This window comes from Peromyscus maniculatus, chromosome 1 (assembly GCF_049852395.1).
Source record: "Peromyscus maniculatus bairdii isolate BWxNUB_F1_BW_parent chromosome 1, HU_Pman_BW_mat_3.1, whole genome shotgun sequence".
Lineage (NCBI taxonomy): Eukaryota > Metazoa > Chordata > Mammalia > Rodentia > Cricetidae > Peromyscus > Peromyscus maniculatus.
In genome coordinates this window covers 182,712,068-182,784,156 of record NC_134852.1, presented here as the reverse complement: position 1 = coordinate 182,784,156, position 72,089 = coordinate 182,712,068, and the positions used below count along the sequence as shown (strand labels likewise).

Below are 72,089 nucleotides of genomic sequence, written 5' to 3'. Positions count from 1 at the left end.
TAATTCATGGTCAGCTTGATAAACCACATCTTACTTTCTGGACTTTTCCATGCCCCCTTATTTTTGTTCTTTATTTTCTTGCACTAAAGACCATCTGGATAAACTAGAATAGTGCCAACTTGTTTGATTTGCTAACTGACTTTCTTGTTGATACTTCTGTGTATGGGAAATAGGGCTGTGTGTCTTAAATCACAGAAAAACAGCAAACTGCCAAGGAGAGGACATCACAATATTTAATTAGACTGAACACATTAGAGAAAATGAGTTTTGGAAAAGTGTTATAGTTGATTTTTATACTTATGAGCTTCTTTATTATTTGGATGTGAATCAGATCCATGTAGCATTTAAAAGAAATTTATTTTTATTATAATCCTCACAAGTCAGAGGGGTTTTTTTCTTAAAATTAGGGAACATACATGTGAATTACACATGTAGAATAATATTTAAACTATTGAATCTTTCTCACTTTATTTCCAAATGATAGACCTGATGGTGATCCTAAAGAAGTCAGCTACCATATTGAACACAAGGGTATTAAACCCGACTTTATACAGTATAGGTATCTGTGCATTTTCCACACATTTTCTTTCACAGTAGGACCACAACAAATATTTATGTAAATAGATATTTTTGGGTGATATTTTGTGGTACATAGAACTTTTTTTAGTGTTTCACAGCATTATGATTTCATTTTATTTGTATTAAATAATGTTTTTAGGTCCAAGTAGACTTGAATGAACGTCATAATTGTTAGTATTATTGACACTTATGTCAACAGTACTGTCACTCATCTGTCCCATAGTTTAGAACATGACCTGGCTATCTGGCGTTGTTGCAAGTGCCTTAAACTCATGGCATCTTATTAAGAAAACAAATTTGGTGTTATGCTGCATGACAAAGACAAACACACCTCAAAATGTTGTCCTTTCTTAGCTTGCTGCGTTTTACAGTTCTTTCTGCTAACGATTTATAAGCCTTTATTATATAATATTGATGAATTACAGAAATGATGAAGTTGTTATCTTATTTCTGTTAAATGTACCAGAGCTGTGTGTCTGTTCATGAGATACAGCGTCATTTCTGTGAAATGTATAAATGTATGTGCAGGTCAAATTACTATATGACATACTATCAGTCTGTATACAGGTATTCCTGTTTTGCTCAGCTGTGCAGACTCAGTAAAATTAAAAAAAAAAAGTAGTGCAGTCAAATCCTAATGTATCTCATTTTATAGACTCCATTAACAATGGTCCAACCCAAAAGAAATATTGGAAATGACTGCTCACCACACCTCGTTCTGAAACCAATGATGGAAATGTACCTTGGTGCACCCCTCAACAAAACAGGATGCTTTCTCTGAGTTCTTGTATATGCAAACCATGTATGAGGCAAGTTTTCGGGAGACCTTGAAAGCAAAATGTTGGAAGTATGTTGTTAGCCCTCCTCCTTTTCTGCCCCTGCATCAACAGACAGAGCTCTGGGACCTTGGCCATGACACAGAGGTTTGGGCTTTCTAAGTAAAGGGACATTTCTTTAAGCGTCATCTATCAAGTTTATTTCGATGTATGATGTTTTTACAACTGGTCAGTTCTTTTGTATTCTTACAGCTATGGTTATTTGATTGTCCTCTTCGTGCTACATGAAAGAGTCTTTTGTTAGAATGCAACCAACTGTCATCTAATGGTCATTGGCCACTTGCACTCTTTTGACGGAGATTAAAAACTTTTTCATAACTTAACCTGCTTTGATTTGCTCTGTATTTTCCCTGCAGCTGTAATTGCAGAGTGCCTGTTGGATACTTTATAGAGTTGAAATAAAAAAAAATAATTACTTTTGAACTTATTTGTGTTTAATTCCAGATGAGTCAAATAATAGAATTAACATGAGACCATACTGCTCTTGAGATGCCAATTAGTCACTATTAATAATGTGCAAAACACCTGCAACCCAAGCATCTTTCATGAAATAGTGTAGTAGAAAAGTAACTCAATGATTCATCTTTAAAAATTCAATGAGAATAATATCAGGTGATACAGTGTGAAGAGTGAAACAAGATTTCCACATCAAAGAAACATTTGACATGTAAAGCATCCCTGAGTCTTTGCTTCCTGGATTCTTCCACTAAACTTCATATAATAATAATAATAATAATAATAATAGTAATAATAATAGATTTTTGAGGACAACATGAATGTGAAACTCACTTCTCAGAAATGAGTGCCTCCCTTAGCTCCTCACTGCAGGAAGTGACTAACCCGCTAAAGCTAGTATACGGATTCCCTCAAATCAAGTGCTTTTGTCCCACTCACATACATTGCTAGTGACAGTCCTGAAAAACCCTTAATGAACACTACATATCAAACCCAGTTACTTTCTCAGTCAGACAGTGAAAAAATCTGAAGGAAATGCCATTTTAGTACAGTAATCCAATAATTTCTTCTGAAACTAGAAGAGTAAAATGAATTTTTATTATCCACCCAGTTTTCCTACTGTAGTTCGAAGAATGGTCTTACTTGATCCTTAAAAGAAATTCATTTTTTATTATTCATCATTTTAGGGATAGTGTGCTGTGACACTCATGCTTATAAATACGGTAATGGAGGGCTAGAGATGGCTGCTCCTCCCTACACACACACACACACACACACACACACACACACACACACACACACACATTATCACATTACATGTAAAGTTCAGTAGAGTTAAGTCACGACACAGTTATTCTTAGGATCCAGTTAGAGTCAATAAGTCAGTAGATCAGAGAAGATCATCTAATAGTTACAGCTCTCCCCTTAGATTTTTTTCAGCCTTAAATGTGCCTGTACTAGATGAGTCATTTTTCTTATTACTGTGAACAGCACCTGAGAGAGACAAAAGTCTCCAGTCTTTAAACCTCAGCGTCAGGACAGCCAGGAAGCAAAAAGAGGAGAATACCTGTAGGAGCCACAGTGAAATATAGCCCCTAATGACATAACTTCATCATAGTTTGAATCTGAAAAGATCATTAATCCAATCTTTAGATCAGAGCCCTAAGAGAGGAACAGTACCTGGAAGAGCCTTCACAGATAAACCCATAAATATCCCTTACTAATCTTTTAGGTTCTTCTCAACCAAATCAAACTGAAAAGGTTTAACTACCATATGTACATAATATAGGACAGCCACCACACACAAATTATTTTTTCTGAGTTCTATTTAAAGCTGTTTTTCCTGCATTCTGTAACTTCTCCTTTTCAAGATATAAGCTCTCTACACAGTAGTGTTTCTCTGTGATGGCTCTATTTTTCAGCCAAAATCAACCTATGGAGCAAACGATGTATTCCTCCACATACCCGTTAGCAAAGTCAAGCCACTCAAGCTTCAGCTTTGATCAGAGGAGAAGGAGAGAAGAGATAGAAGGGAGAGGAGGGGGAAAGAGTTAAGTAGAGTTCCCATAGAGCCCTGGAAAACTGAGAAGAATTCCAACCAGACAGTAGGTGGTTGTCGCCAAATCAGTTATACCACTAGTACACCAATGGGCACATCTTGCCTGGTGCATTGATACTGTAGCACACCTTGTCTACAGCTAAATGTTACTGTTGATCCCTTTTCTCTCCCTGCAGGCTGACTAGTACCTCCAACCCTGTGAACACTACTCCGTGGGGAGGACATTTCTAACCCTAGCCTCTAGACTGCTTATTCTGATGCAACTAGAGAAACTTGAATATAATCTACTTCACATGTGGTATACATACTGTAACTTGAGTTTTCCTGCCTTGCCCACAGTCAGGACAAATGTCAGTCACCAGCCAGTCCCACAGCCACTCAGACCCAACCAAGTAAACACAGAGACTTATATTGCTTACAAACTGTATGGCTGTGGCAGGCTTCTTGCTAACTGTTATTATAGCTTAAATTGATCCATTTCCATAAATCCATACCTTGCCACATGGCTCGTGGCTTACTGGTGACTTCACATGCTGCTTGTCATGGCTGATGCTGGCAGTGTCTCCTTCTGCCTTCCTGTTCTTTCTTTTCTCCTCTCTGTTAGTCCCGCCTATACTTCCTGCCTAGCCACTGGCCAATCAGCTTTTTATTTATTGACCAATCAGAGTAATTTGACATACAGACCATCCCACAGCATACATATGTTCTTCTTTGAAGAATCTATTGTGTGTGAATTATTAATGAACCTTAAAAATTACTGAAATAATACTGAGGTTCTTTCCATGTATGTGCATATTTATAGGTACATTTCTTGGAAATGCTTATTTCTTGGAAGAAAGATTTCATTCAAAAAAAACCCAAAGATGGGAAAAAATTGCCAAGGAGTAGAAGTTATTATATTTGGAGAAAATAATAGCGAGTCTTGTGAAGTGGTAGTAAGTAAATTTCTTAATTAACTGGTGGCATATGTTCATTCACTTTGTGATAACTCATACACTTAGATATAATACATAGGTTTAAAGATTAGAGACCTCTATCAAATAAAATAAAATTAAATTAAACTATACACTTAGGATATAATGCATATGTTTAAAGATTAGAGACAGATCTCTATCAAATAAAATGTATAATATGCCAAAATTTGTGAGTTTTATAGTACCTCTTGGTCTGCATAAATGCAATGTAGAAATGCTGCTTTGATGTATTTCTTTGTGTGTAAAATTAATCATATTTAAAATAGCTTCTATTTAACAAATGTTGTGAAAAAACTTCCTTCCTCCAGCTTTATCTGCTTCCAATTTGTTTTCCTTATTGAAAGCATATTTTTAAAAATGTTAATAAGTTTGTAATTCCCAGCTATCTCTAAAAATTGTCCTAATGACAAAGTCCAGTCAATTCCTTATAGAAGTCAGCCTCCCACAACCCAGGCCCTTTAGATTAGTTGTAGGTCTTGGATCCCTGCTTAACTTTCAGCTGTTCACAACCACTGGCAGTCTGCAGAACTTTTCAACCCTCTTTTGTCAGTTCACTGTTCAATGGCCAATTCCATCTGTACAGATCTGGGAACTACCTTCCGAAAGCTCTCTCTGGAAAGTTTATGTTCTCATTGTTAATAAGCCCTAATGAAAATTTGGAACATTAAGATAATGTTTTTTTCTTTCTTAAAATAATGCATGAGGATTCTTTTAAAAAAATCAAATAAAAAAGTTATTTAAAAATAGCCATAGGTAGAGAAACATGGCAGAGATTCTACCATCATGAGAAACATTGTGAAATTTCCCGGATGGTCACTGGGATTATAGGACTCCTTGGAGGTAAGGAAAAATTAGATTTGTCCTTCATTGTTTCAGTTTTGTACATAAAGAAATCAGGTTAGCACAAAGACAACTTAGGATACGATGATTTTCCTTCTAAGCCTGAAGACTAATGATCTACAGAGGCACTTAAACCGTGGCCTTTAGTGAACCAGTAGGCTGTTGGAAGAGTACTGGTCTGGTATATTGAGGATGAAGAGTTTCCCCATAGAGCTCTGATTCTTGAACTAATCTGCTATGGGAATTTGAATGATTAATTTTCAGCAGTAATTTTTTTAATTTTGAGATCATAATAGAATTACATTCTTTCTCCCTCCCCTTTCCTCCCTCCAAGCCCTCCCATATACTCTTCCTTGCTCTCTTTCAAATTTATGGCCTCTTTTTACATTAGTTGTTGTTACATGCACACACACACACACACACACACACACACACACACACACACACACATTGCTACCCAGCTGTGAGCCTACAAACCACAAGAATGAAAAACATTGCAAGCTATACTCAGTGGTGCACAGTGGCATTTCTATCTTGTGAACAACCAACAGCCATCTAATAGTCCTTAAGGCCCACTCAGTAGGAGCACATTCATGTCTGGTACTGTAAGGTCACCAACTACCTGTGGCTGGTGAGGTCATGGACCCTAGAAAAGAGCCTACTATTCCTACTTTCCTAAAATGGTGTGATTTCTAACTGCACTCTATATCATTTTACCCAAAGATAAAAATGTAGCTCTCTCCCCTCATCAAAGAATCTCCCCTCATCATCTTCTATAGTCAACAGAGGTAATTACAGAAATCTACAACTGGTCAAAACGCAGAGAACAGCTGATTGTGAAGCATCCAACCCCAACTTATTCATTTACAGCATAACCCCTAGATCCCAGGCTAAGGGACTAATCATGGAAGATGCGGTGGAAAGTCTGTAAGAGCCAGAGGACCAAGAAGTCTACTGTGAGGTAATATCTTCCATATATGATGGGCAAGCTGTGTCCATGAACTCTCAACACTATGGTCACCTAAATAAGACCAGTACAATGACACCACCAGTTAGTTGACATGCCAACATGGACAGGGAAAATCTTATAAGGCCCAGCCTAAATGAAGGCTACAGGCAATTGATGGCTGGTGAGAGAAGGGGATTCAGTCTTCTCAGGGATGAGCTCCCTGATAAGTTATTCAACCCCAAGTGGTCAGGCCTAAATACATATACATACACACTACATACATACATCATATACACATACATACATGTATATATAGACATATACATAGAGAAACACTAAATGGCCTCAGCAGGTTGTACTAATATATCCATTTACATACATATAAAAATAATAATTCAAGAAGAAGTCATGAATTTGTGAGAGAATGGGAACACACGGGAGGAACTGGAGAAGGCATTAATACGGAATTTTCAAAATTTTTCATTTAAATTTAAAAAGTAAACAGCATTAAAATAAAAATGTCAAATGATTTGTAGGCAATATGAAATTCTCATATACTGTAGATTCAAATGGCAATTTTAACACTGAGAATTTTTAACATTTAATAAAGTTGAAAATGTCTATATTCCACAACTGAACACACACACCAATTGGTGTATTCTCTTAAAACTGCATATATTCACTAGAAGATGTATACATTGTGTTCCCAGAAGCATTTTAATATAGGAAAACATATTAGAAATCAAACTGTCCATCACCTGAATAATAGACTATTGAATCTATTATATTCAAATAATAGACTACGGCAACAATAAAATGGATATGTATATATATGTATATATGGATAATCATATAAATAATGTTGAGTCAAAAGCATTGAACAATCATTTTAACTATATTTTTTTCTTTCAAAGATTTTTTTTAATGTGTATGTATGTTTTGTCTTCATGTATGTATGTGCCTGGTGCCTGAAGAGGCCAGAGGGAGGCACTGTGGAACCTCTGGAACTAAACTTACAGATGGTTGTGAGCTGAAGTAGGGTTGCTGGAAACAGAAGCCAAGCTCTCTGCAAGTGTAGCAAGTATTCTTAACCACTGAGCTATCTCTGTGGCCCAAAATATAAAAGTAAACAAATAACATTTTTTGAATTGTACATGAAAGAATCTATTATGAAAAATAAATTCAGTTATTTTGATGAAATTTTCTATTACATATATTATTTAGCATTTTTAATTTTTATTTCATGTGTATGGGTATTTTGCCTGCATGAATGTCAGTGCATCACTTGCATGCCTGCTGCCTCTAGAGACCAGGGTATTAGATCCCTTGGGATTCTAGTTAGAGATGGCTGTGAACTGCCATATGGGTACTGGGAATCAAACCCAGATCCTCTGGAAGAGCAATAAGTGCTGTTAACTACTGAGCCATCTGTCCAGCCCTGGACATAATTTTTAAAATATCCCAAAAGTTGACAACACACCAAACTTTAATGGGCTTAAAATCTAAGGGAGAATGATGAGAAAATGTGGCTGTTGAAACTATATTTGTTATGAGAACATTGCCTAGCCTAAAGTTGAGCTTTGGTCCATGGCTACCTATGGCAAGGGGCATGTATGTGTAGATGTAACAGTCTTATTAAATAAGAAACACAGAGCCAAATGCAGAGTTAAAAGCCCAAGAGGTCAGAGCAGTAGCTAAGAGCTGAGACTAAAACCCTTTCTCACCCCTCTCTACCACTGCCATCCTTCCCCTCCAAAAGAGACCTACATCCTGTGTATATGTCTTTTTATTGACTTTCTGTTCTGCCTTCTCATTGGTTATAAACCCAACCACATGATCTCCTTGTCACTGCCTGTCTGTACAGACCTCCAGGTCTTCTATGGTTGGATTGAGATTAAAGGTGTGTGTCTCCATGCTGGCTGTATCCTTGAACACACAGAGATCTGCCTGTCATGTGATAGGGATTAAGGGCGTGTGCTACCACTACCAGACTTCTGCTATGACTTACTATTAGCTCTGACCCCAGGCAACTTTATTTATTAACATACAAATAAAATCACATTTCAGCACAAATAAAATATCACCATAAGTATGTGTGCTTCTGTAAGTGTATGTGTATTACATAAACATGTAATTAAATATATTAAAGCATTAAAATATAAATGTTATATAACTAATTTCTAAACAAAGGTCATCACTGCCTAAATGTTTTGCTTTGTTGAATGATCACCTGTACTAAAGTTCTTCCATGTTGACTGTATCTGTATGACACAAACACAATATAAATGGTGAGCATTCCCTCAGTTCCCATGGCCATGAGAATCACGTTTTCATTTACAACTCTATGGGAAGATTTATTCATGTGTCAAATTCACAGATTAAGGAGTGCTCAGAAGCTGGAAACTGGCATAGCATTTCTAGGTGAGTCTGTAAAAGTCTTTTCAAGAGAGATCAACATTTAAATCAAGAGACAGACTAAGAAAGCTCTGTCTACCATTGAAGGGTGTTTGGTGTGGGCTCCATCCAATTCACTAGTGCTCAAATAAGTGCCCAAAGAGAGTGAAGAGAAAGGGGAAAGGTCAATCTCTCACTTCTTAAACTAGAGTCTCCATCTTCTGTCCTCCTTGATTACAAGTCATCTCACCTCAGGCTTTCTATTAGTTCCCCATTCTCACCCACAGACACCAGTGGCATTCAGCACCTTCGTGGTTCCTGGGTCTTGGGATAGGCACTGGCATTCCAGCTTGCCTTGTTCTCTAGGTTACAGGCAGCATATAAAGGATGCTTCAGCCACCATAGTTTCCTCTGCCAATTCTCACAATGCATCTCTTACATATCAACATATATCCTAGCTGGGTTTTTGTGGTGGTGGTGGTGGTGGTGGTGGTGGTGATAAATCACTGACCAGTTCAAACAGAAGTATGAGTTTATTTGGCTTCACTTTACAGTCTGTCAGTCAGGCTTTATTTATTAATGCACAAATAAAATATTACCACATTTTCCCTTTTTTTCTAACAAAAATTTTAAAAAGTTATAACTAATATAAGAAAAACTATATATAATAAGTACAATAACTATATACAATACATACAAGCAATAAACAGATCAACAATGTATAGTCCATTTGCATTGACAAATTCAGAGAAAATATTTCATTATCTATCCTATTTTGGTGAGTCCAAAATGTAGCTAATTCACTTTCTATCCTATTGTATATTACCAACAGAAAACTATTTTATAATATCTTTCAAACTTATACACTTTACACCTCCTTAGTGAGTTTCTTTTCTGAATTTCTTAACAAGGAAAATTACTTTTACAACTATCTAATCTCAGAGACCCGAGAAGGAAATAATATTACCTAGTAAAACAGGAAGTGCAAACAAGCGACTTCCAAAAAAATGAGTTATGGAGGAAACAGCCAGCTGCCTGGATAGTCACCGGAAGTTTCTCTACACATTGGGGCATCATCTTCAGCCTACAGGCTTAGCATATCTCACAGACTCATTTGTGAAGTAGGATGTACACAAGGCCCACAGCTCGACCTCACATTCAGTGTGAGTATTCCATGTACCAGACAAACCTGAATTCCACCAGTGTCCTATCATGATTCAGGATTTTAAATTCTGGAAATTGCTGGTGTTTTGGAATTCAGCTGCTCATTCTTCTTGGCTTGTGGGTGGCTTCATCTCCTTTATTAAATGCCAGTCTATGATTGAGAGGCCAAGACTCCGTCAGCCTAGTTACACCTCCAGGAATAACTATTTCAGCTACTATTCTGCTGCACACCAGAAGCCATTGGCTCACTGCCTGTTCATCTGCCTTCAAAGAAAAGGCCACTTCAGTGAAGGTGCCATATTGTCCTGGCGTCAAAGGACACCTGTTGCCAAAGCTGCAACCACACTTGTCTTGACAAGGATCGATAGTCCTTTGTGTTCTGTTTGTCCATTTGGACAGCATTCTGTCAGCAGTCAATTAGAGGGCGCTTTGTTGCCCAGTGGCTAACTTTGGCCACAAAGTTGACTCCATATGCATTTTCTTCAATGCCCATATCTTCTCTGAAGTAGATTGGTGCTGCCAGGAGCAGACATGTCTCATAGTCATAGAAAAGAAAAAAAAAATCTGTTACTAAAACATTTTAAAAGCTATATTTTGTAGATCTCTGAAGGGTTTGAAGATGACCTGTTTATCTAAACTACATCTCTGCTTGTCCTTGAAAACATACCTAATATGACTACAAGTTCAATTGTAATGTCTAACTACTTACTTTCATTTCTTTATATCCTAATAGTTGGTAATATTAACATTCAAGGATTAGCAAATTGTATTACATTGTTAAATGAACTGTATAGGTACAATATCCTGAGCAAGATTAGAAATATACATATGGCATTTTTTAATAATATCAACCTCAATATATATAATTTGTATACAATATATAAAAATCCAATCCAATGTAAAGTATTTAAAACTAGTAGTTGTTTTTTAAAGTAGATTCAGTAATCTACCTTTTTATCTATATCATATCTATATCCTCTCTTTTTTCTTTTCAGAGTACATTCAATGATCTACCCTTAATCATTTCTATATCTCTTTTTTAAAAAAAAAAACAACAACAAGAACCTGGCTGGGCAGTGGTGGCGCACGCCTTTAATCCCAGCACTTGGGAGGCAGAGGCAGGCAGATCTCTGTGAGTTCGAGGCCAGCCTGGGCTACAGAGTGAGTTCCAGGAAAGGCGCAAAGCTACACAGAGAAACCCTGACTCGGAAAACCAAAAAAAAAAGAACCTTAAATCTAATCTCATTTTTTTCTGACCATTAACAATAACAACTTGTAATCAATTATCCTAAACAATGACAACTATCTGAAACCCAAAACCCATTGAAAGACCAAAAACCACCCATCCCACCTCTTAGGAATGTGGGCATCTTGTTCTTAAAATTACTTCCTGCTGTTTGTGGGCAAAGGCATCTTTAGGGGATCCTGAAAAGAAAAATTTTGGGTTTATTATCAAGTTCCAGAGTGGTAGCTATATCATTCATTGTCCAATCTCCATATAACACTAAAGCACAGGTATAGATGAACAATCTTATTAAATAAGAAACACAGAGCCAATTGCCAAGTTAAAAGCCCAAAAGGTCAGAGCAAAGCTAAGAGCTAAAAACCTTACCCTTCACTGCTGCTGCTGTCCTCCTCAGCAAGAGGCCTACATCCTGTGTGTTTGTCCTTTTTATTGACTTTCTATTCTGCCTTCTCATTGGTTGTGAACCCACCCACATGACCTCCTCGTCACTGCCCATCTATACAGACCTCCAGGTCTTCTATGGTTAGTATTGAGATTAAAGGCGTGTGTCTCCATGCTGGCTGTATCCTTGAACACACAGAGATCTGCCTAGCTCTGCCTCCCGAGTGCTGATATTAATGGCATGCACCACCACCGCCCATCTTCTGCTATGACTTGCTATTAGCTCTGACCCCCAGGCAACTTTATTTATTAACATACAAATAAAATATCATCATACACGGGGCTTATCTCAAGTCCTTGTTCAAATAGTCTGTGAAGCTGGACCATCTTGAAATTGTTTTGAGCAGTTTGTAGTCCAAAGCTGATCTTTGGGTGATGTTTGTCAGCTTAGTGGTATTATTATTACCTGGCTTTGGGTTTGTTTTTATTAATAAGACCTTTTAAGATTCATACTACAGGTTGGTTTTTTGTGTCTTCCTCAGCCTTTCTCCACCTTATATTTTGGGATAGGGTCTCCCATTAAAACTGAATGTCAATGATTCAGCTAACCTGCCTGACCAGCCACCTTCAAGATCCTCCTGTCTCTGACTGCCTGGTCCTCAGACCACCATCACTAGCTGCCATGCCAGCCCTGCATTTTATATTAGTTTTGGGGAATCCAACTTGTGTTCTCATGTTTTCACGTCAAGCACTTTACCAACTGAGCCATTTTCCTACCTTAAGTATCCATTTTTCTCATGTTTTTTGTTGGAAGTCAATTTTACTTCTTTAAAACTATCCTTAGAAAACATAATCTAAAGCATAATATGAGCACATTGCTGTGTAATTTTATGATTATCACTTAAGTTATATTTAAATTCTAGTAGACGATAAATATTGAGCTGAATGCTTAGAGATATTATTTCTCACACATCTCCCATCATCCTTTACTCTTTAAAAGAAATCTTAATTGTGGGCCCAGAATTATTACCTGTCTGTATTTTTCATAAGCCTCCTGAATAATATTCTCTTTGAAAATGGAAAATTTGAAATTAATGTTTTCTCATTGAAACAAATAACATTTTAATTTTCCAAAAAAAATTTATGAAAGTGGTTATAGATGTATGAACTTTCCTAATATATTCGGCATAGGAGTCTCCTGAACGTGGTACTTATAATCTTCAGAACCTAACATTTTCATCCAGGAATGCAAAATTCTGGTTTGCAACTTAAACCTAACTGAATAAACGTTTACTGAGAACCTGCGTGCCAGACCCCAGCTCCGTGGTCTTTAAACTACGGTATTGACATTATCGGACGTTATTCTACTATGTGAAGATTCCAGTTATACTATGAACAATATATTGTGTGGACTATTAAGAGTCCGAGAATATTGCAAAGTTTTCAGTGTGAGAGGTGAGAGTACATACAACCCTGGACCTACACTTCTTGGAGAGATATTAAAACGTCCTCCAAAGAACTTGTAACAGAATTCCACCAGGGGGCAGAAGAGGAATGGAATTGCTCCTTCCAGCAGACGCTGCAGCGAGGATTCCGGTCCCTCGGAGTTATCTTCCTGTGTGTCTCTTTTCTCCCTCTGTTCTCCCTCTGCTAATTAACCCTGATTTATTTGCCCGTGAACTGACACCGTGGACCTACAGCAGCAGTGTAGTGTGAAGGGATTTGCGCCCAGGCCAGGGCTTCAGCGGGATTACGCTGATCAATTTGCTAAACACAAAGTCCACAGAAGCAGCAAACCCAGCGCCCTGTGATGCCACCTGGCTCAAGGCTGATTAAGACGGGGGACCCTGAGCCGTTTGATCCTCACTCATCAAAGGGTTTTTAAACAAGCTTCATTTTACACTACTGTAAGGTGGCGACGGCTTGGGACAGCAGTGAGCGCCCCAAGCCTGAGCAAGCATTCCGGCAATGGGGGTTTGTGATTCATCCTGGAGGACCGGGATGCAGCCACAGTCCGGAACTCTTAGACCTGCTCAAGAGTAAGAATCCTTGCTCCAACCGCCCACCCGAAGTTAGTACCATTTCTAGCTTACATCTTGATTCCGACAAGGTCCTAATACAATTTGCTAGTAGGAAATTTAGAGTCTCTTAAGATGTCACACCTCTACAACATTGCAACAATTTGGGGATGAAGAAACAAAATCAATTCATTCATCCAGTCTCATTCATTCATTCCGTCCCCCCACTCCTTCCTTCTCAACCACATCTTCTAAAAAAAAAAAATCAAGCAGTCACGTAATTCACTGTATTTCCAGAAACTTAGTTTACATGCTAGGTACTTCAAAATCAGCAAGTTCCCAGAGTCCCGTGGCAGTGAGTATTGCTCCATAAAGCCTACAGGCTTCCTGAAAGACGTTTAACCCGAAGACAAAAGGTCTTGCCCTGGAACGCTCAAAGACCATTTTCAGAGCCAGAAGGGGGCTCCCTTGTCTTCCCAGTATGACATTTACAAATGAAAAAGAAAGTTAGATCCACAATCACAAAGAGGCTGCTGTCAGCCTGAAGGGTCCAGTGCTACGCTCCAACCCTAGCTTCCAGTGTGGTAGCATGGGGCCCTTTGGGCCACAGCCCTTGGAGGATGCCAGTATAATAAAGGGGGTGATAACAGAAACCCAGTGACACGGATGGAATTCCAATCTTCTCTGTATCTGGCGTCTTTGTGCCCTGCTTTACGCTGGCACTACTGGTACTATCTTTCTGATTAGAAATACTAAGTTCTTCAGGGGCTACTACTGGACAGCTGGACTCCTAGACCCTACTCATCACAGACCTTTCTGAGTGTCAGAACCTCCAAAAAGACTCCAGTAGGTGCTTGGCTTAGGTAACATCCTCGCCAGGTTTTAGTCAAACCTCCTTAGGTTCTGAGCTCCATACTGTTTATATTTCAATGGCCCCAGGATCATCTTCTGGGATGGGTTAGAGACTCCTGTGAAGCTGGATTTAAATAGGCTGGCCTTCTCCACGGATTGAATAAAAGTAATCACCATGAACTTGCTTCTCTTGTACTAGAGAAATTCTGCCATTTCAAAGGTGTCCAAATATGAGTCATGTCTTCTATCATGATGAACATAGAAACTAAGACTCTCTTAAAAGTGAAGGAGAAAGTCATATTGTTTTATTAAACATCACTTTCACTGTTTCTCCTAGTTTTAAACTTAATATTAACTGTTTTTGCAATACCTGTGGTCATATTAGACTATATCCAAGTAGAGCCACAGTTCCTTCTAGAACAAAGTAAACTCAGCTGAACAGATAGACCTACCACTCCATCACCTGGCTGCAGGAGACTCAGCATCATCTGACCTCCAACTGCCTGAGACCAAGACATGGTGGGAGTTTCTGGACTTCTTTTCCTCCTGGCCAGTATGTACCAAGTATAATCTACGTAAATAACAAAACTAAACCAGGTGTGGTGATCTACACCTGGAATCCAGTGAGACACTGCCTTAAAACACAGAGAACCCCAAAGCAACAATAGAAACCAAACCAAGTCACAACAACCAAAACTCCTTCTGTGCCCTGATATTGTGCTTATCAGGCTACTGGAGACTGGCAGGAGTCTGCCTTCAGCATATTAGAGAGATGCTCTTAATAGGCCCCACTGTGTTCTTTGGCACAGAAGGAGCAGTGGGCATCTCTCTCCATCTTACACCATCCCCAATTTTGATACCTAGGAGTAAGTTAGACCAAGCCAAGGGTTCTCAAATGAAGAATAGGCTGCACTGAAGAGGGCAAGTCTCTCCTACAAAATTTCTCCCCCTCTGACACCAACGAGCTTGCCTTTCCTTTTCCTAGACAATTTGAAGGTGAATATTCCAGCCATTCCTGTTTTACTGAAGCAACACCAAGTACAGTGTTTAGCACACGGTAGGAGACCACTGATGTGGACCATAAAAAGTAGAGAGTGCCACAACTAGCACCCCCCCCCCCCGTTTCCTTTGTTGGCCCAAGTTCTTGATGAGCTAAAGGTCTGTTCATTAAGAGTTGGTGTATTAGCGTGGTAGTGCACGCCTTTAATCCCAGCACTCGGGAGGCAGAGGCCAGCCTGGTCTACAGAGTGAGTTCCAGGAAAGGCGCAAAGCTACATAGAGAAACCCTGTCTTGAAAAACCAAGAAAAAAAAAAAAAAGAGTTGGTGTATTAATCGGGACCATTCCATCAGAATACAGGGAAAGGGGTGGGTCTTCAGTGCACCATTCTTGTGTTTCTAGGATTATTTAAACAGGATAACAGGACGGGGGAAACACCTTTTTACTTCCCAAATAGGCAGGGGATCCATTTCCTACCGTCCAATGTCATATGAATTTAAATTGAAAGACAGCATGGGGCTGGAGAGATGGCTCAGTGGTTAAAAGCACTGGCTGCTCTTCCAAAAGACCCTGGTTCAAGTCCCAGCACCCACATGGCAGCTTACAACTGTCTGTAACTCAAATTCCAGGAGATCCAGAATCCTCACACAGACATACACGCAACCAAAACACCAATGCATGTAAAATAAAAATAAATAATTTATTTTTTTTTTTAAAAAAGACAACACATCCATCATTGCCATTGCTATCAATGTGCAGAATGTGACGATTTGGTCCCCAAGACTTCCTGCCGCTTGATTCTCCTGTCCCATCATCTCCCAGTGTCTCTGCAAATTTCTGACCCACTGACTGGTAGGTCTGTGCAGAGCCAGGGAAATCTGTTTTATTATTTACTCCCCCCCCCCTTTATTGTTTCTAATGTCCACTTTTTAAACAAAATGTTAAGACCTCTTCTTTTTCCAATTTTCTAACCATCCGTAGGTAACCAGCCTGCCTCAGCTACACCATTGTGCGTATTCCTAATAAAATCCAGATAGATACATAGGATTTAAACTATGCTGGACTTCCAACAAACCACAAGAAATTCCCCAAAGTAGATGGAGTTTGGAGTGAGAGGGGACATCATTGTGTATAGAGGCACCATTAAAGAAGTGAGGCAGAGCGTTAAAAGTTACTTAGACGACTCTTTAAGGTGACTTCTGAAACCTGCCAAGCCAGGTATTTAAAAATGTGTATTTTTGAGCCGGGCGGTGGTGGCGCACCCCTTTAATCCCAGCACTCGGGAGGCAGAGCCAGGCGGATCTCTGTGAGTTCGAGGCCAGCCTGGTCTACAGAGCGAGATTCAGGAAAGGAGCAAAGCTACACAGAGAAACCCTGTCTCGAAAAACCAAAAAAAAAAAAAAAAAAAAAAAAAAAAAAAAAAAAAATGTGTATTTTTGAATATTCCTCCTAGCTCAACTGCATGATTATATTTGTTCAAAACTATCATTGGCTATTTGGGGGCCTTCCAATTCTAGACAATACCAAAGTTAAGGGGCTGCAAAAGTACATCTCACTCCACCCTCTTCAGCACTGCTTTCCAATCATCTTTTTCTTCCCAGTCTCATACAATAGTTGCTTATTTTCTCACGTTTATCAATTTATTCTTAAACATTATTAATGCACATTTCTTACCTTTTGTTATGACAAATGTCTCTTTTAGCATTGCAAGGGTTGAAACAAAGAATTTGACTTTTATCCTCTCAATAAGTTACCTTTATTTATAAGCACAGCGTTCTTACATCAATGTTGTTTCTTACTTCACACACTGGTTGAAACATCTGCAAATTCGTTCTCTGCCTTAGGTTCAGCACGTCTTTTCCATGAGTTAGTCTATTATCTCCCTGCAGAGTTATTCCTCCTGTCCTGTCCTGGACGAGGTTTGATTTGGGATCAAAAGCAAGCCCTCTCCCGTTCAGCGAAACACTAATGAGGAAGTCGGAGCTAAGCCTTCGGGGTTTCTTATCTTCTTCTATTAACCCACCGCTGGGAACCGGGAACCGGGGAAAGAGGACTCACCGGGCTCAGGGACCCTGTCCGCTCTGACTCAGGGCCACTTTGATCTCACGTGTCTGCTTAATCAAGTTCATCTACTGCTGGGACTGACTAGATTCAAAGAACCACATTAAATAGTTTGATTATCGAGTGCCCATTTCCCCTTTCCCTCCACCCCTGATCTAATTTCCAAACGCCAGTCTCTCGCCTCTCGCTCCAAACTCACCATCAAAAGCGAATTAGTTCTTCCCTTGGTATCCTCATTTGATGTGCAAATTTTCTTGTCTTTGCACATTTTTCTCCTGGTGTGTGTGGCGGGGGGAGTGGGGGGGGCAACTAGACAAACTTAAAAGACAAGAACCTCATTTGCAAATCGCAACGCTAAAGGGTTAATCAGCAACTCATAGGAGCCACCTGGCCCTTTCACATAGCTTTTGGAGGACTGCTTGAGTTGTGTTTAATAATGAATATTATTTGCTTGCACAAAAAGTGTGGGCTGGCATAAGGGAAGAAAAGTGGTTTTGTATATTCTATCACCTTTTAACTCAGAAAGCATTTCAGGTAGAAATAACTCAACCTCTCTGCAGAGCACCCGAGCTCGCAAGAGCGCTCCCTCCCGCCTTTTTTTTTTTTTTTTTTAATTAAAGTTCAGGCTAGACTCTGGTGCTCTGATAACCGGCACTCTAAGGTAAGCTGGACAAGGAGCACTATAGTGCAAGGGAGGGGCGAGGGGAGAGTGTCAAAGTCCTCCCTGCTTCCGATACACAAACACTCCCCCTCCCAGCTCCTCCCAAAGCTTTGAAATCCCATCCCGGCTTTGTTGTCTTCCCCGAGGGGCTGGGAAGGCTTGGAGCCCGAGTATAAAGGCAGCCTGAGGTGGCGGTGGCTGCGCAGAGCCCTGAGCCCAGCAGCAGAGACTCCACCGACTGAAGTTCCGCAGTCGGGACTCTGCAGCTGCTGTGCAAAGCGACCTCCTTTTTCCTGACTTACTCCTGCTTGCGTCCTTCTGAGATGACGGTTTTGTGCGCAGTGGCAGCTGTCCGGTACTTGGTCTTGCTAACAGCGATGGCTTTTTGCAGCCTCCCTCTGCTCGGAGCCAGCGCCACCTTGAACTCGGTTCTCATCAATTCCAACGCTATCAAGAACCTGCCCCCACCGCTGGGTGGCGCTGCGGGGCAGCCGGGCTCGGCTGTCAGCGTGGCGCCCGGAGTTCCATACGAGGGTGGGAACAAGTACCAGACTCTTGACAACTACCAGGTGAGTGGGGTATCGGGGATCCGAGGATGCTGTGATTCTGAATGGGGTCTCGGAGAAGAGGGTGTACAGTCTCCTAGATGTGTGAGAGTCAGGGTGTGTCTGGAATCACTGCATCGGGAGCAGTGCGCTTGGAAGAGCTTTTGAAGAGGCAGATGGGAACCGAGAAGGTGTGGGTACCAGGATGCCTGAGTTGCTCACCACCCCGCTCCCTTCCCACAGCCCTACCCGTGTGCAGAGGATGAGGAGTGCGGCACCGAGGAGTACTGCTCCAGTCCCAGCCGCGGAGCTGCGGGTGTAGGAGTACAGATCTGTCTGGCTTGCAGAAAGCGCAGGAAACGCTGCATGAGGCACGCTATGTGCTGCCCCGGGAATTACTGCAAGAACGGTGAGTCCTGGACTCCCCTTTGAACTGGAACCACCCTGCCTTTGAGCATCCAGGAATGAGAGGAGGCGCTCTAGCTCCTGCAAACCCGGGTTCAGCATGCAAGGGTCCCCCTGTCACATCTTCACTGGCTTGTGTTTGAGGCCTTGGAAGTTTATCTTCTTCCTCTGCCTCCCTCGGTGATCTAACACGCTTTACATTAGAGCGGACACTTCTATCAAACAGTTATCTCCGGGGAGAACTTCAGGACACTCGAGAAAGCGGGAAAGTCTTTCTGAAAGGGAAACCTAGCTAGCCAGCCTTGCCGTTTTGTTACAGCTCCGTTTCTCTTACCTGACTCTCCTGGCTTTGTCTCTTTCAAAGGCCTCTGGGATGTTAAAACTGTTGTCAGCCGAGGGCTAGAGTGATTAATCTCTGCTGGCCAGCTCTTAAAAGAGATCTCTGTACCACTCACGTCCCTAGCTCTCCACCTCTTAGCCCCGCTTCCCTCCACCCTCAGCTACCTTCAAAGAAGCAGCCACACACACACACACACACACACACACACACACACACACACACACACACAACCACAGATCCACAAAATGCTAATGTCTCAAAGAAGTCTCCAGAAATAAACACACAGGGTGGCTAAATTCCTAGGGTACAGCCGCATTCCAGAGTGAACTCACTAAATCTCTGTAATATCGAAATTATACAGTGAAGTAACCGGTGGGTGAGATTGCAGTCTTCCGGGCAGTTGGGCAGCCTTGCTCAGATAGTACCCAGAGCAGAGGAGTTATTTTTAAGATTAATTTTTTAAGTGACTGAATTTCTTTTTCCTACTCCAAAGGATAGTATTAAAATAGACAGAAATATCACTGCTGCCACCACCACAATTTAAATGGCTCTCCTGGGGTGTTCCGTATGATTGAACAGTACACTCATTGATGCTTCTCCATTTGGGGAGATTCGTCAAAGAGTTATGATTGACTGCAGTGAGGTAGCAGATCTCACATTGCTGTCCGCACAATAGACTGCTCTCATCACGGCTGTTAGCAACACATTACATACAGCCCGGGGATTAATCACTATTTCCGGCTTCCTTAGGAATATGCATGCCTTCTGACCACAGCCATTTACCGCGAGGGGAAATTGAGGAAAGCATCGTTGAAAACCTTGGTAACGACCACAGCACCTTGGATGGATATTCCAGAAGAACCACGCTGACTTCAAAAATATACCACACCAAAGGTAGTCAAAGGCTTTAAAGACCCAGCCGCCCCGTTTAGCGTTATCAGAAGCTCATTTAGAGTTCTCTTAATGAAACAGTGCAGGCCTAATGGTAACTCATTCTCCTTCTGTCTCCTCCACAGGACAAGAAGGTTCCATCTGCCTCCGATCCTCAGATTGTGCCACGGGGCTGTGTTGTGCGAGACACTTCTGGTCCAAGATCTGTAAACCTGTCCTCAAAGAGGGTCAGGTGTGCACTAAGCACAGGCGGAAAGGCTCCCACGGGCTGGAGATATTCCAGCGCTGTTACTGTGGGGAAGGCCTGTCTTGCAGAATACAGAAAGAGCATCACCAAGCCAGTAATTCTTCTAGGCTCCACACCTGTCAGAGACACTAACCTGACTGTCTAACTGTGACGGACTCCTTTATCTAATATATGCTGCGAACCCCTTTGTTATTTCTCAGCTGGATCCCAAGGATGTACAAATCTTCTGCGTAGAGTTAAGCATTCCGATAACACCGTCCAAAAGTCTGGAGTGTAAGGACTTTGTTTCTTGATGGAACTCATCTGTGATTGCAGTAAATTACTGTGTTGTAAATCCTCAGTGTGGCACTTACCTGTAAATGCAACGAAACTTTTAATTATTTTTCTAGAAGTGCTACATTGTCTTGTTTCTTTTCCATGTAAATTTTTGTACACATTGATTGTCTTGACTCATAAATATTCTATATTGAAGTGATTTCAGCTTATAGTTCCTAAATGTGTAAACCTTTCTCCTTTCATTTCTAGTGTAGAATGCAAGAAGTTCTTGGAATGATAGACAAGTAAAATTAACATGAAAATACTAGTTTATTTCCTGTCTTTGCTTAGATAGTCCTCTCTCTCAGCTGTGATAGTCCTTGAAATAAAATTTAATGTTTAATGATCATAAAATGTTACAAGCATAGATACATTTTGGAACTGTGATCTTAGGGGTGTGTGTGTGTGTGAATGTGTATGTGAGGGGTGTTGTTTTAAAATGAAAAGACATATGTCTATGTATGAGTAATTTTAAAGAGAATGTATTCACCATTTATGAATTCAAATGGTTATGGTGATATGGGATTGAACCTGATAGTACTTCTTTCAAAAATATTCTTCTACCAGGTGTGGTTGGTGGTTTATGCATATAATCCCAGTATTCCAGAGCCTGAGGCAGGAGGATTGCCCATGAATTCAGGTCCACCCTGGCCAACCTAGTGAGATCCAAGGAAACTTCTGCTACTGAGTGATGCTCTGTCTCAAAAAAGCATCAACAAAAATAGTTTCCAACAAATTAATATTTGTCTAAATGGCCAGTAGTTATTGGAAGGAAGGGGATATCCAAGAAAGTAATTCCAAAGTATGTGATGATGGGCAGGATGAAGAGGAGGTTGTGTGGAAACATGGTGAACAAGTACATGCCAATTTAAGCCAAATAACTAATTCAGAAATATTTTAGATACTCTGACATATGCAAGAAGAATTGTTGTAATTACTTTGATTTAAAAATAATTACCAAACAACCACAAGTTCTAGAATGTCCTGCTTTTTCTTCTCTTGCCAGGTGATTATTTCAATTTTTGCTTCTCCTGTATTGAATTGATTAGAATGAGGATAGGGATGTATGGCTTTATAAAAAATTGAATAGATATATTAGATTTATATATACATATATTACATAATAACACACACATATATGTATATATATTTCAAATCTAAATTTTCTGTGTATTTTTCCTTGCCTAAATTTGATATTTCTATTGGGAAAAGGACAAAATAGCCTTCCTAATTTATTCTGTAGTATTCTGAAGGTCTGCATCAAAACCACAAAACACTGGGTTCGCTATTCAAAGGACAGTAGTGACTGACTGACTGTGCCAGCAGCTCCTTAAATAGTCCAGATGTCCTAGAATAGTCATTGGTTTTTGTGTTCCCGGAAGTGGTTAATTTTCAGGGGAGTCGGGCAACAGCACATGCACTCCGTTGGCTCACTGAGAGGGGACCTGTCAGGATGTCTGTGGCTGTGTCCCTTTGGTCCACAGGCTTCTGCTTCTTCGTCCAGAGAAACGCTCTTCTCCTAAGTGTGCTGATTGCCTGATGTGCAAGGAAAACCAATCCCGAGGCCTGCCATCTTCAACAAAACACAATAGAGGAAAGGGAATGGGGAATCGTTTCATGAAGTGGGAGAAAGCAGGGCCTTCTAGAAGGGGTGTGGGGCAGATGTTTAATGTGCTCTGGTTACTGGGCCCTTTCTATAGGAGCCAGCTGGAGTGTAGATGTCCTTCTCTGCACATCCCATCAACCAGGCTCAGGTCCAACCATTTCTGTTGACCTTCAGGATGGGGCCAGAGAGATCAGGCAACCTCTTCTTCCCACTGCACTGAGGACTAGGGACAGTATTAAGAAAAGGAAAGTATATATTTATGAAAGCTAGAAGAGAGAAGTCATATACAATACAATCCCAAAACAGGATCTCAGGGAATCTAGAATATGATAGCTGGCTCAAATGTTTTGTGGTGGTTAACTCCTAAACAATGTATTTGTCTGCTTGCCCATGCAAACATTTCACCAGCTGTTTTATCAATTTAAGCTCACATAGGCTACACACTGCCCTGCTTGATCTCTTTGCTTTGAGTGTCTTGATTATCACCCTATATGACAAAAGAGAGGTGACTCAACCTTTTGGTTGGTTGCATTATTTATAGTCTGTTCTCTGATTTGCTTCACCTGGCACTAAGAGACAATCAAGTAGTTTTCAGAGTTATTATTTTCATATGTACTGTGCTATAAGCGTAAAATCCTCCTGTTTCATCATAGTATAGTTGTAGGATGATGACTGAGTTTTGATATAAACTTTAAAATCAAATACTGTGGTGTTTGTTTGTTTGTTTTACCTACTCAAGGTCCAGCATAACCACATGGCATGATTCCTACTTAAGTGGTGATACGCTCTTACTAAAATGTGTTAAAGGAGGAAAAGGAGGGATACAGCTTTTCTTAAAAGGTTTACAGTAAACATTATCTTATCCATGGAGGCTAACTTACTCTAACTTCTTCCATATTAAAATGGCCACACTGAAACCATAAGTCCCTCAGCTCCTTCTCATGTTCAGCTGGAAGACTTGAAATATTTGTCCTCATTTTAAAATAGTTTCTTTCATTTTTAATATTATAATTACATCACTCCATCCTTCCCTTTCCTCCTTACAAACCCTCCCATATAGCCTTCCAAATTCACGGGCTCTTTTCGATTAATTTTTCTTACTCACATATATGTATAGACATATAATCCTAAATGTAACCCGCCCAGTCTGTATAATGTTCCTTGTGTGCATTTGCAGGGCTATAAACTTGGTTCAATGTGGTGACAGGATCAAGGGTAGGATTCCTGGTCTAAAAGCATAACTAGAGGCAGCAGAAACGGCGAAGACCATAAGAGAACACACTCCACAAGCATGAGGACCTGAATTCGAAACTCCAGAAACTACATAAAAATCCCTTGTGGTTGGTGGGTGTGTGGCAGTGGTGGGCAAAGACTGACCTGCAAATACTAAGCATGGTCTTCCCAATGAGCTGTGTCCCGATCCTCCCAGCCCCTCAATGCAGAATTATCACTGGAGAGCGGTGGCAGCTGGCCCCACGCTAATATAAATCATTAAACAATTCCACATTTAAAAAAGCTAAACTTGGGAAAAGACATGAATCATGACTAAGCATAACTCAACATTACATTTTACAATATTTCACAACTTTCTCCTTATGGGCGGAAAAAAAAACAATGACTTTTTAAAAGAATGTTATATTGAAACCTTTCACATATCTGTGACACTCTGAAGTTCAAATTCAAAGCAGATGAGAAAATCTGGTTGAACCATGAGGGGTTTTATTGTTTGGGAAAGATGTCTTCAGGCAATCACTATGTCAAACAGCACAAATGTTTCTTTTTCTTCCTATGAGGAAGATCAGGGACCCAAACTTATCAAAAAAGTTAGAGGCACCATGTGTCCTTGGAGGAAGGTGGTTTTGCCACAATTGTTTCACAGAGATTACAGAAATTGAAGAACAGGAAAATGCTAACATGGATAGTTACCTGATCCACATGCAGGTGGTAGCAGGAAGGTCATTTGGGGAGGCCATGGATGTTGGTGTGGGTTGTCTGTTCCATGTGTTGAGAACTGTGAGTAGAACATAACCCTAGAAAAGATGCTGTTTGCCTTGTTAATGAACTTGCTGTAATTAGACATCATGCAGGAGTTAGAGATAAATTATTTGAATGGACTGAGATGTAGCCCTTTTGCTACTGCTATGACAGAATGACAGACTGAACAGTCCAAGAGAGGAATCATCACAGTTTATTCTGATCACAGTTACACAAGATTCATGCCATGGTTTCTTATCCTCCAGCACTTGGGCAGAACATTGTGGAAAGCAAGGATGCTTTATAGAAGAAATTCATTTTTTTTCTTTATTATGAGTTTTTCCTCTTGGATAAAGGGTTTGTATACCCTAGATTGGCATCGATAGTCTTGAATCCCTGATCCTCCTGCCTCTGATTCTCAAGTTCTGGGATTGGCATGTGTCACCAGGCTTGGCTGGCGGGGAGACGTCTTCATTCGGACATCTTCCTTCATGTTGGGCAGGAAGCAGAGAGATCGGAAGTGGTCAGGGATAATGTACCACCAAGAATCTATTCCTAGTGACCCAGTTCTTTCAGTTAGACCCCACATTGCAGGTTTCTCCAACCTCCCAAAATAGTTCCACCAGCTGGGGATCAAACATTCAAAACATGAGCCTTCATTTCATAGTAAATGAAGAACAGATGAACACACAGTATTCTGAATATTGCCTTTCCTTTCTCTTTCTCTTTTTTATTTTCAGTATTGATGTGCCTGGTGGCCAAACTGTTAATGTCTAGTCTACTAACCAGCTCACTTAGGAGAGTCACATAAATACAAAAGAAGCATATTCCTCAAATGAACTAGATAGCATGAAAACGTTCACTGTTGCTTTTAGTTTTTCTTCTGTTACTATAAGAAAATACCCTGACAAAAGCACTTAAGGGGAAGAGGTTTTATTGTACTTTTAGTTCTAGAGGAGTAGTCCATCCTGGCAGAGAAGACACAGCAGCTGGTATGGAAGGTATGGTGACAGCAGCAGGAGGCTAGTTGGCCGATTGCATTCACACTCAGAAAGCAAAGTGAACGGGATGTGGGGGCAGGCTACACAGCCTGAAGTCTGCCTACACTGACCCACTTCTAGCCATGCTCTACTTCCTAAAGGTTTCACAGCTTTTGGGACCAAGTGTCCAGGTGAGCCTATAGGAACATTTCACATTCAAACAACAATGCACCTTAAACCGGTGTAACAGAACTATTTCTAAGGAAGACAGGACCAATCTGAAAGTACTCCTAGTTTGCTGCAGAGAATCACATGCTTTGGGTGCCACATAGACATTCTCTTCACACCGGCTAACTCACCTTCTGTTCAGTCTGCATTGTGGGCTGACGGGTGGGCCAAGGGTCCAAGGACTGGTTACTTCTTAAAGAACCATGCCCCCAAAGGGCATATTGTATAACTTATAAAAGCCCCCACAACTGAAAGAGTGTGTGAAAAAGTGTGTGTGCATACACACACATAAACACAAGTATGTGTCTGTGTGTTTAAACCAAACCAAGAAAGCTTACAGGAGCACAGCATACAGATACCATTAGCTTCAGCATGACCTTATAAACACAAGAATAACTTAATTATGGATTATAGTTTAACTGCTGTGCATTCTCAAGATTCTATTTTACACTACTGTCGTATCAGGATAATTTTGAAATGTCATTGTGTAATAGAAGTGTGCATTTTTGTGTTAATGTGAAAGTAGATATGAAACATTTAACTGTGTGCAGTGTGTTCAGTTTTGCTGTAATGATCATAAATGTTAAGTTAAACAAATTCCTATTTGAAGAAGCAGAGGATACATATCCATGTTTGGCATGGGTACAAAAGTCTAGATGCCGTCAGTGGAGAAAGCAATGATTTTACCTTTTTTCTGAAGTGCAATCTTGGCATGTGTTGTAGGTGAAAATAATCTTTTATATAATAATTAGATTTCTAGAAATTTATCTTAAGCACAGAAGTATAGCTGTGAAAAGGTTCATTTTCAGTGATGTAATAGCAAAGTTATCAGTGGATTAAATGTACAAGGCAGAAATGTTTAGGTAATGTATGTATGCCATTAAATTCTGCAATGAAATTCTATGATTAATCCTGCATTAAAATGATCTGGAAAAATGATAGGAATCTCCCTAGGTGTGAATGTTAGAAAGTGGCATACATGATATCATGGGAACATCAAATATCTAGTCTAATTCTACAATGCCTTTTTGGAAGGTAGACTTGTGAGAATTACTTAATCTCTGTTTATTCTTTCTATATCAATCATGTAAGATATTATATACTCTAAAGGCAGAGTGGGAACTCGGATTTTTCCATGTAAACTATGAAGTGGGCCTCTTGATAAGTTACATTTCGACTAGGAAAACCAGTTAGTTCTGAGTTACTCTCACAGATTTTCCCAAAATTATAAAAGAGAAAAATCCTCTGCTTACTGAGCACACTGCTTTCCAGTAAGATACTAACCATAATAAATGCCACTGGGAAGAGCAGCTGGAAAATTTGTTAGAAGAGAGCCAGGGGTATAGAAAATGTGATAGAGGTAGCTACGTCAATTTTACTGAGATTACAATAAAATAGAACATTAAAATCTAAAACAGGAACAGGAAATAGGCAAATAAAAACCAATCACAATTATACGTTAATAAACGCTCCCATTTCTCCTCTCATCTTGGCTCTACTCTGTGTTTACGTTGTTAACTATATGCTGTGATGAACTGGAAGGGAACCTACATTATGTGAATACATAAAACCATGTGAGCAGGACATGACCTTTAGTTTAGACAGCTTCTTTGCTAAGAAAAATCTCACCATTCTCCTGTTGAGACAGTTAAACTTTTAGGCAGCCTGTCTTGGAATCTTGCTGCTTGGGCGATTGAATTTCATAGCTAATATAAACAGAAAGCCGGAGACAGCAAAGAGCCTGGAACATATTTGCTCTGAGATTCTACACATTTTGCAGCTCTTTTCTTCAGTCTCAATCATTTTTTTTTTTTTATCAAGGAGTGCCAAGTGCTCTCAGATCCTAACACTTAAATGACCTCCTGTAGAAAATGTTTAAGACAATCAAATGCATCAGCACTCCAGCATACTAAGCGTGTGGTCTATTGTCAGGGAAACAGAAACAAGCTTCCTTTTTTTTATAGTCACACTTCATTTGACAACTTGCCCTTTGCTACTGACATTTTTTTCTTTCTTTAACATTCTTTTGTTTATAGTTATCATCCATTCTTTTTTGTATCAACTCCTTGCCTTCCCCACAGGCTCTCAGTAGTTTAACTCCTTGCTTCATATTCCAGCCACCTAGGCTTTTGCACACCATCCTCCCAGTCCTGCCCTTTTGGCAGAACATGTTGTGACAATAACTATAATCTAACCCCCAAACCAGTTGTTCTTTCTTTCTAAGAACATACCCCAGCCTCCCTTGCAGCTAGGTGTGATTGAGACTAAGCCTGGACAATGGGATGTGTGCTGAAGAACTTCACACAGACACCTGTGTGAGGGGGTGCTCCTCCGTCTGTAGATCTAAGGGAGACAACAGCAAGAGCCTTAAGTAACCTAGGTTTCTTTTCAACAGTACAACCCTATTTCCTCCATCTCCATTCCCAATTTATGACTCAAAGAAATTTTCTCTGGTAAGCCATTCAGGCTTAGCTTTTAACAAATCAACTGGGATATTACATCTCAAGCTTTTCTTTTCTTTTTTCTTTCTCCTTGTCCCTTGCCATACTTTTCCCAAATTCTACCCTCTAGTGTACCTATGTCAGAGACTGGCCATTGGGAAAAGTCGAAGTTCTGGTGGGTGATAAGGACATGAAATTGTGGGCTGCAGTTAATTTCACATGCTAACATGTGAGAATGTGAAAGCATATGCCATCATATGTGACATACTTTAGAAACTCAGTGAACAGTTCCATTTCTCATAGTTTGTGACTTTTGCAAACAAACTCTCAATGAAGTGGTATGGTTGACAAGTAATGATAACTAATCATCAGAACATATCTCAATTACCAGAGACTAGATTGAGTGATTCACATATATTGTCTCATTTGCACAATATAGCTTATATGATATGTGCATTTATTATTTCCATTCAATAGGTAAGGAAGCCAAAGCAAAGGACATTAAAGTTGTTTTCCTAATATTCTGTAGCTTCTAGAATCTGAACCAGAATTTTACTCTTTATTACCAATAGAACTGTGTATTCCATCTTCTACAATATCCCTTAAGTTTGATATAATTAATTAGTTATATTAAACTGGCTAGATGCTAACTTGGAATAATCTAATGCCTAAAGTTATTGATTGTAAAACTTCATGAAAATCCATAACAATATATCTGGTGGTAGCAAGGATGCAGACAATGGGAACACCCATACCCTGCTGCTAGGAATGTGAACTATGGAAATAAGCATGGAGATTCCTCAAAAAAAACTAAAAAATAGATGTATAATATGCATGTGCCTTCGGCATGTCCCCCAAGAGAGCACTAATCCAGTATACTCATTAGTTGGGACACTATAAATCCATTATTTGAAATATCCAGAAAACTTTTTGAACTAAAGAACCCTTGGCTCATTCCAAAACCTACTTAACCAGAATTTCTTGGGATTGCACCTTTGAGTCTGTAGTTTTTAAAGCTGTTCCTTTGACTTGCCCCATAATTGAACTTCAGAGCCCACTGCTGTATAGCTTTATTTAAAATGCTTTGCTCCCAACAGTATGATCAGTCACCCAGGAAGTAAATGGTTGTTTGGGAACTTAGCCTGGCAGCATTCTTAGCAGGTGGGTATGTCTTCAGTTATATTGATGTCTCAGTGTCACACAGCTAAGAAATAGAAGAATGCTTTATGAAATATGGATGCTGATGGCCTCAGACATCGGTGAGAACAGTGACAAACATACTAGTTATTTGGGGGCTGGGATTAGGCTTCAGTCTCTCTGCAGATGCTTCAGAAAGAAAAAGAAAACCCATTTTGCCAAATTTCCAAGTTGGGAGTGAGAGACACAGAAACAAACAAGCTAAGGTGCTGGAGCCCTCCAGTTTTCTTCTAATGCCTCCTCTCAAAGGGGAGCCTTCCTGGCCCACTGTTTCACTTCAGGTTAAATCAAGCATGCTTTGTCCTGCCATTAACTCCCTTTCAGATCTCTAACTCCAATGCTAGCAAACTATTCATACTTAGTAAGTGGATACCATCCTCAAACTGTAATCTTTTGAATACAGAGGTTGATTTTGGTTCATTCTTCTATACAACTGGCAGTTCTGGGTTTTCTTATAATAGCTGCCTTTAAGAACATGCTGAATGAATCAATGGACTCACACTCTGCTTCCCATGAATGGATTTACCAATGTAATAGTCATAAGATACACAAATAAAGCAAAAGGCCAGTTAATACATCACTTGGTTTTTTTCTGTAATGAAACTATTTAACAGAATCAAAATTTTAAAACTTTATTTTTACTAATTTTATATTTTTGATCTGTTAATTACTTAATATTCCTGTATATAAATATACTAACAAATAAAAATTAGACAAAATAGTTCTCATCTTTACTATTATTTATAATTGCTGCTAAATTTAGAGGACTATATTATAAAATTATAATTGTAAACCAAAAATTAAGCATAAAACAGTAAAATATTTTAAAGATTTTAATATTTAAATTGTTTAATATTTAAATATCTCTATTCATATAAAGTACTCCTACACATTTTGATATTTGTCTACTGATTAGATAGATTTCAGAAAACCTTTATAAATCAGTTGCCTTATTTTGGTTTCTACAAAAATGAGATGTTACTTTCAACTCTAATTCACCAAGATAAAGTTAATAACATAGTTCCATCTGGCTTCACTTGCCTCTGTAATCCTTCCATTTTTTTTTTTTTTAAAAAAAATATATCTTTTCTAAGGGGATCCGAAACATTTCTAGCCCCTGGACTGGGACTTTCAGAAAATGGCCCCAGGCCGACTCAAGCAAGTGCTAGATGATATGCTCTTAGTCAGCAGTGATCCCACATAGAAACTCTAAAAGATTAACATTGTTCTAATTAGAAAGTTTCTGTCCTCAGAGCAGAAGAATTGAAATTTTTCCCTCAGTCCTCTCAGTGACTGGTAGAAGTTCACATTAGCTCAGAAACTGGAATTCAGAACTTGGTTCTCCTGACTTCCCAGCAAAGTACTATCACCAGAAATGAGAAGGCTCAATTGAACAAAAACCTGTGGATTTTATTATGCTGCCAACTTTTGATAGAAATTTTCTAGTCAATGGAGAAGTGGAAAAAGACAGTAAAATACATTGTTGTTGTTGTTGTTGCTGTTGTTTTTCGATCCCTTGGTTTTCCCTAAGAACAGGAGAAACGGCAACTAAGCATTAGTTTTAGTTTTAAAGTAGGGTTTGTTTACCAGAGGTCGTGCTGGGGACACCTGCAAGCTCAGCACTCCCAGTGGCAGAACTTTAAACCCATCCAGGGCCACAGGAGACACTGCCAAAGAAGAAGAAGAGAGGAGGAGGAGGCGGGGTGGAGAAGAAGGAGAAGAAGGAGGAGGAGAAAAGATAATAGTGTTTTTAAATGGGCTTAAATTGTTTCAAGTAAAACTTACTAATTTAAGAGATTCATCACAGAAAATTCTGGAGAAATATCACTTTAAATCATCAAGTAATAGAGAACTCTAAGATGCAAGATGGAATAAAAATGTTAATTCTATTATTGCTGTTACTGTGTGTCGAATTCATAAAACACCAAGAACACAGAATGAAATTCAAAACCAACAGTGTCTGTGAGTAAACAAGGATTCTCAAGAGGTGCACTTCTAAAGAGTTTGCAGGCTTAACCGTGATTGAAATTAGCCATGTTCTAGCAGTCTGCATGGTAACATCTTCTGTGGCCATCAAGTGTTTTATGCTCCTTCATTTTCCTTTCTGTTCAATGAATGGACAAACATATATGCCATCACCCTGAAAACCCTGGCCAGGGACCAACAGGTGACAGAGCCAATACGGAAGGCACAGAGTATGTAGAAAGTTAAGCACCAAGGGAAGAAAGACAGTAACCCAGCGAGCTTTAAAAGACAGCCAGCTTGAGCTGGTCTCTGGTGTGTTTTAACACCTTGAACTCAAGTCTGGAAATAATTGAACTTGATCTCAGCTGAGGTGGGGAGAACACACACACAGGTGGCCTGATTCCTAACTATTTCATGCCCAGTGAGTGGCACAGGTGTAGTAAGCTTTCTTGTCCGACTTCCTTTTAGGACCACCAGCTCCCTAATAGTGACATGGAGACTTATTATTATAAATCCTGCCTAGCTATTGACCATTCAGCTCTTAATTAAACCAATCAGAAAGCACCTTGGCAAAGACACATGCATCTTCACAGTGTACAAATATTCTGCAAAGTCTTAAGGATTCTAGTCCTTCATTTGACCTTTTATCTCTTAAACTAAACATTAACTGCCCTGTTAATCCACAACAACATCTCTGGCTCCTTTTGCCTTACACTATAATATAACAAACTCTTAGCTATTGGTTGTTTTGATTTGCAGAGCTGTTGCTTTTAAATTTTTTTCATGTTCCCTAAGACCTTGGTTCTAAATCTTTGCTGTTTATTGTATCATGTGTATTTACTACAGAAGCACAAAAAAGTCAGATGATATGAAATACTGTCAGTTATAAAAACAAGATAAAAAATTAAATATGTGCAGTTGTTTGATCAATGTATGTTGATGTTGAACCAGAGAATAGCTATGTATTCAAGATTTAAGAGATAATAAAAATACAAAATGTTGAGAGTAAATAATGACCTGAAAGCTTTAATTAGAAGTGTTATCAGTTTTAGTGTACTCCACTGGTCCAGATTTTACTGGCTTAGAGATTGTAACTCTGAAATGACACAGATATTTATTACTACATTTGAAGTAATGATTGTTCAATCTGGAGAATTTCTTAAAGCAAAAATAATGAAGATTAAAATTGTTTGAGTGGTTTGAATTAAATGAGAACTTTGTGCTGTATTATTCTTCCAGAGAACTTGTTGATGAACACTACTGTATCAGTAGAAATCAAAAGCAAAACTTCAACAATAAGCCATAAAAGTATGGTGTTTTCATTGTCAAAATCTTATACGCACAAGCAATTATTTTACCAGTAATTCATGGAAGGAAAAATTCTTTAAAAATAGCTCACTGCTTCATATGACATCTATATAGTACAATTTTACTGATATACTTTTATTTGTTAATATTTATAAAAGATACTACCATTGAAGAATCAAGAAATATAGTTTTTTGTTTGTTTATTTTTTTTTGTTTTGTTTTGTTTTTCAAGACAGGGTTTCTCTGTGTAGCTTTGTGCCTTTCCTGGAACTCACTTTGGAGACCAGGCTGGCCTCGAACTCACAGAGATCTGCCTGCCTCTGCCTCCCAAGTGCTGGGATTAAAGGCTTGCATTGGCTCAGCCGTTAAAGGCTAGGCTCACAACCAAAAATATAAGAAATGTAGTTTTTTAAAGCAACCCACATAAGCATATTTCTTATTTCCTAATAACAGTAAGGTTTAGCTGTTTTAAAATCTGCTTATTTGTGGATCTTGTTTTTAATTATAACCAGTATCTTTTATTTTAAGTCAGAAGAAGTACATAGATATGCCTTTATCATTTAAAATAGTACAATAATATATACCTGGACAGTTTTCCTTCATGGTTCATTTCTTCTACCAAACTCTTTTTATATGCATGATTGTAACTATTGGATATAATTATTAAACATTAAATATTTGTCATTCTAGTATAAATATGACTGTTCATAATGATTAGCCCAAATTCCTTTTTATACAACAATATGTCTTGAATGATTTTCATACAAATATATAGAAGCTCACCATATTTCACCATCAAAGCAGTACATTACTCCATAGCATAGATGTTCCTCAGTTGTTAATCATCTTCACTGAAAGAGTTTACACTCTTTCAAACAATGCAGTGTCAAACATTCTTATATATACATTTGATTATGTGCATAAGTTTTGGCTTCTGTTAGTTTTTTTATATTAACATACAATGTATAGTGCTAAGTATCTCCTGATAGTTACCATGCAAGTGTATCCCCCATACCAGTACCAAGAGGTGATGTAGTTCCTTATCATTCATAGTTGGAAATATTACTTATCTTCAGATTTTAACACAACAGCAAGTGACAATTATTCATTTTGTTTTAATTTGCTTTCTGGAGCTATCAATGAAATTAACTTTATTTAATGTGTATATCACCGCTTTATGTCTTTCCTGACTCTTTTTTTTTTTTTTTTTGGAATTAAAATCTTGTTAATATCTACGATAGCTAATGATCTCCATACTAGTATTCTAATTAAGATAATGTCTTGGCAAATTTTTTTTTCTGTTTTTTTCAAGACAGGGTTTCTTTGTGTAGTTTTGGCGCCTGTCCTGGAGCTTGCTCTGTAGTCCAGGCTGGCCTCAAACTCACAGAGATCCACCTGGCTCTATCTCCTGAGTGCTGGGATGCAGAAAATTTTTAAGCCAAAAGCCAAAGTATCAAATTGTCTGACAATACTTACTAATCTCACAGTCCTTTAATAACTCATGTCTCAAAGTGAAGTATCTCAAAAAAAGTCACATAAAACTTACTCCATACTGACCTACAATGCCTGGATATGGGGACAAAAAGGGCATGTTTATAGTATTCCTACCAAAATTCTTGTGAAAAATAAGTTCATCAGGAGTTACCCAGACATGCTTTGGACTTTTTCACATTAAAAAAAAAAAATAAAGGTAGGGTCAGTAAGATTGCTCAGGAGATACAGGTGTTTGCCCCATCTTTAACTACCTGTGTTCCATCCTGGACCTACATGGTGGAAGGAGAGAACACACAGAACTTGTCTTCTGGCTTCTGCACATACTGTGACATGTATAACTCATACATGTACAAAGAAATAACGTAATAAAGAGTTTATGTAGAATGTGTCCTAGCATAAATAACATAAATTTTTCAATACTCTTGGAAACTAAATCAAGACACAGAAATAAAACTGAATAGCGTTCACAAGGTCTCCTCAATTGAGAAACAGGTTGGACACTTAGAAATTTATACCTTAGAGAGTTATCATACTTTTGCTTCATGGGAGAGCTGTTTAAGAAATTGCTGTTTCAACAATTCACACACAACCAAATCTTCTAGATTATCTTTCCTTTTTAAAAGCTGTCTTTAGGATGGCAACTTCCTTCCATGAAATAAAAATTCTGAAGATCCAAGTCTGTAAGGGGATGATGGGCCTCACGGACAGACAGGGCAGAAAGCTGGGACACACAGGCACTGCAGAGGCATTGCCGGGTACAAGAGCAGGGAAAGAGAGGACATGTAGCCAAGTAAAGCAGGAAAGGCTAAGAAAATGTCAGTTTGAAAATAAACTAATATTGGATAAGCGATTGGTGTGCTCTTCCACGGGGAAGACCATCTCTCCTGCTCTCAGGTTTTCTTTGCTGTCTCTAGTTCTTTGTGTAGGGTTGAGGCCTCCTGGGCTTCTCCACCCACTCCACTCCACCCTTACCCTACCACCACCATCCACACTATCGTGTCTATTTTTGTTGTCCTTGTGCCACTCACATTTAGGAAGTCATACTGGGGAGACTTTATGGGTGCAGCAACTGATGTTCCTAGCAGAATCTCCCAGCAAACTCCTGGATCCTCTGGTTCTTACAGTCTTTCTACCCCCTCTTTTATAATGATCCCCAAGCCTTAGGGAAGGAGTTGTATTGTTGGACACTAATAATCCAGTTATTGCAGCTTTTCCATCTGTCTTTAGCACTGGTCCACTCTCCATGGTCTAAACTTTCCATGCATGCAGAATGATTTGCTGGACTACTTCTGGGCCCATCTAGCAAGTCTGTATTTGTAGTCCAGGATCTCAGCAGGGATGGTACTGCCATTCTTTTCTATTTCCACTGTTCCTTTCTGACCATCTTGAACTTTATGTGACTCACGGATCACGTTTGCTTACAGAACCAGTTTCCTTGATGTATCGTTATGTAACTCGTCTATGGTCATTGAGCAGATTCAGAACATTTTTCACTTCTCAACTATCTCCTCATCTTTCTTCTTCCTCCAAAACACACACCAAAGATGTCCATGGGTAAGCATGTGAGAACTTCCTACACTTAAGATGTCTGTTTAAACTCTTCTCCATCATGTGGATTCTTATCAAGGCCACTTTCCTAGAAGCCTTCACAATTTTCCTTAGTAACATTGTGTTTCTATATGGTCATTGTTATTGTTTATACAGTAAATGTTTCTAAGTTGCCTTCAAATACTTTTAAGTTAAAAATATCTTAATGATACTACAGATTCCTAAATTTAAAGTTTAAGCTACAAGTAGCTCCATAAAGATAGTTTAGTTTAACTATAAACGTCAGTTTAAAAATCTTATCCTAATTCCTACATTAATGTGAAAACCCAATCTTCAATCAAAACCAAACAGATGTTTTGTCAATGGCACTTGGTTATATAAAAAATAAGAAAGTGTGAAGTATATTTATAATTCATTCTGTTTGGTCTACTCTTTTAATAAACTGAAGGATAAAACTTTAACTTAAAGGAACCTATTAGGGTAATGTGCTTAGGCAAGTCTTCCAGAGTGGTACAGCAGACTGGCCATAGGCTCTGCCATTACAGATCCAGGTTTCAGTCAGTGACCTCAGTTTTATTGGGAGGAACCTACCTTGCACTCTTGTACTGACTACATAAGGATGAGAAACCAAACATGAAAAGGGTTAGCATATGTGTTGTCAGGGATGTGTATACAGACTTGGGTCATGCTAGTACCATACTAAGTATTTTCAATGGATATGGCTCTACCACACATTCTACTGTTGTGGGATAATCTTCTTGTACACTGTAAAGATGTGTCTCTGCTTAAGATGCCTTCTGCTTGGTTTAATAAAAAGCCAAATGGCCAATAGCTAAGCAGGAGAGGATAGGCAGGACTTCCGGGCAGAGAGGGAACTCTGGGAAGAAGAAAGGCAGATTCACCAGCCAGACACAGGGGAAGCAGGATGTACAGTATGGAGATGAAGTAATGAGCCATGTGGCAGAATGTAGATTTAAAAATGCCAGTTAATTTAAGTTATAAGAGCAAGTTGGAAACACGCCTAAGCTAAAAGTCAAGCCTTTGTATTTACTATATCTCCATGACATTATTTTTAGGCCCGCAGTCCCACAAAGGGAAGTCCGACTACAATCTATCCCACAGGTACTCAAATTGTGTTCACTTTCCGTGACTCTTCCCAAATCAACAACTTGTCAAAGATGTAGACACAAACTGCTTAAGTCCAGAACTCAAACTTTGAACTTTGACTAGCCTTTCTCTTCTTGTAGAATCAAGTAGATAAGAATTGTAGATTCTGGAGTGGAATCTGAAAGATTAACTTTGGATCTTATCAAGTTGCTTAAACTCCATAAGCTCCATTTACCTTATCATTACATTAGGAATAATGGGACCTACCAAGTAGCCTATTTATGAAGTACTGGTAGTTCTGGAACACAATAAGTACTTAATGAATGCTAACTAAATATAAAGTGATCTTAAAATGGTTAATCTTAAAAAGTTAATCTCTCCCCTTGTAACTTTATGAGATTGTATATTTTTTAGCAAATTTCAATATGTTGGTGATGATTACAACTTTGTTTATTCAAAAATAGTAATGTTGACTTAAATATTATTTTTTTGAAAATATTGAAAAAATAGTATAATGAGCATCATTCACATAAATTCAACTACAAAAAAAATCTCAAACTGCAAACACAAGCCACACTACTGTCTGTTTCCTGTGTACAATTTGCTAAAAGTGTTTTAAAGTAAAATGCACATATCAGTCAATTTTCCCAAGTTTTTTTAGCAGATATTTCCTGAGGATAAGAACATGTTCCTATATAACAATATTAACATCATTAAACATAATAAAGTTAACTTAGATAAATACTAACACTTCATGTGAAATTTATATCCAATTTCCTGAGCTATGCCCAACCTCACCTCTCTACTACCACAGAGATGACCACTGTTCACCTTTAATTTTGGACCTAATACCAATCCTACACTACATTTGGTTGCCGTGTCTTTTTGACAAAGAAATAGAACAGTCTTGTTTATATTTTCATGTTACTGATGTTGGTCATATATTTGATAACAGTTATAATTTATAAGGGAGAACTTGAAACTGAATCTTATGTAGTACAGGATAACTTCAAACTTGCTTTTAGGTGATCTTAAACTTCTCATCTTCCTGCCTTTGTCTCCAAAGCTCTGGAATTACAGAACAAGCATGTGCAATCATGCCTAGATAACAGTTTAAATTATGATTTTCTCAGTGATGTGTAACAGATTCCAAATAGTTGAAAGGTTTAGTAAATACTATATGTATTAAGATATAGTCCTCCATTAGAGCCCTGTTCCTTGGCGTATGGAGGGGGGGGTACATAGATAGCTCAGGGCCTGTGATTAAGCCAGCTGCTGCAAACAGACTGAACCCCAGGACATATCTCTGTCTTTCACATTTCTATTCCCATTAAGCTCTGAGCATTCAACAGCCTTTTCTAGCCCCAAACTCCAAAATCCCTCCACAGTTTTCTCAAAAAGCAACATGGTCAGATTCATCACAGCAAAATTAGAAAGGATGGGGCTAGGGTCCTTGAAGCTCCTGATGACCTTATTTCTGTTCGTCAGGCACAGCTCTCAAGGGTCTTACTTACCACCTCTCCAAATGAGTCACCAGTTAGTGGTATGTGAGGATATTCCAGATTTAAACTGTAGCAGGTGCTGTGGGAGGAAGGCGTTTTCAGGCCCTGGAGAAGGAAGCACTCTCCACTTACAGGGAAGGGGCTCTCTACAGTTCTTTATGATCAGGGAAATGTTTCTGCTAAGCAAATATCCTTACTCTCTGGAAACTAGTACAGCAGAGTGTTGATGTTGTAAGCATATTACCTGTGTTTTCTGGCAAACTGGGAGCCTTAGATACGGTGATTCTCTGGAATGATTTGTAGAATCATAAAACTTAGCAACCTCAGAATTCTCAAGCTTGAACTCCCCGAAAAGTAAAGCAGTTTGGATACCCTCTTCAGCTCAGGTAGATAGATACACACATCCGTTGCACTCTATGAAGGGAAGGCTTTCAGAGAAGCTGTGGAAATCAGGCTGGAATGTTTGTGCAGTAACTGAAGGAAATGGAGCTCACCAGCATCCTAAGTCTACAGCACTCTTCAGTAGGGCAGTTCCGGTAGGCTTGTATTTTCTTGCTGAAGACTACACTGCTCTTAAATAAACATGATTACAGGCTAGAAAAGCTACAGACTGCTCCAGGTGCTAAAAATAAAATAGTTAAAATGGAGAGACTTCAATTAGATGCGGGCTGCTCAACAATTTAACTTCCAATTGCCTTGTGGTTATTCCACAAGTGGGATTTGACCATGTTCCATTTACAGGAGACTGAAGGTCTCGGAGAAAAATAAGAAATGAAGTCCTTGTTTTCAAATCCTGATCTCTAGAAAAGTGAGCAAAAATAACCATATTTCTACTCTAATATAAATAAAATGTAGAATCACAAGTCATGTCAGAATTTTCTCCTCTCAAAATAGTTGAATATTCTCTGAGGAGGATAGCAGACTTGTATATTAGTATGCTATTTCTATCAAAATACTACAATAACAGAGGCAAGTGATTCCTTGGTTTTTGTTTACTTGTCTTGTTTTTCAGACAGTCTTACAAGGTAGGGGATGCTAGCTTTGAATTCCTCCTGGCCCCACCTCTGAAGTTCTGACATTACAATAGTCCTTAGTAAAATAAAATATATTTCTATTTTTCTTAGTTTCCACTTGTGTCAACTATATATTTATCAATCTGGGAATTTTCTAGCTCAATTTTGATAGCTTTAGAATATGCCATTATTTTATAAAAGAAACCTATTTTGACTCTTTGTGTTTTATTTGGCTTTTGATAGTGAGTTGAAAATAAGCAATGGATCACTTGATATGGTGGTGAAAGGCTATTTTTAAAGAGAACAGTCAAGTGAATAATATAGAATAAATACACATGTATAAAAAGGCAATTATGTATATTTATAGCTGGCTACCCCCAGACCTAAATTCATAGTTATTTGAATTCACATGACACTTAGATATTATTAGCAGTCAAATCCCAAGTACACTGAAATAAGGTCTAGATTACTGGGTGGGGTCTGTGAACAGAGTTTGAAGCAACTGAAATGAGTAGCCCAGTTCTGAACATGGCCTTCATGGTATGTTTGACTGACAAGATCCCCTCACAGCCTCTCTAGCTACCCTTTATACATTAGCATTGCTAAGAGCGTCAATCTTATTTGCCGTTTCCACTTTCATTTTGCTGTTTTATTGGGGGTATCTTTGCATTTTGCTATACTCAACATCTAATTACTAAGTTCTCAATATCTCTCTGTGGGTGGATATGTTTTAATATGTGTACATATTGATATTATATATAATATGAATAAAGAAAGAGCCCTAAAATAACACTAACCTGAATAATTTTTATATCCAGCTGATGTTTCAACAATACACAACTACTATAGCACTCTGGAGGTAGCCTCCAGAAAGTTATATTTGTATAGAACTTCAGACAAGCTACTGATGGTGAGGTGGCTTAGAGATTGAGAGCACTGGCCACTCTTGCAGAAGACCTGGGTTCGATTCCCAGCACCCACAGGGTGGCTCACAACCCTCTGTAACTCCAGTTCCCTCTTCTGGCCTCCACAGACACCAAGCACACACATGGTACACCTACATACATGTAAGAAAGATATCCATACACATAAAATAAAATGTTTTTAAATTGCTAAAAAAAATACATTTCTAAACTTAAATTCTCCCTCCTACTTTATTTTTCAATTGTGAACATCCATTCAGTTACCTAATATAAAAATTAAGGTTTAATCAATATTGTTAATTTTTCTCCTTTATCCATCTAAGATATTGCTCATGGAGTGAGGGTTTTAAATTACCTTTTTGTTTTTGTTTCTACTGTTGCATTTTGTCTCATTTGGAGCATTGATGTCACCTTCCAAGTGAGTTTTTTTTTTTCAGCTAAAAAACAGCATTTTAATTTCTGAAATCCACAGAGGCCATGTCTAACAGAATAAAAGCCTGAGGAAGAGGGTTTAGTATCCCAAGATTTTCACACAAAATAAAATCAGAAATTTGCCCCACATATGCCTAAAATCAGCATGATTTTCTATATACAGAAACACCTAACCTAAGAACCAATAATTGCAATAAATATGGCGAATTGATGGCACAGTGAGAGCACGCATCTTTTTGACAATGAACAGAATTCCCATAAACACACAGCAAAGAGAAAACACAGAGAAATGTGGCATCTGCTATGATTGCTCAGCTATTTACCAACTGTTTTCTTTTTCATTTATTTATTTATTTATTTATTTTATTTTACAATACTATTCAGTTCTACGTAACAGCTTGTTCTCCCCCTTCCTACCCCCCTCCCCTTCCCCCCAGCCCACCCCCCATTCCCACCACCTCCAGATCAAGGCCACCCCCAAGGACTGAGATCGACCTGATAGACTCAGTCCAGGCAGGTCCAGTCCCCTCCTCCCAGATTGAGCCAAGCGTCCCTGTATAAGTCCCAGGTTTCAAACCTGGATCAAGAACAGAGAGGGAGAACAAGGAATAGGAGACCATGGTAAATGAAGACCACATGAGAAAAGGAAGAAACAAAGTGCTAAAGAGGCCCACAGAAATCCACAAAGATATCCCCACAAAAGACTGCTGGCAATGGCCGAGAGACAGCCGGGACTGACCTACTCTGGTGATGGGATGGCCAAACACCCTAATAGTTGTGCCAGAAACCCCATCCAAGTACTGAGGAATCTGGATGCAGACATCCACGGCTAGGCCCCAGGTGGAGCGCTGGGAGTCTAATTAGCGAGAAAGAGGAGGGTTTATATGAGCGAGAATTGTTGAAACCAAGGTTGGATAAAGCACAGGGACAAATAGCCAAACGAATGGAAACACATGAACTATGAACCAAAGGCTGAGGGCCTCCCAACTGGATCAGGCCCTCTGAATAGGTGAAACAGTTGATTGGCTTGATCTGTTTGGGAGGCATCTAGGCAGTGGTACCACGTCCTGGGCTCGCTGCATGAGATAGCTGTTTGAAACCAAGTGAGTTCTTGATTTCAGTCTTCTCCCTCCACATGTTTACACTAGCTGAAAATCGACATGAGTTGGTGTGTGCACACCAACTCCAGTCTAATCCCCAACTTCTCATTTTTATTTCCCAACGTTTTGGTACAATTCTTGCATCACTCTCCCATGCCTCTGTCTTCCCCCTTACTGCTCTGTCATCCAGAAGTGACTTCCTCCACTAGCTGGGTCAGTTATCTCTCTGTTCACCATTTCTCCTCAGGTGTCTCTGTGAGAGAGGCTTTCCTTCAGTCATAGGAAATTAGTTATCCCACTCATTCTGACTAGCAAACTTTTCTAAACGAACATGAAAGCAAAGAAACTTTATCTGTTTGGCTATTGCTAAGTGGTTGCCTTATTTGTGTATGGTCCACTCTGTTGGATACCAGTAATGGCTAAAACTCACATAATAGTGGTAGGCTGATATCTGACTATTTGGTGTTTACACATATATCCTTAGGTCTTGATCTGTTAAGTAAATTTAGTTACAGTTTATTTGTATAGGAATTTAAGATACAGAGAGAACTTCAGACAAATAACTGCAGATTTAATTTGACAGTAGCTTTAAGGTTCTAATATTTGATTTCCAATCTGGCACACCAATGAAGGCAAAAGACAGAGCCATGTAATTTCAAGGCCTCTCTTTATGGCCCACCCAGCAAGGCCATCAGTACCGTTTCCCAAGGATCAGCGCTCAGAATGGTAAAGTGAATTCTTATTTACATTCAAAGTGCTCAGAGTCCAGCCTAGATATGAAGTCGTGGAAGAGGATCCCTTCCAGTGGGAGGCATGTCAAAGGATTTTTTAGTCCTTTAAAATTTGCCACCAAGTCAGACATTTTACATCAGTAGCATGTATGTGATGATGTTGCAATGGTGTAGTAGCTGGCTGTCTACATACCAGGCTAAACTCTTTCAAGCCTAATGGCTCTACAGCATTCAGCTTTGTTTTCCAGCGTGCAAAACTGTCCGGTTTGATGCTGTTGTTCCTTGCCCTGCCGGAAGAGGGGGAAAGTGCAGCCCAGTCATAGGGTGTGACATTATGTATGAAACCCTTGGGCTGCCGTTCTTCAATTCTAAACACCAGCGAGACGTGACTTTAGTTCTGTGACTTTCACCACCCCCACATGAGCCTTTTTGTCTGTGTTTAAAGCCCAGAGCCTGTAAAAAATCTCCTCCCTCCTCTTTTCAGTGGTTCTAGATTACGAGCTCTGAAGAGCAAAATCAAAGTCAGAAATTCTCTACCGTCTGATTCTGATGAGCAAAAATGGAGTCCGGATTAAAGAAAGAGAAATTTAAAGAACAGCGACTAAGCAGCTAGCTTTAAAAGAAAACTTGTTCCGGAAGCTAAATAAGGCACCCTAGGGAAGAGACATTGGCTGTATTCACTCAGGAACTGCTGGATGATGCATGTAGTTTGGTGGCTGCTACTCTACCCTGCAAGTTCAGTTGTTTGTTTGTTTGTGTTTGTTTTGTTTTTAGCTAAGTTAACAAAAAATAATTTATTGAAAGTTAAAGATGTTTTGTACAGACTCAAAGAGGTCATTGTTGTTTTTTTTTTTTTCAAACCTAGGAAGATTTAGAAATCAGGACATATGCAAAAGGCTATAAACTGAGGATCTCGAGCCCCACAACCCATGTAATTCAGTGCAAAAACAAAATCTTAGGAGCAAGGAGTTCAGTTGGTTAAATCAAAGGTAATTTTCCAACCTTTAGAGGGAAGAGGACAAGGCACTTAATTGCACCATTTCTCTCTTTTTAAAATGTATTTGATTTTATTTATTGAAAATAGATTCTTTTCTCATATAATATATCCCAAACACAGTTTCCCCTCCCTCTACTCCTTCCAGCTCCCATAACCTTCCCTCTTCTCCACATCTACTGCCCTCAATTTACCTTCAGAAAAAAGACCTCCAAAAGATGAAAGCCCCTCTTCTGAAGGGTTCCCTGATCTCCAATGGGAGGGATCCATTGGAGACCTACAATTTAGACTCTCTTTCTCCACAATGTCTGGCTTTACTCAAGCATTTTGTATTGCTTATTTGATCATATATAAAAGAGAGGGACCAAATATATTAATCTAGAAGCTCAATTGTAGCTTTTATATTTCCATAGACAAACAGAAAAATATCATTTTAGCAGACACTTGGAAAACAGCTTATGGTGTTTCCATCATAAATGAACTGACTCTCCCTCCATGTCACATCCCACTTGATTTCAACATTGAAATTTCCTAACAATCAAATCATGATCTGTAAAGGATGAAGTTAGTTCCTTTCTTCTTGCTCTGTCTGACATTCACATAAAGTTAAAGAGTTCACATGGAGTTAAAGAGAGTCTGAATTAGGAAGCTTTACCAACTGCATAGCTGTGGTTTATCCACTTGTCATATCTACAACATCTACAATGTTCAGAGCTCGACAATTGAGTGCCAGATATTATCCTGTCCTTCATAATTCTATTTTAGCAATATAAATCCATCACACCACATTTTAAATTTTCATGTTCCCATCTTGCCAATTTAAATAAAGATATACTCTTTTAAAATCTTCATACATACTTTTATTATTCATTCAATTTTGATTCTAACCCACTATCTTTGATACAGGGTTTTATTATAAAAGCCATTGTACCCTTTTGAATTATTTCTACTTCTTTGTATTTTAATGCAGTCCATACTTACCTCTGGATCAGTCTCTAAGAAACAGGATTACATGACTTTATTAACTTTAAAAATTGTGTGTGCATGCATGTGTGTCTAGGTATGTGTGCCTGTGAGTATGTGTGGGTACCTGTGCATGTGAGTGTGTGTTTGTGTACATGAGTGTGATATGTATGTGCATGTGAGTATATGTGTATGTAAGTATGTGTGTACGAGAATATGTATACACAAGAGTGCATGTGTATGTGATATGTATGTGCATGTGTGTGTGCTATGAGTGTGTGTGAATGTGGTTGCATCTGAGCCACAGAGTGTATGTGGAGATCAAAGGACAACTTTGAGTGTTGGTCCTTGCTTTCTACCTTATCTGATAGAGTCTCTTGTTACTCAACACTGACTATGCCAGGCTAGCTGGCCTACACTCCTTTGGGGCTTTTCTTATCTACACCTCCCATCTCACTTTACCTGTTCTGGGATTACATATACTTTCACTACTGTATCATTCTTCCTTTACCTGGGTTCTGGGGATCCAAGCCCTATACCTCACATATGTGTAGTGAGTGCTTTGCCCACTGAGCCATATCCCTACTTCCAAGCTTCAGCTAGACTTCTATATCATTACCCCAGTATTTGCCGAATATACCTTGTCATTTTAACCAAAGTTGGCAAGTAATTTTTTCAAGGACCTTCTGAGTCTTTCTTATTTATTCCCTTTGCTCTTTAAAAAAATGTGTATTTCACATCATTTCCTTATTTCTCAAGCACAAAACTTCTGTATATCTACACATTTCCCATAACCAAAGGGATAGCTCCTTGACCCAACATGATACTTTATCTGTGTATAACATCTGTCCTTTTTGTTTCTTTGGTGTAAGTAGCACAAGCCTTGGGTCTAAATACACCTTGATACACTTGCTATGTGACCCTTGGCAAGTACTCAAGCTTCACAGACTCATGGATTTGCCTGCACAATGAGAAGTAAAATGATACCTAAGAAAGATATTGTAAGGACAAATATAACAAATTTTACAGCAATCTGTCTTGTCCAGAAATGGCTTAGAAATGAGCATTACTGTCAAATATTAAATGAAATCTGAGTGAAAAATAAGTAATTAAATATGGGTCATTAATTGTTAAGTTGGGTGTAAAGACTAGAAAAAAAATCATCACTTGAGACATTAACTTTCACCAGCAGTTAGGCACCTACTACTGTACTAAGAATGACTACATTGTGTAGTCTTAGAGGCTTTTCTACACAAATAACCAAGAGATGATGGTTACTGTGAGTCTACAATAGAAACATTTAAAAATCAGAGCAGAAAATAAGTACCCTGTGCTTGCCAGCTGTCAGCAAAATGTTAACGGGCTTGAATATTTCTTGGTTTCTGTTTTAAAAACTTGAGGGCTAAAGTACTAAAATTTATGTCCCCCAAACTAAACATAGAAAGACACAAATAACAGTGCAAATGTTTGGGCTGTCTAATTCATGCTACTTTGGCTGACAGAACTTGAGGAAATAGATGGTGATGTTCTGGGCCGGTTTTGATCATTGGTGCGTCCTGTATTAGGCAAGTGTGAGACGGGGCATCACAAAGGGCTGCTCTGGTGAGGAAAGCTGGACCTGTGCGTCATCCATGGTTCAGAATTTGACGTGAATGTGGCAAATGAAATGTCCCCCGGGAGAGAGCACATCTCTCAGCAAAACGAGTTCTGAGATGATGGCACTTGCACGGGGCGGCGGTCATCATTCCAAACACGAGGCAGACAAACTGATCAGGGGAACTCGGGAAACAAGCAAAGGAGGACTCCCTCTGGCTCCAGAACGGGGCTGAGTCTACAATGAACCGGGGAAAGTCCAGTGAATGATTTACTCGGGCTCCCTTTCCTCCCATTTAGCCCTAACACTTTCATCTCTGGTTTCTGGGTCAAACTGTGTTTTCTGTAACAATTCTACCCAGCGGTTTTTCTTCCTGTCCCCTCAGTTCATTTAAAGACTAATCGCTTTTTATAAGAAGCATTCATTAGGCACTGGTCATTCTTAAAGGCCAAGGCAGATTTTCATTGTAATAGATTTTGGTAAATTCTCCATCACTTCATATTCATTGTGTTCTAATGAAATATTTTATAAAATTATAAATAAAGTATAATATAACAGAATTCGACTTTTCCTTCTTTCTCTAAATTTTTAAAGGTCTTTATCTTGACACTAGGGCTGCTGAACGCTTGGTCAGCATATATGAAGTCCTGGGCTAAATCTCTACCACTACAAAAAAAAATACATATAAATAAAAAATACTAGATCCCTGCCTTTCATTGATAGATTTGATAATAGTAAACTCTTTAGAGCAATGGTTCTCAAACCCCTTTGACAAACCTCTATCTCCAAAAATATTTTCATTACAAGTCATAACAGTAGCAAAATTACAGTTATGAAGTAGCAACAAAAATAATTTTATGGTTGGGGGTCACCACAATATGAGGACTGTATTAAAGGGTTGCAGCATTAGGAAATTTGAGAACCACTGATTTAAAGGATTTTCTTACAGGAATGTTTAAGAAAACTCATGCACCCTTCCTGAAACCTCAGTATCATTCTATCTACCCCTGTCATTATTTTTAAGGCATTGTCTTTCTTACTATGTGCCAGTAGATATATAGATATATGTTGGATATTCCACAGGATGCTTGGAGCAGCGAGGCTGGAAAATGACAAGCTTTCACAGAAAAAAAAAAATCAGAGCTTTCAGAGGAACCATGTAACTTAGTCAGGAGTCTAGAAGAATGTATAGGGAAAGATAGCCCAGAGGATGGGACTCACTGCAGAGGTCTCAAATAATTAAGAGGCATAAAAAGAAAGAAGGTCAAAGAAAAACACAGGAAAGACCCCAGAACAAGTAAGTCTGAAAGGTTTGAAGGGACTCTGTCAATAGTCAGTGAAGGCTGGAAAAATCTGGAGTGTGCATGCTGAGAAACTGGATGGGTTGTTCACCAGAAGCTGGTGGTCAAGAGATCTGGATTTTGGAGTTAGCAGGTTACATCTCACCTTGAAGAAAACTGAGTAACAAGCATTTGAAGGGAAGGCTGAGAAACTTCAGGATATATAGAAGGCAGCTCATTAGACCAGCTCATGAAGAGCAGGAGCCTGGCAGGGAGAGGCCTCTCAAAAAACCAATAAACAGATTACATATTTTTTTTATTTAAAAAAAAAAAAGGTCCTTTTTTTCCTTTCACCCAATAAACATGGTTTTACTTAGGTTCAATCTTTCTATATTTAGGAACTGTTACTTTTGCTCAATGATGGTTACTGAGTTCTAAACTTTGGCCTTTGATTCAGGATTCTTCACTCAATTTTGTATTCAATGAGAACCTGCAAGATCCTGTCAGGGATCTAAGAGCTGTTCCAGTCACTGGGTAAAAATTAATGAGAGTGAAAATGTAACCAGGAATCTCTGCTAGACTCTAACTCTGGCTGTTTTAGACTAGTCACATTGTTTTGCAGTGTCTGTGTCTAAGGGAGGTCCCAGCACCCACAAAGCTAAGGAGGCAATAGTAAAGCTCTTTCTCATCTTTATGGAGCAGAGACTGTTTCTGAGAAAGGTCTAGAATTGACCAAGGCCATTCACCTAATTATAGGTAGAGTTTGGGCCTCCAGGCCTGGTATGTCTCAGATAAAGATCAAATCGGTAGGAATTTGCCTTGCTGGGGAATAGCTTGAATTCTTAAGAGGAGGAATGGACATGGTATCTTTCAGATGGTTCAGCAAGATAAGGGCTGCCGGTTTCTCCTCGTCCCCTGGACAGGACAGACACTATCTCAGACTTTCGGAGACATGTTCCGTAAATCAAACACACCCATCCTCTTCACATACTGTGCCCCTATCTTCAGCTCCTAGGGAACAGAGTGGCCTCGTCTGCACAATACAGACAGCTGGGCTAGCCGATCCTTTGATGGTGGGTTTGAGTACAGAAGAAAGCAGAAAAGCGATTACAGCAAGACCACAGGAGGGAGAATGGGGCACTAAAGAGAATGGGGGCGTTAGACTGAAACAGAAGTTGATCTGCAACAACTGCCATTTAACACTAGGGATTTTATATTTCAGGGCAGTTTTCACAATGTCTGACCTCTTTCTACCCAATTCTGCTTTCCAAAAACATATTGTACTTGGCTAAATTCTATTTTCATGTCTATTTTACTCTTGGTGACCTTACAGATTAGTTAATATATTTTGTGACCTACATTCCCCGGGTTTAATCCTTGTCTGGCTGTTCTCCTAGCATGCATTCACTCTTGTATTGTCAAAGAAGTCTAGCAATAGATGAGATATTTCTTTCCCAGTAACAATTCTTTGTATATCGAGATGATATTTTCATCCTACCAACATAATGAATAAAGTTACCACCCTGGACTTCAAGGCAAATCTTCAGCTTATACATTAAATTTCATCCTTTTTTTTTTTCATTTATTTTCTTCTCCCCCCACCCACCCAATCATTCTGAATAAATGTGAGGACCTGTCAAACAAAAACGAACACACACAAGTAAGACAAACAGCTAGTCAGTCAGTATATATAATCCTGTCTAGACTCTGAGTGACATTCATGAGAGTTGGTAATTAAATACAGAGTGAAACGTTGGAATCAAACACTAGTAATCATTTGAACAGAACTCTTGGCCAAATCATTAATGTTGCAGTGACAAATAATGATACTGAATGGATTTTTATATGACTTTTCATAAAGAACTTGGTGTAAATGTTGCATGAACGTAGATCCAGCACTGGGTCTAGGGCTGCTTTCTAGTTGCCTGGAATTCTTCAGGATTATTTTATTACTTACAGAGGAAAAAGGAGAGATTCAGTAAGAGCAACTTAATGTCATTCGGAAGAAGGCTTCTCCTTCAGAACGAAGACAATGCTATCACTCATCTTTCAAGCACATGGCATCCCTTTCTTCCTCCTTATCTAGGGGCTTACCAAGTCGGTTTTCTTCTTGCCCCATCCGTCTCTTAACTCTGTCTCCTCTTTGCTCTCTTCTTTGACAAAGCTCCTTTGCTGATTAGGCATCTTTTTACTGATTTCGTTTAACTTCTTTGCCACCATACCACTTTGTTCCTGGAATTTCCACTGACTATAAAGCATCTCATAATGTGTCCTTCCTTCTAAATGAAATTTAACCGTCTGTGTTAGGTCCTTCCAGGAAGCAGGGACAGAGGTGTCCATTTGGCCTGCCATGCTCTATGTTCTTAATTCCACAAGAAGGCTGTTGAATATTTTAGAACTGCATATTAGTATCTGAATATATATGATTTAAATTTTGCGGATGGTCCTTGATTGCCAGTGACCTACCTACTAGTCACATTCTGTATGTAACATTAACTGTAACAGCTGTCCAGGTAGGGAGCATTACATACTTGTCAGCATGAGGAGCTGCACGCAGATCTTTCAAAGGACTGTCTTTTCCTCCGAATCACTCTGTCTGTCATTGATAACCTTTTATTCCTAAACTGTTCACTTCTTTCATGTTTTTCAGTGAGATAAGCCTCTTTATACGGGTTCTATTATCTCCCCAGGGTTTCCCAGGCGAGGGGGAGCTGCTTTGCCCTCAGTATGGTTCCCAGCTCAAGGATGGTTTCAGGCCACATGTACCCCTGGCAATGGACCAAGAGTCAACCCCAATTGGTTTATTTCTTAGCTACATTTAAAAGGATTTTTTCATTTACTACTCTTGACTACTTTTAAATGTAAGAGCATAATTACAAATGGCAAAAAATAAGGTGTAAGATAAAGACTTTTTTTTAAAGAAATTAGTAAAGGATTTAAACTGTCTCAAAAGACAAATCCCCCAGACACAGGAAGTGGCAAGGCCCTGGAAAATGACAAGGGTCAAGGACAGGGAAGCCTTAGAAAGGAGGTAGAAAATTCCAAACGATCCCCTCAATTCTTAAGATCTCTAAGATTCCTCCCTTATAGTCTTTTCATTTTCAATCATAAATCTGACCATTCTTGAGCCCAGTAATGTGATTTCAATAAATCTTTATAGTAATTACACAAATGCTCTTATTCTCATTTTTGACATAGGTAATAAACAGGTTACATAATTTGCCTATTAGTAGGTATGGTGATATTTTACTTGTGCTGAAATGTGGTGATATTTTATTTGTGCTTTAATAAATAACGTTTGCCTGGAGATCAGAGGAAATAGCAAGTCACTTTAAGTAAACAAAGAAGTCAGACAGTGGTAGCACACGCCCTTAATCCTATCACTTAGCAGGCAGGGTCTCTGTGTATTCAAGTCCACACTAGGAAATAGAGCTAAGCATGGTGACACACACCTTTAATACCAGTACCAACCAGAGTTCTGGAGGCCTGTACAGACAGAAAGTGACAGAGCTGGCAGGGAAAAGGAAGTGATGTGGCTAGACAGAGAGCAAATCAACTGGCAGAAAAGCAAGGCATATAAGCCTGGGTAGACAGGAAGTCACTCTCTTGAAAGCTACAGAGTGGGTGAGGTAAGGTTGGCTGGTGGCTTTCCCTATTTCCCTGATCTCTCTAGGGCTGTCAGCCCTATATTTGGCTCCATGTTTTTTTATTTAGTAAGACCATTTAGAAACTTGTCTACAAGTAGGAAGAAAGAGAATTTAAGTGTGTGGCTCATTCACATGTGGTTGCATGCAAATGGAAGCTGGAGGTCAACACTGGTTGTCTTCCTAAATGGTTCCTCCTGTTTTTCTTGTTGGCTTGTTTGTTTTTGAGACATGGTCCCTCATTGAACCTACTGGCTAGCCTTGCTTCTCCAGCCTAGAAAGTACAAATGCACATGGCTCTTTCTGGCTTTTTATATGAACGCTTGGGGTCTGAACTCAGGTGCTCATGATTGCTTAGCAAGTGTTTTACCCACTGACCCACTTAGCCAGCTTCAGACACAGAATTTGAAACTAAATCTCTTTAACTTGAGAAGTTAAGGCTCTTAGCCATTACCTAAGTTACTTTTTCTAAAGGCTCCTATATATCTACTATCTACCTCTAAAGATAAGAGTATGAATTGAAGGTTATCACTAACTTCAAGAAATATCTAGACTAAGAAGGCAAGTATACAAGAGAAGAATGTTATATGATCAAGAGTTGGTATAAAGAATAAGCCCAGCATTCTAACTACATTGGTTGATTGTCAAAGGTTTGTTTGTTTCTGTTGTTTGTCCTGTGATCTACTTTTTAAACTCACACCTAAAAAAATTGATTGGCCAATCTTCCTCTGGAAAATATATGAGACTAGCTCTTTCATGAACATTTACACATGCGCACGCACGCACGCACGCACGCACGCACACCATAGCTGCTGATGAAAGGAAGAGACAATCCTAGAAGGAAGTGGAAAAAGATGCATTTATACAAAATAACCTTAAATGTTAAGTTTAAGCAAGAGATAACGTGTTTTAAACCATTTCTTTTCAGAAAAAAATGTATCTCTCCACAAGGAACATGCACCTCTGGCTGTACTGCGGGGCCATGATTAGAAGAGGTGAGATGTCAAAGTTTAGTCCATAGTTACTCATCTCTAGATTGTGTATTCACATTCTATAATAAATAAATATTCTTTTTGTGACTTGAATGACATGAAATGGAGTAAAGTGAAATTTTTTTCAAGTCAAATAAACCCCACTGTATCAAATTAAAAAAAAATGAATTAAAGATAAGAACAGGAGACATGACTAATATAAATGTTCACTGATAGAAACAAATTGAAAATACAGTTAATTGGATGTGAAGAGATGGCTCAATAGTTAAGAAAAATGGATGTTTTTCCAGAAGCCCTGGATTCAATTCACAGTATTCACATGACAGTTCACAACTGTCTCTAACTCCAGTTCCAGGAGGTTCAATGTCCTCCTCTGGCCTCTATGGGCATCAGACACACACACACACACACACACACACACACACACACACACACACACACACACAAACACAGTGTACGATGTACATGCAGATTAAACACCCATACACATAAAAAAATAAATACAAAATTTGAAAAAGGTAGTACACAGTTGAGATTGAGCTTAGGAAAAAATAGAAAGTGTTTTATGTCTCTTCTTTTGCTGTTGTCCAAAGAGGAAAGTACGTACTAGCTTTGAGAGGGGAAATATTTGTCACATATAATTGATGAATGGTTGTGTCCAGTGCTCACAACTTTGTAAGATGTCTCATGTGTTAGACACAAACAACATTACTGGAAGATAAGCATTATTATGTTAGTTTTCCAGGTACAAAAACAAAGGATCAGAGATGTCACTATCTTGTGTAAGGTTGTAAAACCACTGGCAAATCTAATTGTCAAATCCAGCTCTTTGGGATATATTTATTTCCTTGTGCTACTATTGTCAGAGCTCTATAATCTGTGTTTATTACACTGAAATTCCACAGTATTTGAAAATACATAAATGTGTACTTTCCATTCTGGAAGTGTGTAGCCAAAATCCGTGTTTCTCCTTTAAGGAGTGAGAATGGTGGTCAATAGTGACAATGTCACCTCAACTGAAATGTTTGTTTCCTGCTAGGCAAAGGTAGAGAGACCTCAGTTCAACTAGTTAAAGAACTTATGCCAGGGCAGAGTTTTATGCTGTTTGTACAGAAACAATCGCAAAGTGCTTGATATTTGTGATTTGTTTTCTGTGAATCCAATATTTTAATTTCCTACAGAATTGACCAAAACTCAGCAGGGTGGCTCTTAACCATTTCTATTTCCCAAAGACAAAACGAAGGTTTTCCAAAACACGAAGATGTAATTGTACAACACAAATACAAATAACTTCTGGGCCTGGCCTACAGAGCTGTGAATGAAAAATGGAAAGGTGCTTTTGTTTCCTTTAATTTTTTTTCTTTTCTGATGAGTTTCATATGGCTGATTTAAGTGGGTCTCCGTAGAACAGAAACTGTTGTAGGTCTGTATGCCAAGATGCCAGGCTACAAAATAATAACAAATATGAACATTTAGCTTAGAGGACAGTAAGTAGTACAGAAAAACCTTATGATTCTGGGGTAAACAAAACAACACCGAAAAAATAAAGAAAGAAAAATGTTCCCAAAGTATTCCTTACCCCACTGAAGCTAGTGAACGTGTGCTTTCACTAGTAAAATTTCCACATCTGCACTATTTCCATTCACTGAGCAAGCTGTGATCAGAATGATCCCCTCCAAACAGAAAGCATGCTCTTCAACAGTTTCCCCCACTCAATTACAAAGCTAAATATGAAACCGTCAACCCTGATCCCCCTGATGACGACTTTCCCAACAAGACATAGCATCCATTCAAAGAGCTATCTGAAGAGATAATGCTGTGGATAGGCTTAGATACAGACAATAAAGAACTCGGCCCATAGCTTTTGCCATGTATTGTTCGAGTTAATATTTAGCAAACTCCCTGCAGGCACGGGACTTTCTTGTGTTGTTTGGCGCTGTTTTCCTAGTCTACAGAATGGCACCCACTGCTTGTCAGCTTCATTCAGTGTCTGCTGAAGACCTGAGTGAGGAGCACTGAGCCAGACGGGAGCGTGTAAAAGACAAATGGAAGACAAGTTTGAGTGAACAAATGGGTGGAGGCTGAACTAGCCAGAGGAGAGGCGGTGGTGACGGGAGGGATGACAATGGCCTAGAGAGACTGTCAGGAAAGAACAGTGGCTGTGCATCCCTCTCCACTTTGATGATAAACACAAGTCCCCAACATCTTGCTGTTTAGCCCAACTCTAAATGAATGCAGTGCTTTCCTTACAAGGTAAGCAAATTGGATCAGGAGGAGACAAGGTCTCATCTCTCCAGTACACCTAGGGAATGGGCTACTGGATGTGGTGATATATTGTGTCCCCCAATATATTGTGCACCCTAATAAAGCTTAGCTGAGGATCAGAGGAAAAAGCCAGCCACTGCAGTAAACATAGAGGCAAGACAGTGGTAGCACACACATCTTTAATCCTAGCACTCAGGAGGCAGAGATCCATCCAGATCTCTGTGAGTTCAAGGCCACACTGGGAACAGAGCCAGGCATGGTGGCACACACCTAAAATTCCAACACTTGTTAACCATAAAGGTCTGGAGGTCTGTACAGACAGACAGGAAGTGATGTAGCTGGGCGGAGAGAGGAAGTGAGATGGCAGAACAGAAAGGCATATAGGCGTGGATGTACAGGAAGTAGGTCTCTCTGGGAGCTGAGGAGTTGGTGAGGTGAGGTTAGCAGTGGCTTGTCTTATTCCTCTGTTCTCTCAGTTTTAACCCCAATATCTGGCTCCAGGTTTTTTTTTAATTTTTAAGACCATTTAGCAATTTGTCTTACAACTGGGAAATGTGTCTTGTTATCAAACTCGAGATATCCCCCTACCCCTTCTGTCTAAATTTGCTATGTCACAGAGATCCGATATAAACACATGGTATCCTAAGAAGTTAGCTAGTAGTAGTATCACATTGTGAATCCTCTCACTGTAGGGGAAACAATGACTTGATTCTTCTTGTTACATTGTTTCTTCAACTGTGTTGTCCTGAAATGACCTAGGAAGCACCAGCATATCATATTAGACCATATAATCCTGTATGCCCAGAGTGCAGTCATTATAGGAAGTGTGGGTCATTCATCTCTGAGTTTAGTTCTTTCTCAAGTCCTATCTGCTTCATAATTACACAGCTAAAACCACGGTGATGTTGCTTTCATCTGCCTTTGTTTCTGTCTATAATAAGCTTTAGTAGCAGCTGCATTATCCTGTCTTGACACCGAGCATGTAAGTTTAAGCTGCAGTGTCCATTCATTAGTTCCCTTCCCTTGTCGCCCATCTTTTTGTATGGCTTGTGTCTCTCCATTCTACCCCTGCTGCCAAAAGTGTAGCTAAACTTGCCATTGTTTGTTTGGGCTTATATTCTGAGCACAATATTTATCCAGAAGCATATGGCTCTGTGTTTTGAGGCTTTGATATTATTTTTTTGGTTTTAATACTGTACTATTAGGACATTAAGTGACATAGACTTCTCAGAAATATATGTATTTGATTATTCCTCTTCCCTCCAACCCCTACTAAACATTAATATTGATGATTGAGATATTTGACTGTTTTGTACATTTAATATAAAGTGGTATTATACCATTTATAGGCATTCAGCTTTGTGTTTTTCATTTATCATATTATCTTGAGATTTAGTCCTTTGTAGAATGTATTTAGGGTTTAGTGTTCTGTTCTCTGCAATTATTACAGTTTTTAATCTATCTGAAAGTTAAACATTGGGGCTATTTTCAGTTTAAGTCTGTTATGAGTTATACTACTGTGAAAAATACATTTACAAGTTTTTGTGTAGACATGTATTTTTATTTTTATTGTGAATGTGCTTAGAAGTGTAATTGCTGGGTTGTGTGGTAACTTATAGTTAAATATCTGAGTACTGCCAGACATGCAAAGTGGTTGCAACTCTTTCTATACATTCCAACCATGTTGTAAGAGTCCTTGTATCATCTAGGGATGGGGACTTGTGAGTTCCCCTATCCCTGGTGGCATGTGGACTGGTGTGGCTATTGTATGAGTCTGGTTTAGGCAACTATATTGTTGAGATTTCATGGGTGCTGCTCCATGTCATGTCTAGAAGATGTTATCGTACAGCAGGAATCCAGGTTCTCTGCTCTTACATTCTTTCCCCTGCTTCTTCTGAAATGTTCCCTGAACCTTTGGTATAGGGTTGTATTGTAAATGTGCTAATTGGGTCTACACAAATTTTCCAGTCCCAAGCAGTTAGCCCTAAACCCATGTACACATGAGCAACTCTAAATAAACTCAGCTATGAATGTATAACACTAACAATTATGCAAAGGAGGTCATGAATCTGAGAGAGAGTAGGGGAAGGAGATTGAGGTGAGAGGTGGAAATGGTGTCAATAAAGTGTACCCATATATGAATTTCTCAAAAAATTAAAAGAAAAACATCTAGTTTGGGGCCAGTCATATGGCTCATGGGGTAAAGGGAGAAAGGAACTTGCTACCAAGCATTATCCCCTGACTTCAATCCCTGACACTCATATGGCGGGAGGGGAAAATCAACTCTTACAAGTTGTGTTCAGACTTACACACACACACACACACACACACGCACGCACACACACACACACACACACACACACACACACACACACACACACACACACACTCACACACACCAGAGGGGGGAAGAAAGGGGGAGAGGAAGAGATAGGATGGGGAGATATTAAGCTCTAATTCACATCCTTACTAATGTTAGGTTTTTTTTTTAATTACAGCCATTTTATTATGATGTTACATCCAATTAGGTTTCCCCTAATGACTAATGAGAACAAAAGTCTTTTCTTTAGCTTGCTAGCTGTTAGTGTATAAATGTCTATTTCAATCACTTCTTTTTAGGAAAATTATTTGTTTGTGGGTCTTACTGAGTTGTAAGAGCAAGCTATTATTATGTATTTGAAAATATTTTCTTTAATTCCATGATTTCCCTTTTTATTTTACCTTTAACAATACAAGAGCAAGCTATTATTATGGATTTGAAAATATTTTCTTTAATTCCATGATTTCCCTTTTTATTTTACCTTTAACAATACATTTCAACTTTAAAGTATAGATCATGTCATTTATCAACTAAAATTTTTAGTTATCATGAATTTTATTTCCTAACGATTATTTGCTTAATAAGGTTATAAAATTTTTCTCTTGTTTTCTTCTGGAGATGTTAAAATTGTATCCCCCTACAAATATATTCATTATTACCTTGAACTAATATTTTGCATACGATTTTATTCTTCTGTTTTACATTGGGTCTCCCTTTGTCCAAACATCACTTGTTAAGTAAATAATCCTTAAACCCATTTGTTGGAAACAGTTTGAGAATGCATGGCTTCTCACAAGCTTTTGGTATTTTTATATTATCCATTGAATTTATTCAAACTGCACCCTGCTCTGAAGACTCCCCCACCCATCACGTCAGGGATTACTCACACAATGTTGTCTTTCACTATCTACTTTCTATCACTCTGTGTATCAACTAAACAACGTAGCTACTTGATTTCTAGTACAGATCATGATTTCCAGGTAAGGGTCCTTACTTTGATGGCTCACAGCAAGATGTCCCCACATTTGTGTTTAAATCCTACCCATTCAAACACAATCCCATTTGAATGCAATCTCTCAAGAGGCCTTCTAACTGTGATCTGTCCTCCCATGTACGTCCATGGTCATCAATCCTTCCCGGGGTGAGTGCCATTTCCTATCTCCCATTATAATTACCTCTGAATGGGCCTTATAACTCCATTATGGAGTTTAATATTTTTGAATAGTAGGTTTGATTTGTGTTTAACCGAGATCTGTACTCTGTAGTTTTTGAATGAATGATATCACACATAGATGAATCTACCCTTGTGGGTTTAATGGTAAACTATTTGTTGACGACAGTCAGATATGTGTTATCTGAAACCAAACCACAAGAATACGCACACACACAATCACTAGCTCTTAGGAAGACAGACCAACTACCTCTTTATCAAGAGAGAATTGTTCAGTCAGATTAAAATGCATTTTCATTTACCAGAAGGGACAGACTTTATCTTGTGCTTCCTATGGGTTTGGGTTTGGAACATAAAGATCAAAGGGTTTCGCTTTCCTGAATTAATTATAATACATTTCTTTTTTTTAAGGATTTATTTATTTATTATGTATACAGAAGAGGGTGCCAGATCTCATTACAAATGGTTGTGAGCCACCATGTGGTTACTGGGAATTGAACTGAGGGCCTCTGGAAGAGCAGTCAGTGTTCTTAACCTCTGAGCCATCTCTCCAGGCCATTTCAAGAAACTTAAATGTGAAGGACATCATATTTGATTTTGGTTTGTGAATATTATCCACAGTTACTCATTTTGATATTTTGACAGAGATAAGGTAAATGTTTTAGGTTTACAGATAATTATATTTTCCTTGGCCAGTTAATATGGCTTACTTCATATAGCCACATATGGACTCACAACTTTTCATTAGAATCTATGCTCATCCATTCTTTTTCTAGAAACATCTTAATAACTTCTCCATTAGAGCCAAGAACCCACCCCCACCTTCTTTGCTCTTGAAAACACTAACTGCTTAAGTGGAGGACTTGACAAGGAAGCATTAGGGATTTGCCAGGGCGGGACGGTCTTTTCAAAAGGGAGGTGGAAATTTAGGATAATAGAGGGAGACTTAAATAGGTTGATCTGGAGACAGACAAAAAGATCAGAGCAGGGAAGGGAGGATTATAGAAGAAAGAAAGGAAGAGATGAGGCGAAGAAGAGGGTAAAGTCTCTCCACAGACTTAAGGAAGCTTTAGGCAATTACCTGAACATTGAAGGGAATTATCTGGACCACACATCTAAATGTGTTGAAGTTCCTCCATTGTGGCTAGTATCTGGTTAAAGTTTGCACAGCAAACTTGTTTTCTTGTGCTATGAGTGGCTTACAGATAAAAAAAAAAAAAAAAGAACACAGTGAAGTCTTCAAAGTCAATCTGTCCACCAAAGCAATCTGAGACCTTTTTACAGCTTTCCCATCTGTTTCCTAGACTGTCTCTAATGAAGCAAACTTCGGACATGGCATCCGTTGTTCAATTCGTGTGGCTCATTTTGTTAAGTGGACTGAGGGCACTTTGGCCCACAATTTTAACGAATACTTTCCTAACTATTTCAGCCTTCCTTTGACAATAAAAATTAACCGAGCAACTCACAGATATGTCTAGCTCTTTAATTGAATAAAGAGATTTGTGAAGATAATTCTTTGTTAGAAGGGGTATGAAAACTCTGGTGAATCACTTAGTTCTGTATATTATGATGTGGTTCAGAATCTTGAAATATTGACACAATTAAGAAATGATAGGATCGTCAGAATGTGCATTGAAACCACTAAAGAAGAAGAAGAAGTTAGAAAAGATTGATAGAGAAATACGTCACATTCATACGAGTGATGCACATTCTCCACTTCTTGACTTCTGCTTAAGTATATTAGTGTTTGGGGTCATGTGTTACTAGTTGTCTAGTTGTGTTAACACTGAGCATCAGTTTTTAGATGTCCTTTATTATAAACAAACCTTTCTCATTACATATTCAGAATACACACACACACACACACACACACACACACACACACACACACACACACACACACACGGTTTCCTGGGAGGAAAGTACTTTGTAGTTACCTGATGAAGCAATAGAACCCAGGACTTTCATGGCACTGCCAGGGTAAAGTGGATTGCCTGCCTTTCATCTTTTATATTCGAAATGGGACCCCCAGCATCAGCTTTGTTAAATCTGACACATCTTGACTTTGCCCTTTTTTAATGAATTGCAAATTCATCAGCCTAGTGGGTTTATCTTTCTCAGCACTTCCTTTTCCACATTTTAAAGGAGCTTTAATGAGTCTGTTGTCAAGAACTTTAAAAAATGTGACATTCGGTTTCTTAACAGGGTCAGTTGGATATCTTTCCTTCAACACAGAATATGCATTTATAAAACAGGAATAAATCAAATGCAATAAACATGGGCTTTCATGGTATATGAGGATGTATTTTGCAAACAAACACCATAGTAAACAAGGCAGGAAAGATTATCCCAAGCCTGCCTTTAGAATAAGCAATAACTTGTGCCAGCTATCTTTACTATTTTATTCTACTAGGAATATATTAATTTTATTAACATCAATTTACTTGAGTGGAGAACAAATACACATGCATAAGACATACAGTTCTTCTTTTAAAGAATCTTCTAAACAGATTTTCTGTTTTGTTTTTTCATGTGACCGCTGACTGAACAGTTGTTAGAATTTCATTTTTGTTGTTGTTGTTGTTGTTTTGGAAGATAAATTGTCAGACTCAGCTAGCTTTAGAAATTAGTTGTTTGGCAAATGCTGATTTAGCTTTAGTGTATTGGCTGTATATCCATTCTCAACCACTAGTCACTAAAGACTCATGTTTTCAAGCGAGGAGTTTTCTCATTGTAAGCCATCTCTCCTGCCTGCTTCCATCCAGCAGGAAACCTGCTGAAAAGACCACAATCCTTTTGACTGCAGCTTTAGAGTCTATGGCACGGGGATGCTCAGCATGGAAGGACTGCTGTGAGATCTGTTGATGCACAGGCAGTGTAACTAGTTCAAGAAAGTCAAGGAAGTTTCTCTTGTGGGTAAGAGAACTATGATGGATCTTATTTTTTTTAAGTCCACTAAAGCCCTTGCTTCAATGGAATCATGAAACAGACTAGAAGCTAACTAAAAAGATTGTACAGGAACCAGTGAGGTGGCTTAGCAGGTGCAGCCCTGAAGATCTGATTTCAGTCTCAAGGAAGCATTCGGTAAGAAGGAGAGACCGACTCCTCCTACAAGCTTGCCTTTGACATTCCTATGCACTGACATATACATACAAGAATGTAATACAAAGTATCATACATTACCACTATGTAGTATGAGCTAAGCATTATCAAATCATAAGTTTTCTCGTTCACTTCCATTAAATCACACAATTGTATTAATTATGTCTGGAGAGACTGTTCTTCAGGATGGATGCCGTGAATGCTTTATCTGTCTTGTAGGTCATTATGAAGGTCTTGACTCTTGACTAGTTATTCTGTTTAATTATGCCCATGGTTTTATAGCTTTTTAAATTTTTGTTTATTGTTTATAAAGGAAGGTTATTCCAGGTTTGCCTCACATTTTTGTTCTCTCTGCCCTCATCCTGTCAAATTCTGACATTCCAGCCCTGTGCTACCACACCAGGTTTGTTTTTATTCTGGCATATGTGAACTTACTACATAAATTTTATAATTTATGATTGTTTTTTAGGTTTCATTTTAAATCCATTATACAATTCTCTTTGAGTTTCTCATAAATTATTAACCTAAGTCCTGAATCAACATGTTGGCATTAATAAAAATTAAATTTAATATTAGATTCAATATCTTAAGAAGACTGAATAAATATAATGCCTATTTGAATAGGAGAAATTTAACTTTCTTCCAAAAATAATCTAAATTTTTTAAAAGACAAGGATGATTCAGAATTCATAATCTATTCTATGATTTAAGTGATGAGTTACACAAATAATTAAAACAAAGAATATAGCTTACTTTATGGTGCCTTAGAGCCGCCATGCTCTTGTGTTTCTTCTCATGAATAAATACATTTTATGTATTCAAGTTTATATACAAAATCTCACACATGTTTGTATGACTATTAAGAATTTAGAATAATATAATCTCATGCAATGCAATTTGCAATATGATACACATATTGTTAAGTCAATATACACACAAATATTTGTTTTACTTTTAACACCAAAGAACTTGACAAAATGAATACAACAATTACAAATGGCTATATTCTGAGATAGTTTTCTGAGTGCTATTAATATTCCTGTGAACTGAAACATGAGTGCACTGCTTATTGACAATTGGTATTGAATCTTAATATATTTATTTCTAGGGACAGGGGAGAAGGCTCCACAGGTAAAGGTATGTGCTATATACACTTAAGAACCCAACTTTGGATCTCCAGCATCCACATAACTGAAGGGTGGGTTTGGCAGCTCACCTACAATCCTGAGCAAAGGAGGCTGACACTGGGGCTCCCCATAGCATCTGACTGGCTGCACTCGCTGAATCTGTAAATTCTGGATAAAAATTCAAGACCCTGACTCAATATATAAGGTAGAGAGCAAATGAGAGAGAGATATCTGATGTCTATCCATGGCCTTCACATGGCATGCACATACATACATACACACATCCCATGAACACATCCACACACACATTCACACAAAACACACCATACATTTATATACATGTGCACACACACACACACACACACACACACACACACACACACACACAAACACACTGTGCATACATACATACACATATACAAGAACAAAAGAAAACTGGTTTCTAATTTAAAGTCTGTTATAGTTTGGATCTGAAGTATCCATCAAAAAGGTGCACATGTTGAAGGGCCACCCATGTCTCTTACATGTTTGTGCTCCATTCCTTGTCCTCTCTAGCCCCTTCTCTACCCTTTCCTCCCTTCCCTTTCTGTCCTGCGTCTTTCTTTACTACATGTCCTCCACTGTGGTGTTCCCACCAGAAGTAACCGAGTCAAATGACCCTGCATTGAAACCTCTGATGCCGTGGGTCCACATGAGCCTTTCCTCCTTTGCCTGTTTATGGAAATTTGTCACAGCAATGGATGCTGGGCCATGAAGAACCTAGAAATCATGCACTAAGATGTTTCCATAAGTTCCTAATTTTGTTGCACTAAAGTTTGCATCTTTTTGTTTGTTTGCTTGCTTTTGAAAAGAGGTCTTTAGTAAAATTTCCATCAAATTAGTTATAATGAAATACTGCAAAAATCTGGAATGATTAACAAATATAAGATGTAATTGTCATCCATTATAGATTTAAAGCTAAGTAAAAAAAGGGGGGAGGGAATTGTCACCAAAAAAAATGAGAAAGTATAATTAAAAATAATAAAGAAAACTCATTGGAAAAGAATGTGAACTCTTAGGTATGTTGGTGGCTCTATAAATAAAGAGAAAAACAAAAGACTAAGGAACTGTTTTCTGGTTTTTTTCGGGGGAGGCTGGGGTTTTTGTTTGCTTGTTTCTGTTTTGTTTTTGCAGAATATTAACCTATCATTGTAGAAGATGAAGTCAATTTGGGAAATCTCTGCTCTCTTCTTCATCTCCATGGTGAAGATTTTGTTTTATTTTGTTGTTTGTTTGGTTTTGCTTTTTGGTGTGTGTGTGTGTGTGTGTGTGTGTGTGTGTGTGTGTGTGTGTGTGTGTGTGCACATGGTTAATCAGTGTTACTGAATCTAAAGGAAAATGATTGATGGGCTTAAAGTGACTTCAATCACTGTGTCTTTATAGTTCTGAGGAGCTATAACTATAAAAAGGAGAAAAAGCAACTCTCTGGCTAGGTGATTAAAGCAAATGTCCCCAGGGAAGGGTTCAGGGACAGAGAGTGTAGAAGAGCTACAGAAAATGACACACGATCAGGACAAAGGGAGTCAGTCTTATCATGAGGAACTAGCAGGAAATCAAAGGGAAGACGTGGTTTATAAAGCCATTGATGTGTGTTCACTCAAAAGACTAGTGTCATGGAGAAGATAAGCTACAGCAGAGGGATTCTTTTATATTGAAGAACAGGATGACTATACACCCTGGGTTCTTATTGGAACCCTGCAGAGAAGATCATAAGTGCAAAGTTTGAAGTAGAAATAGATTAGTTTAAAAATTGTGTAAGTGGTGCATTTTGACTTAGTAGTTGTGCTGTTGATAATAAATAGCAAGTTTATGTTAATATAAAATACATGTTGAATTATTAGGAAACAGAGAAGCATGATTTATATGATATATTAGCTCATGAATCAGAAAATGAAGTGAGGACTGCAAGACATCAGATTAGATGCTGTGTCTGTGGATCATGAAATTGGATGGAAGAAATCCAAAATATGAAGCCACCAGTAAAGAAATAAAAGCATTGGAGAAAATAAGACTTGGTGGTATTTCTCTAAAGGAAAGCCAACTAATGTCCCTACACAGCAACCTACTTACAATATCTGACCTCAGATGACACTACAGAACTATCATAAAAAGACAACATGGTACGGGTACAATACCAGACATAATGATGAATGAAACATAATAGAGGACCAGAAATCAACCTACACAGTTTTAGTCACCTCATTTTTCACAAAAATGTCAACCGCAAACACTGGGAAGATATAGCCAGTTCAATAAATGGCACTTGCTAACTTTATATCCACCAATAGAATAAAATTAGCTCCATTTCTCTCACCTTGCACAAAAATAAACTCAAAGTCAAACACACCCCTTAACTTACAACCTGGCAGAAAGCTACAGAGATCTAGGCCTAGGGAGATGATTCAGTGCAAGCATGTGGACCCAGTTCAGATGTACAGCATTCATGTTCTGGGAATGGTGGCACATGCCCACCATTCCAACATGGTATGTTCACATACCTGTTATCCCTACTCAGTGATGGGCCGAGAGAGGCAATAGCCAGCCAGTCGAGTCAAAATGGTCAGCTCTAAGTTCATAGAGACCCTGCCTATGAGAGACCCCGTCTCAATAATAAGATGGTTAAAGATAGAGGAAGACACCTTGCATTAAACTCTACCCTTTACTTGTGCATATATGGGTAAGCACACTTACACACACACACACACACACACACACACACACACACACACACACCCTACCACTGCTAGATATATACCCAAATAACCACAAGGATACTTCCACAAACATCCATAGTTCTCGCTCTATTCACAATAGCAAGGATATAGAGCCAGCCCACATAGTCATCAATCGATAAATGGATAATGAAATGTAGTACATAAATACAATGAAATTTTACTCAGCAATAAAGAGAAATGAAATTTACAGGAAAATTAGTGTGATTGAAATTTATTATATTAAGTGAGATAACCCAGGCTCAGAAAGATAAACCGCATGTTCTCTGCCATGGGCAAATCCTAACTTTTAATTTTTACATTTGTGTATTTGTGTGGGTATGAGTGTGGGTAGAGTCCATGAACTCAAAAGGGACCATGAGGGAAAAAAAAGAGTTTTAACGAAAGGGAGTTGGAAGGGTAATAGAATATATGTGACATAAAAGTGCAGAAGGGAACAGGGATACAGAGGTACAAGGGTACAGAGATACAAGGGTACAGGGGTACAAGGATACAGGGGTATAGAGGTACATGTATACAGGGGTATAGAGGTACAGGGATACAGGGGTATAGAGGTACAGGGGTACAGGAGTATAGAGGTACAGGGGTACAGGGGTATAGAGGTACAGGGGTACAGGGATACAGGGGTACAGGGATATAGGGATACAAGGGTACAGAGGTACAGGGGTACAGGGATACAAGGGCACAGGGATACAGGGGTACAGGAGTATAGGGATAGGGGAAAGAATTTGGAAGGAGGATGAACCCAAATAAAGTGTGCAAGAAAATACTGAAATAAAACCTGCTGCTGTTTGTGCTAGTTTGAGAAAAATCAAGGGAAAATAAAACTAAGGTATCTTATATATTATAAAAATACTTCCTTATAATATATAGGTAATAATATAGTAGATTACTTATATAACTATGTAAAACTATAATAAGATCTACAAATACATTAATGATAATAAACAAAAACAAAAGATACATTTTAACTAACTAATAGTCAGGGTAGAAAAATCAATATGTAGCTGCCTGTTCCATAGAACTGCCAGAACTATAGTATAGAAAAATTTTCTTCTCTAATTGTTAAGGTCATTCAAGACATACATTTCTTGTCTATGTAGGGACTCATTTATTCAATGACTGTAAATGAATTAATGTCAAATGGTGTCTCCCTATGTATTTCCTACTATTTTCCTTTTATTTGTTGTTAAATATTTTTATCATATGATAATACACTGTGTTCATCCTAAAGGAACATTTTAGACTAACTTCTTGGGGATGTGAGTCTTCCTGGTGTATAAAATCCTTTTATTCTGTAACTTCATCTCAGTTGACTAGGGAAGGGCAAGTCCAACATCAGAACCCAGAAGCCAGAACCCTGATGTAAGCTCTTGTCAAGTTCACGGCAGAGTCATCTCTTCTGTGGTCTTTGAAAGCAATGTGTAGACTTTGAGAATCATATTTCTGTAGTCAGTTCATTAAAAAGATGAGATGAGGGTGGAAAGAGGAGAGAAAAGGTAGAGGAGCCATAGATAAATTGCCAGTGACAAAGAGGAGGAGGAAGTAAAGCCGGGCCCACACCAGAGCCTCTGCCAGAACAGCCAGCTGTGCGTCCCTGCCTGTAAATCTAGCTCTCTAGAGCTGGAGGCTGGAAGACGTAGTAGGTTCAAAGGCCAGCCCTGGGTACATTCTCTGGTGAAATAGACTTGGTAATAATGAAGGAGCAACCTGGCTGGCCAGATATTACGGTGGCAAAGAAGAGGAGCAAGGGGCAAGATTGCCACCATTCCTGAGAGCCTGTCTCGCCTGTCTGTCCCTGTGGTCTGAGGCTGCTGGAAGAATGTCTCCTGACACCCCAGAGTGCATGTCAAGAGAGTGGACAGGCCTCTTGTCAACAGGATGTGTAATGATACAGTTTTCCAGATGTAACCTACAACCATGTTTGTGTGTATAGGTTTTTTAAAAATTAAATATTTAGGTTCCTCTTTCACAAATACTGAAATACAGAGCTCTTAAGGCAGACCTTAAACTCTGTGTTGATAAGAAGTGAGTCAGATGAATCTTACCTGGTGAGAAGGGTATGTATCACTGTGTAGAGATGCACTGAACAGTTCTGGGAGCGATCTCAAGAGAGAAGGTGGTAAGTATTTGTGATTAAATTGTTAACAGGGTTTCATTTTGAGTAAAATTTAAAATATACAGCATTTTAAGTCTTAAATATTGATATTTCCAAAATTCACAAATCTTATCTTTGATTTTATAATGAAGTCTAGTCTACCATAGATCTTATTGTGGATGTTTTCTGATTTAGGCAATGGTCTATTTTTCACTTCCCATATCTGAAGAGTACTGAGTTCAGAAATACAAGTGGTCAAACGGTGTTTGATAAAGGTTGTGGTCTTATGACAATGCTGATATCAAATGGTTGTTGAGATGAGCTCTGATGTTGGAAACTAGAGAAAGGACATTACTGTCATCACAGACAGTACTTACAATGACCTTGGGGTTGGTCTTGCAGTACTAACAATTCTTATTTTATAGAAAAAAGAAAGTGAATCTTCAGGAATTTAAATAGCATAAATGTTTAAGACCATACCGCTTGTTAAACAACAGAGAAAGGTTTCAATCCTGGCCCACCTGACTCCATAGAACACATTAACCATACTACTATTCAAAAACTAAAAATCCTGACAGAATAGTGTTCACTCTGGTCTCCTTCCGGGGCTTTAGAGTGATAGTGAATGCATCTTGCAATTTGTTCTGCACTGGAGAGGCACCAACAGGCTCTTTCCCTTCAATTCCTTCCAAGTAAAAGAGACCAAGCTGTAGGGTCCAGAGCCCTCATTATCGGCAGAATGCTTTGAGAGCATCCTTAGGGAGGCCAGACGACAAATGGCTCAAAAGTGGAAGACCTGGGTTTTGTGGGCCTCTCAAAGTAGGAAATTATATTTGCTGTCGACCGTAACTTGGTGCTTAGAACTAGGTTGTTAATTTCATCTGAGGGACCAGCTGTACCTTTCAAAGGCTAGGCTATTCCTGAACACTTGAGCTAGAACAGTCCGTTTTCTAATATAACTGAGCTCTCTACTTAGGATGCCCTGTAAATTGACATGTGGCAATATTATAAGAAAAGAAATTAGCTACCGCTCTTCAATGCTCACCTCACCCACTCACTCTTCATGCTGGTGAGTCCAACTGCATGTTTAGATAGGGGAAGTAACACAGTAGAATTTCTGTTTACACTTCTAGTATTCCAAGTTCCATGATTAGATAGCCCAAATTACATTGGCACAGAGGTAAATTTATATATGTAAACTTATACACAAAAAAGTAGAAAATAAAGTTTAAAAGTCACTGCCCTATACAAAAAAAAATGAATGTATTCATTGGTGAATATCTTGAAGGAGTTAGATGATGCTGCAAAATATCAATATTCTGTGGAATTATGAGTTACAATTATAGTATAAAGGTGCCTAACATAAGTCCTTATTTCTTTTCTACAAACAGAGAAGTTACACACAGGTTTATATTAACATTCAGGACCTTTCGCTGGGATAGCTCAATAAAGCGACTTCATTCTACCCCATTAAGCACTCTCTTCTCTATCTCATGGGGTATACCCCTTACTGCTTAACCACTGGCTAGTCACAGACTGGGAGAAGAGGAGCTATTGTCTTTAGGTATGTAACTACTGATGAGCCCACCACGCTAGAAAGGATAGCGCCAAACCCATGGTTATACAGTCCTGGCTAAAGCCAGTGGGTTACAAAACAACAACAAAAATCAATCAGTCAATCAATCAGCCAAGGACGTGAGGAAAAGATTGGAAGCGTAGAATGGGGTGAAACAGGGGAAGAAGGAGAGGGGTGAGGGTGGGTGTGAAAGTGACCAATATTCATTATGAACATGTGGGGAAGTTGACAAAGAATAAATAAATCAATAAAAAACTAAGAGAGAGAGAGAGAGAGAGAGAGAGAGAGAGAGAGAGAGAGAGAGAGAGAGAGAGAGAGAGAGAGAGGTGTCGAGGAGAATGTGCCCTCTGGCCTCCAGTCTTGTTTCCTCTCTCACAGCAAAGCTTTCAAATTTAATTTCAGTTTTGTTTGGAAAAATCGGGTGTTGGAGGGAAGGTGGCAGAAGAATCCATGAATTTAGTGCTTCCTGAATTATAAAAATATCCCTCACGGGTGCTTGCTGCTTTCCTCTACTTACTGTCTGGCTTTATTTACAGAGAAAACCATTTCAAAGAACTAGTCCTAGCTTAACAGGGGTTTCTTAGCCAGTGCTCCGTGGGTAGGTTGGCATGTGGAACAACAGAATATTATTAAGCATTTGTCTTACACTGCAGATTTGCATAATAGTTTATAATTATTTCACAAATAATTTATAATTCCCAAAGGCTTTCTGAGCTAAATCGACACTATCTCCATTTTATAAACAGGAAAATATAGATAATTAACTACAGTTGTATAATTTCCTTCCAGCTCCCAAATGTAATTACCTTAGAGTTGCTGCTTTTCTAATGGAGAAATCACCTTATAGTCTACTTCAGAGTCATTTTAGTGGGTATTTATATCTCTAGAATTAACATATAATATTTGAAATCTGCTTTTCAGACTAGATATTTTCAGTCTCAGCCTGATTTATTTGCGCTCATCAGAAACATTTGCACAAGAACTTATGTGAAGGGGGAAGTTTCTTTCCAATCCTGACATTTCATTATGCATGCCTGCCTTTCCACTCTACAATTAGTAGTGATCTCCCTAGAAGCAGCAGGTTGAGCGGAAGAGCAGAAGTGAGTGACTTCCTCTAGAAGTCTACAAGTCCCCACATTGGCCAGAGTGGCATCGCCCATACTTCACCCCTCACATGTTGGTCTTTCCTGCTTCAGAAACCCTACAGCGAAGTGCCTTTTCTTCCCTTTCAAGGCCACACTTGATTATACAGGAGCAGAATTTCTCGTTAACTCACTTCATTCTCTCCTTCATCAAAATCATCAGATGATTTCTTACCACCCCCAAATTCTAGTCCAAACAAGTGCATACGAGGCAAAATTGCTCAGAATCAAGCATTCAACTTTCAAATACTTTAGTAAGAAAATAGAACCATTAAGCCTATTTCAGAAAATGAAAATGTTCACTTAATCCTCACAATAATTGTTTGCTTCATTTATATTGTATATTTATTAATATTTTATATAAAAAATGCACTAGTCAGTAAAAATATCATAGTATGTACTGAATTATTTAAAACAAACATACATATAATATATAAACATATTATATGCAAATATATTGAAATATTCTGTGTAATGTGTGATTTATATAAATATGTTTTGTATTAATATGTAATATAGAAAATATATACTTATAATCTATAAACATGTATTATAAAATCTATGAAACATGCACAAATATAAGTATACTGTTATATAATATTTCAACATAAAAATACTTATCCTAAAAGCTGTACAATTCATATAAATATATCAGTTTTTATGTGTATTTGTGGTACTGGAGGAGCTTAGGGCTTAGTGCGTAGTACATAAGCAGTCTCTCTCAGTTATATTTCTAGAACTTTTTTTCATATTTAAAAAATTTGATACAGGGGTTCACCAAATTGCCCAGACTTGCCTGACTCCTCTGGTCTCAGTCTTCCTGGGATTTCAGGAGCAAACCCAGGCCTCCTGAATAGCAGGCAGGTACTCCATCACAGAACTGCATCCCAGCACCTATTTAAATTTCTTCAAATCATATGTCTTGACAGCAACACTTATTCTGCTTCAACCAATATGCTAAAATTATATTCACTGCTTCCAAAAATATGCCAGTCTCTCCAAAAGAACCCAACCAGCAAAGAAGGCAAGCTTCTCACTGTAGCTTGCTTCAGAAAGGAAAATGGCCCCATGACAACTATAAACTACAAGGAAAAAAACTAAATAAAATACTCTTTGAGAGAAATGCTGAAATTCCAACTGTGCAGCCTATAATAAATAATTTTTAGTTAAGTTTATTTTCTTCATATATCATCACCTTGGAAAAAATCGAGGGAGAAGAAAAAGCAACACATAGACAAATGTTTGGTTTGGGGTTATTATCCTATATTCAGATTGCTAAAGATAAAATGCATTTTTTTTAAATTTGACAGAGTTTGAGTTGCAAGAACAGAAAAGGGGACGATTCCAGAACTTTAGGATGATAGCATGACATACTTGAGCATGGCAGCTTTCCATTGTATGTTGTTTTTTACTCGAAACACTCTAGCAATTCAAGATCTGGGCCTCATATGGCCATCTCGCTCATTCTTGCCAACTGTGTGGTATTTTGGGGATGTGGACAGAGATCTACAGGAACTTGGCTGAGACCTACAGATGTATTTTTACCTCCAGTGGCAAACAACCAGGGCTTTAACTTGCTCTGCCATTTAGCACTTACCATTGGAACCACAGCAGGCCCACTTAGTGTGGTCCTTCCTTTGTAAATTGAAATTAGAATACAGTGGTCTGTCTCCTAGGCTTTGATTTCTTCTCTCCAAGATTCATACAGGAGGACATCATGAAATCTAAAGTAGACTAGAGCCTCAGAGCTACAACTCTTTTTTAAAAGAGAAAATCTTAGTCTAGTGGGAAGAACAGAATGGGAACCATTAGTCAGGAAGTTCCAGAAAACCATGAAATCATGCTCGTCTCGGTCTGCTCATCTGAACATTGATATAATTGACAGGAGAAGTTCAGGTTTGTTTCTAACCCAGATCCAACTGTATGGTGCCATGATTCCATCAAAGCAGGTAGAGGTGATTTTGCTTCAATTCTTCACATAGAAATATGGGATTTATCTTTCTTTTTCCCTTAGTAAAGGTGTAAATACTCAGGTCACCTTAGAAACAGGTGAGACAGTCCCATTGACTCTCCTGTCATCATGGAAGTCCCATCTGCTATAAGTGGATCTGAGATTGTATAGAAGAAAGTGTATCCCATAGACAAATCCAGTACTGCTGAAATCTGCTTTCATTTTTCTCTTTCATCAAAAAATTGAAGGATAAGGGGATGAAGAGATGGCTCAGTGACCATGAGTATATGTTGCTTTTGCAGAAGACCCAGACGGTTCCCAGCACCCACATGACAGCTCACAAAAGTCTGTAACTCCAGTTCCAGGAGATCTGATACCCTCTTCTGGCTTCCTTGGGCACCAGGAAGTCACATAGAGCACGTTCATCTATGCAGCCACACATACATACACACAAAATAAGAATAAATAAATCTAAAAATAATTGGAGGATGAATGGGTAACAGTGATTGAGTCTTGGTTTTTTTGTTTGTATGTCTCATGTTGTAGCTTCAATTTACCTCAAGTGCTCAATTCTCCTGTCTTACCTTCTTATGTGCAAGAATCATACGTATGCACCACCGTACTTGGCTCTAAGTTAATTCTTTACATATTTGTAAAGGGTAGGCATGGTATAAAAAAAATTGGCACATATTGGCAGCCTTCCTCTGACATTTGTCTGGATTTCTATTATTGAAATTTCAAATTCACGCAGAGAAGGAAATGAGGGCAGACTAAAGAAAGGGCACAAGCTATTTTCTTTAACACATTTTGACAGCCAAATAATAATAGGTCCATTATCAG

At 38.7% G+C, this 72,089-nt stretch overlaps 2 protein-coding genes and 2 long non-coding RNA genes across 9 annotated transcripts in view; 3 read left to right on the top strand and 1 right to left on the bottom strand.

The window, feature by feature from the left end:
- Positions 1-1,838, top strand: part of Prkg1 (protein kinase cGMP-dependent 1) — a 1,181,731-nt gene extending 1,179,893 nt beyond the window's left edge. For all 5 annotated transcript variants that reach the window (XM_042262603.2, XM_042262599.2, XM_042262606.2 and 2 more), the window contains one exon: positions 1-1,838. This exon is cut by the window's left edge and continues 2,567 nt beyond it. The gene's annotated coding sequence lies outside the window, so the exon portion shown is untranslated.
- A 16,253-nt stretch (positions 1,839-18,091) lies between these two features.
- On the top strand, positions 18,092-21,756 carry Dkk1 (dickkopf Wnt signaling pathway inhibitor 1). Its single transcript, XM_006975822.4, has 4 exons — positions 18,092-18,536; positions 18,756-18,921; positions 20,008-20,151; positions 20,274-21,756. Exons 1-4 carry the CDS (start codon positions 18,291-18,293, stop codon positions 20,525-20,527), a joined length of 810 nt encoding a protein of 269 aa, XP_006975884.1. The 5' UTR covers positions 18,092-18,290; the 3' UTR covers positions 20,528-21,756.
- Positions 21,757-24,485: 2,729 nt separating this feature from the next.
- Positions 24,486-38,298, bottom strand: LOC121823386 (uncharacterized). 2 transcript variants are annotated; one of them, XR_013048104.1, is made up of 2 exons: positions 38,073-38,298; positions 24,486-30,803 (listed from the first exon to the last, which is right to left on the bottom strand). It is a non-coding gene; the product is annotated as an uncharacterized LOC121823386 (long non-coding RNA). The 2 variants fall into 2 exon arrangements; XR_013048108.1 differs by having other exon boundaries at positions 24,486-24,777.
- Positions 38,299-38,401: 103 nt separating this feature from the next.
- On the top strand, positions 38,402-63,759 carry LOC121826890 (uncharacterized). Its single transcript, XR_013048102.1, has 3 exons — positions 38,402-38,596; positions 60,251-60,398; positions 61,693-63,759. It is a non-coding gene; the product is annotated as an uncharacterized LOC121826890 (long non-coding RNA).
- The last annotated feature ends 8,330 nt before the right edge of the window (positions 63,760-72,089 follow it).

Bases quoted from the DNA above. Each gene is read 5' to 3' on its own strand.
- Dkk1 (XM_006975822.4), top strand. From the start codon at position 18,291: ATGACGGTTTTGTGCGCAGTGGCAGCTGTCCGGTACTTGGTCTTGCTA. The intron at 18,537-18,755 runs GTGAGTGGGGTA...CCCTTCCCACAG, and splicing joins AGACTCTTGACAACTACCAG to CCCTACCCGTGTGCAGAGGA. The intron at 20,152-20,273 runs GTAGTCAAAGGC...TCTCCTCCACAG, and splicing joins AAAAATATACCACACCAAAG to GACAAGAAGGTTCCATCTGC.